Raw genomic sequence first — 72,089 nt, 5'->3', positions numbered from 1 at the left:
AAATGATAGAGGCTGGTAAAACAAGCCAGGACTTGATTAACAACCCATTCCGAAGGATGTGGGTCAGATGAGGTGATCGTTCTTCGATTGTAAATTTCTTGCTGCTCAACAGGCAAACAGTCCCTATCTGTTCCCAGAAGCAAATGCAGCTTTCATTTGTCCTTTTTTTTTGTTTTATTTATATTTATACTGTTCCTAAATAAAAGTGAACAGTTTCAACTCTTTAAGGTTTTCCAGTATTTTCTGGTAAAATTTAACCCAAGAGATCTCCCATTTAGGATTAGAATCATAGAATCATACAGTACGGAAGTGGTCCCTCAGACCATCAAGTCTGCACCAACAAACAAAAACATCTACTCTGAATCTACAATAAGTCACTTTTCAGCACTTGGTCCATAGCCTTGAATGTTATGACATTTCTAGTGCTCATCCAAGTGCTTTTTAAAGATTGTGAGGTTTTCTGCCTCAACTACCCTCCCACGCGATGCATTCCAGATTCCCACCATCCTTTGGGTGAAAAACCTTTTTCCTCAAATCCCCTCTCAGCATCCTGCCTTCCACCTTAAAATGACGCTCCCTTGTTTTGGCCATTCAACAAAAGGGAACAGTTGTTTTCTGTTCTATTATATTCCTCATTATTTTATACATCTCAACTTTCTCTGCTCTAAAGAAAGCAACCTGAGCTTATCCATCACCTCTTTATAACTAAACTGCTCTATCCCAGGCAATATCCTGATGAATCACTCTGCACACCTTCTAGTGCAATCACATCCATCCACCAGCACAGTGACCAGAACTGCACACAGTACTCCAGCTATGGCCTGACCAAAGTCATGTACTGCTCCCTGTTTTTATCATCAATACCATGATTGATAAGGCAAGGGTCCCCTTTGCCTTCCTTACTACCCTGCCCTTCACAGGAATCTGGGAATAAGCACTCCAAGATCCCTCTGTTCCTCTGAGCTTTCTAGTGTCCTGACATTCATTGTGAACTCCCTTGTCTTGTTATTTCTTCCAAAGTGCATCACCTCACACTTAGCAGAATCAAATTCCATCTGCCACTGATCTTTCCACCTGACCAATCCATCTATATCTTCCTGTAGCCTAAGCCTTTGCTCCTTACTAAGCTGCCAATCTGTGTGATATCTTCAAACGTACTTATTATCACCTCCACATTTTCTTCTACAGCATTTATATCTATCAAGAATAATAAGGGACACACCACTGATCCCTGTGGTACATCAGGGACATTGGCCTCCAGTCACATGACTAGCTTTCTACTACCATCTTTTGTCTCCTGTCACTAAGCCAATTTTGGATCTATCAAGTTACATTGGATCTCACGTTCTTTCAACTTTTTTTTATCAGTCTCCCATGTGGGACCTTGTCAAAAGCTTTGCTGAATTTTCTCTAATAGTATTCCTATCATTAATGGGAGACTGACTGATTTATCCGAACTGCCTTTCCTTACAAGTGAAGCCACATTAACTGGCCTCCAGTCCTCAGGGACTTCCTCTGAGGCTAGAGAAGAATGAGAAATCTGGGTAAGAACCCCTATAATTTTCTCCCTCATCTGCAACTCAGCAGCCCCAGATACAACTCATCTGGACCTGGAGATTGATCTACATTGAAGACAGCGAAACCCTCTAATAAGTCCTCACTTCCTATATCAATCTGCTCAAGAGTCTCACAGTCCTGCTTCCGCTTCCCGAATCTTGTGTATAGATCCTCCTTCTCCAAAGTGAAAAATGTGAATTACTCATTTAGCATCCAACTAATGTTCTCACGCTCCACACATAATTTGCCCTCTTAGTCCATGCTGGGATCTATTCTTTCCCTGCTTATCCTCTTCCCCTTGATAGACTTAAAGAGTATCTTGGAATTCTCCCTGATCTTACTCACCAGATTTTTATGTCCCCTTTTTTTGTCCCAATTGTTTTCTTAAATACCCCATCACACTTTTTAAATTCCATGAGGTGCTCCATTGATTTGCTACTTTTGGACTTATTATATCCCTCTCTTTTCCAGCTTATCCAGCCTTGCATATTCCTGAACATCCAATGTTTTCTGGGTTTCTTCCTCGTACATTTCACTCTAAAGGGAAGATGCTGAGTCTGTACTCTTGCCAATTCTATTTTGAATGTGACCAGTGTTGTGCTAAAGCTTTACTCACAACTATCTGTTCTACTTTAGGCATATTTTGTCTTATCATAATAAACTCTGCCTTTACCCAATCTAAACTCTTTGTTGCAGCCTTTTTCCTTTCTCATTACAATATTAAAACATAGATGTTGTGTTCACAGTCACTAAAATGATTTCCCATTGCCACTGCAAACATCTATCCACCCTGTTTCCCAGATAGTGCACCATCCCTGGTTGGACCTTCTACAGGGAGAAAGTGCGGACTGCAGATGCTGGAGATTAGAGTCAAGAGTGTGGTGTTGGAAAAGCACAGCCAGTTAGGCAGCTTCCAAGGAGCAGAAGAATTGACGTTTCATGCATAAGTCCTTCATCAGGAATGGTTTTATCCCTCTATGGTCCCAGATTAATGAATTTCAACACATGCTGTGACCTTGAATGTTTCTGCTGTCACTTCTGCTTCCGTTCCTAATTTTTTAAACCAGGACACCCGTCCACTCACCAAGGACACTACTCCCACCTCCAACACACCCCATCCACCTGGACACCCTGTTCCAAACTGCTACCTGCCCTTGATTCTTCATTTCAAGCTGCTGCTGTGACATTGACCACCTCAACCTGTCTAACCGCCTCACCCACTCCAACCTCTCGCCCTCACAACATTCAGCCCTCTACTCCCTCTGCTCCAACCCCAAACCCACCATCAAAACCACAGATTGGGGGGGGGGGGGGAGCGCAGAGGGGTGGAGCGCAGTTCTAGTATGGCACGCCATCCTGTACTTTGCTGAAGCCAAGCGCCAACCAATACCCTTCCACTGACGCCTTCATCCGCCAGGCTGAACTGGTCCTTACCCTCAACAGCTTCTCCTTCCAATCCTCCCACTTCCTCCAAACCAAAGGCACCCGCATGGGACCCAGCTACGCCTGCCTGTTTGTTAGATATGTGGAACTGTCCATCTTTAAGCATTCCTGATGAAGGGCTTATGCTCGAAATGTTGATTCTCCTGCTCCTCGAATACTGCCTGACTGGCTGTGCTTTTCCAGCATACACTCTGGATCTTCTATAAGTTGATATAAAAGCTCTCCTAAATATATTTCACGAAATCTGCCCCCACTAAACCCCTTTATGCTATGATGATCCCAATTAATGTTGTGGATGTTGATATCCCTCAATCTAATTATCATTTTATTGTTTTTACACATGAAGAGAATGATCAGGGAGAAGGTAGGACCAGTCAGGGATATTGTAGGGAACTTGTGCATGCATGGAGTCTGAGCAGATAGGGGAATCCCTAAATGAGTTTTTGCCTCAATTTTCACTAAGGAAAGGGACATTATTGTGAATGAGAACTTTGAGGAGCTGGGATACAGGCTTGAACAGATTGAGTTTGAAGAAGTTGATGTGCTGGAAACTTTTGGCAAACGTTAAGATTGATAAGTCTCCAGGGCCAGACCAGATTTATCCTAGGTTGCTCCAGGAAGTGAGAAAGGAGGTTGTTAAGCCGCTGGTGAAGATCTTGGCTTCCTCACACTCTGTGGGAGTGTTGTCGGAGAATTGGAGGGTGGCGAACATTGTTCCTCTTTTCAAGAAGGGGGATAGGGAAATCTCTGGCAATTACAGACCAGGCAGTCCTACATCTGTGGTTAGCAAGGTTTTGGAAAGAATTTTGAGGGATAAGATTTACGACTATTTGGAAAAGCATAGCGTGATTAAAGGCAGTCAGCATGGTTTTATGAGGGACAGGTCATGCCTCACTAATCTCATTGAATTCTTTGAGGAGGTGACGAGACAGGCCAATGAAGGTCGAGCAGTGGATGTGATGTAAATGGACCTCAGCAAGGCATTTGATAAGGTTCCCCATGGTAGGCTCATTCATAAAATCAGGAGGTATAGGATACAGGGAGATTTGGTTGTCTGGATTCAGAATTGGTTGGCTGCCAGAAGGCAGAAAGTGGTTGTAGATGGAAAGTATTCTGCCTGAACACCAGTGATGAGTGGTATCCCACAGGGCTCTGTTCTTGGGCCTATGTTCTTTGTAGATTTTATAAATGACTTGGATGAAGAGGTTGTGGGGTGGATTAGTAAATTTGCTGATGACACAAAGGTTGGAGGAGCTGTTAATAGCATTGAGGGCTATTGTAGGCTGCAGCGTGACATAGACAGGATGCAGAGCTGGGCTGAGAAATGGGAGAATGAGTTCAACCTGGATAAATGCGAAGTGATGTATTTTGGAAGGTCAAACTTGAATGCTGAATATAGAATTAAAGACAGGATTCTTGGCAGTGTGAAGGAACAGAGGGATCTTGATCTTCAAGTGCATAGATTCCTCAAAGTTGCCACCCAAGTGGATAGGGTTGTTAAGAAAGCATATGGTGTTTTGACTTTCAATAACAGGGGGATCGAGTTTAAGAGCTGCGAGGTTTTGCTGCAGCTCTACAAAACCCTGGTGAGACCACACTTGGAATAATGTGTCCAGTTCTGGTCGCCCTATTATAGGAAAGTTACGGAGGCTTTGGAGAGGGTGCAAAGAAGGTTTACCAGGATGCTGCCTGGACTGGAGGGCTTGCCTTATGAAGAGAGGTTGATTAAGCTCAGACTTTTCTCTCTGGAGAGAAGGAGGAAGAGAGGAGACCTGTTCGAGGTATACAAGATAATGAGAGACATGGATAGAGTCAATACCTAGAGACATTTCCCCAGGATAGGACTGATTGGCACAGGGACTGATAGTTTTAAGATATTAGGAAGAAGGTATAGAGGAGATGTCAGAGGTAGGTTCTTTATGCAGAGAGTTGTGAATGCATGGAATGTGTTGCCAGCGGTGTTGATGGAAACAGAGTCATTAGGGACATTTAAGTGACTGCTGGACATGCACTTGGACAGCAGTGAATTGAGGGGTGTGTAGGTTAGGTTATTTTATTTTAGATTAGGAATAATCCTCAGCACAACTTTGTGGGTCGAAGGGCTATGTTCTCTATGTTCAGTGGATTGTCTACATATCCACTTCTCTTTTGCCCGCTGATTATTTTGAGGTCTATAATAAACTCACAGCAGTGTGATTGACAAACTTGCCAAGATACCATCACTCCTTACTGACTCCTTAATTAATATTGCAACACCATCTCCTCTTTCACACCAACCACGTCCTGTCTGGAATGTGGAGTTGTCAGCCCTGCCCTTTTCTCAACCATGCCTCTGCAATTGCAACAACATCGCAATTTCAAGTCTCAATCCACACCTTTAACTTATCTGTTTTACCTATAATGCTTTTACATTAAAGTAGAAAGTATTCAGCTTTCCTCACTTCCTAACTTAACATGGTTGAACTTCCTCTGCTTTGATTCCTTTCCTGAAGTGTGTGTCCCTATTGTATTAACACTGCGCTCTGCTCCCCCTGCTGAAGTAAATCAAATTCCTCCTAACAGCATTAGCATATCTACCCAAAAGGATGTTGGCCCAATTCTGGTTCAGATGAGGACTTCCCACTTGTACAGATCCCACCTTCCCCAGGATCAATCCCACTGGTCCAGGATTCAAAACACTCCCCAACTCTTGAACCATGCATTCATCTGCCATAGTCTCCTACTTCTGTACTTGCTAGCATGTGGCTCTGGGTGTAATCCAGAGATTGGCATTAGGAAAACATTTTTCTTCTTTTTTTTAATCTTATCCAGACAGCAGTGGGGGCAGATTCATTGAACATTTTTAAGGCAGTTAGTCGCAATATATCCATGTTTAAAATTGCCACAACACCACTTACTGAGTTAAAATTTTAAAGTTTATGAGAATACTCAACCCTCAATGTTAAAGAATCTATTAATTTCTATATTTACAAACATCTGAACAATCTGGTAGTACAGTATGAAGCAATTGGTTTACGTTTATTTATATTCAAAATGATGTATACGGAAACATATTTCCAAATAACTCATTGACAACTTGTGATAAAGAGTTGGAGCTAGTTAGAAGTGAATACAAACTATTCTTGCTCCAGATTAAACCACAAAAATCAACTGAATGGAGTAAAAAACAATAATTAGTGCTTTTTACGCTGGGAACTCTATACCAATTATCTACTTACACAAGGTATCATTGTTCAAAGTATTTCAAACTCTGTTGACACTTAAGAATAGAACAAGTCTCAATAAGAAATGTCAGCACAGAATGATTACATAGAATTAAAAGAGAGCAGAGATCTGGTGTGGGAGATGGTGCACTCCATAAGAGTTGCGAATTGTACCATTAATCTGTGGAAGGACCTATCTACAACTATTTCTTTTAGTATTGAATTCAAGTAGTGAGCTTGGGGCAGCACTAATATTGGTTTTCATATAAAATGACTTCTGGCCGTCCTCCACTGTTTACTGGATTGTCAAGGGTTGCAACAAATTGTTAAGTGGCTGAGCTCCACAGCTTGAATTTAATACATTCCAGCAGAGAAACAGATCCATTGATCATTCTCATTGCTTAAAGTGGGTCATTCCATGATACAATGTTTTTTGCATGCCAAATGTGATGCACTAGATGTTATGCTTTTGACACCTTTCCACTGATAAAGTGTTAAATGATTACAAGTATTTAATTATAGCTCTTAATTTTCCAGTTACCTTAACTTGATTGCAGAATCACGAACATTAAAAGTGATTTCTGGAAACAAGTCTAAACATTTAATAAGTAGAAAGAAATGAAAATCTTTCATTTATAAAACATCCTTCAGGGCAGCAGGCATTCCAAAATGCTTTAAAAGCAGTTGGGTATTTTTGAAGTTTAGTCAGTATAGAAAAAAAAGAGACTATCTGCTTAGCAAACTCTTATGAACTGCAATTTGATCATGAACTGATCATACTGAATAACCTCTTTAATGTTCGTTGGGATTTACTTATTGGCTGGGGCGGAGAGAATTTCGTGCTTTACTTTGAAATAGTAAAATAAGATTTTTTTATAGGTAGATGGCTTGCTGCTGATTTAAGGATGCCATTTTCAATAGTGGAATACAGTACTGAGGAATCATTTCAAGCTCTGCCATATTTTTCAAGACAAGTAATAATTAATTTTTCTCATAAAATGTCAGCAGTTTAAAAATTATAGTCCCTACACTTCCTTTTTTTAGATTAGACTTACAGTGTGGAAACAGGCCCTTCGGCCCAACAAGTCCACACCGACCCGCCGAAGCGAAACCCACCCATACCCCTACATTACCCCTTACCTAACACTACGGGCAATTTAGCATGGCCAATTCACCTGACCCGCACATCTTTGGACTGTGGGAGGAAACCGGAGCACCCAGAGGAAACCCACGCAGACATGGGGAGAACGTGCAAACTCCACACAGTCAGTCGCCTGAGTCGGGAATTGAACCCGGGTCTTCAGGCGCTGTGAGGCAGCAGTGCTAACCACTGTGCCACCGTGCCGCCCATAAACATGGGCGGCACGGTGGCCCATGTTCTTGTTCTTCCTTGTTCTTGGAGACACATGAAAACATATTTAGAATAATCTCTGCAATATGTCAAAGCACTTTGCTATTAGATTTTGAATTGACTTTGAGAAAAATATATAGAAAATAGAGTTTTCACTCCCTTGAAAGCACATATGGACATTCTGTGACAGTAATCTTGATATTAAATTGAGCTTTATGTACAAAACAAGATTTTCAGTAGAGATGTTGAGTGTATTGACAGACATTTAAATGAAAATTGCAGCAATACTGGCGTCCAACAAAATCAGTAAAACCAAGGGCCTGATGGAATGTGTGGCAAACTACCACAAAGCCAAAAGTTATGTGAACAACATGAATAAAGAAAATCATATAATTCTGTCATGAAAGCTGTGCCATATATGTGAATTCCTTCTACAAGCCTTACTGAGGTTTTCATCATATTTAAATGTTGAACAGTGAAACAAAGCTCATGCATCAGTTGTTTAAAGTAAACAAATTTTGAACAAAACTACATTACATAATTATTGAGCAGCACACAGCTTTTTTTTTGTTTATTAAAAATACTGGAAAAGTGAAGTTAAAACAGAAAATACTCAGCAAGCCAGGCACTATTTGTGGATCAAACACATTTCATGTTGATTGTTCTGATGAAGGTTCATTGATCTGAAATGTGAACTCTGCTTATTTGTAAAGATGCAAGAAATAGATGCAAAATGATAGCATCTTACAGGCATATGGATCTTGGTCTCTCAGGTCATATCATGCCACCATCAGCAGTATTTGTGGGCACAGCCTTAGAATTAGAGGGGTTCAATTTAAAACAGAAATGAGGAGACATTTCTTCAGTCAGAGAGTGGTGGGCCTGTGGAATTCATTGCCACAAGAGCGCAGTGGAGGCCGGGACGTTAAAAGTCTTCAAGGCAGAGATTTACAAACTCATAATCTTGCAAGGAGCTAAGAAATATAGGGAGAGTGCAGGTAAGTGGCATTGAAATGCCCATCAGCCATGATTGAATGCGGAGTGGACTCGATGGGCCGAATGGTCTTACTCCTATATCTTATGGTCTTATTTACATCCTTGATCATGGTTTTCCTGTCATTTAATTCGGTGACATTGTAAACAGGAATTACCTGAGCAAGAAAATACAAAGTCAACTGTTTAAATAAGTCTTCAAAATAACAGCATAAATGCATCAAATGTACATTAATTGTGCATTATGCAGCACTTACATAGCCCGTGAATCAAAAATTTGACCAGGAAACTGTCTTAGACAAAAATTCTAAAATGCAGACCACTAAAGTGATTGCAACACAATTCCTTGCTGAGTAATGTGGTGCTCTGAATTTTTGAATTTGTACAGTGAGCAACACAATGACCTGTTCCAAGATCAGAGAAGCTCTTTAAGTTTCTCTTTTGACTCAAAATCTGAATACAACATATATATTACAACACGAACAATGTTCTTTTAATCTTTCCATTAAAACTTTCCTTACTCTTGATTTTGTTGATATTACTACGGCTGTTGAGGATAAATATTTTTGGAGGATCTTATGAAACAAACAACACCTTGTTCTCTCTCCAGAAAAATATCTATTTATACTGCCAGCTTCAATTGCTGTATTTGGTATGAGAATCAACAAGCTTAACATCAAATGTTTAAATGTTTTAGCTAATTTCTGTTTTTACAACATTTACAACAACTTTTAACCAGAAGTACTGAGTGGATGATCCATCTTGGCCTCCTCCAAATGTTGTCAGCATCACAGATGTCTGTCTTCAGCCAATTTGATTCACACCATGGGATATCAAGACACAGTTGGAGATACTCAGTACCGCAAAGTCTATGAACCCTGAAAATATTTTAGCAATAGCACCAAAGATGTGCTCCAGATTAGCCAGATAGATACCCAACGATGTGGAAAATCACCCAGGTATGTCCTGTACACAAAAAACAGGACAAATCTAGCTAGTTACTGACTTGTCTGTCTATGGTCAATCATCAGTAAAGTGTTGAAAGGGATTTTCAACAGTGCTTTCAAGCAGCACTTCCTCAACAAGAACCTGCTCATCAATGCTCATTTTGGAATTAGCCAAGACCATTCATCACCTGATCTCATTACAGCCTTAGTTCAAGTGTAGGTAAAGAAGCTGAATTCCAGGTGTGAAGTGAGAGTGGCTGCTCTTGACATCAGGGCTGCATTCAACTGAGTTTGGCATCAAGGAGCCCTGGCAAAACTAGATTAAATAAGAATCAGAGGAAAATCTCTCCACTGGTTAGAGCCATACCAAGAATAAAGGAAAATAGTTGTAGACAATGCATGCGAAGTTAAGATTAGATTAGATTCCCTACAGTATGGAAACAGGTCATTTGGCCCAACAAGTCCAAACCAACCTTCTGAAGAGTAACCCTCGCAGACCCATTTCCCGTTGACTAATGCACCTAACACTATGGGCAATTTAGCATACCAATTTACCTGATCTGCTCATCTTTGGAGTGTGGGGGGAAACTCACATAGACATGGGAAGAATGTGCAAACTCCACATAGACAGACCCCCAAGGTGGGAATCAAACCCGAGTTGCTGGCACTGTGAGGCAGCAATGCTAACCACTGAGCCACTGTGCTACCCCAACCGTGCTGTCCCTTGTGGTGGTGGAAGTCATTCATCTCAGTTCCAGGATATCACTTAGGGAAGTGACTTAGCTCAACAATTTCAGCTGCTCCATTTATCACAATATCAGAAGTGGGGAATCTGCAGATGATAGCAGACAGTTCTCCATTGACAAGGCACAAGTATAGGGCAAAAGTGTGGACTGCAGATGCTGGAAACCAGGGTTCAGATCAGAGTGGCGCTGGAAAAGCACAGCAGGTCAGGCAGCATCCGAGGAGCAGAAAAATTGACTTTTTGGGCAAAAGTCCTTCATCAGGAATAGAGACAGGAAGCCTCCAGTGTGGAGAGATAATGGGGGGGGGGGGGGGGGGGGGGGGGGGGGGAGGTAGCAAAGAGTACGATAGGTGAATGGAGGTAGGATGGAGATGATAGGTCAGAGGGGAGGGTGGGGAAGTTGGCAAAGAGTAGAATAGATGAATGGGGGTGAGGAGGGAGATGATGGTTCAAAGCACAAGTGCAGCCCCAACAATGTTCAGGAAGCTTGACACCATTTGGGACAAAGCAAACTATTTGGTTGGTACCACATCCATGAACATGCACTTCTTTCACCATCAACAATCATTAGCAGCAATATGTTCTATCTATAGGATGCACCACAGGAATTCACCAAGGCTCCTCAGATAGCAGCTTCTAATCCCATGACCACTTCCACCTAGAAGGACAAGGGCAGCAGGTACAAGAGAACAGCACCATTTGCAATTGCAAGTTCCAACAAAATTACTAACTATGCTGAAGTGGGACTATTTCACTGTTTGTTCAGCATCACTGAATCAACATTTTGGAACTCCCTCTCACAGTTGTGTTGTGAGTCTACACAATCAAAGTGACAACAGTGGTTCAAGAAGGCAGCTCACCACCACATTCTCAAGGGCAACTAGGGATGGGTAATAAATGCTGGTCAGCCAGCAATGCCCACATTCCATGAATAAATTTAAAAATTGAGAATGGGGTGTGGGTCGATAATCTGATTGGACATGGAGGTCAGAATAACGTGATGCTGTTAAGTGTTTCTGCCATGTAACATTGTCTTCTACTGAGGCAGCTGCAGACCATAGGGTGGTCTGTCCACAACAGATTGTTATGCAAGCCATGCCCTGGGGTTTTGTATAAGTAACACCCAGATAGTGGATGCTACTTGGTGCCCGGAGGCTCTGCTCTCAACAATAGGAGGATGCACCTAGGCTCTGGAGGTCGTGGGGAATTGTGTTGTGCAGCGTTGTGTCAGTATGTGAGGATGTTATTCAGACAGTACAGAATCTTCAGCATCTGACAGCGCAGCAGCATCACACAGCGCAATGCAGAAAGGACCTCTTTGCAAACTTCATTCAATAGAACCGAGCTGCATGAACAGGTCCTTCACATGTGTGAATGTTTTGCTATTGCTAGGCTAGCATGCCCTGTGTATTCCCAAATCCAGATGTAGTCTAAAACTCTAGTCTTTCTGTGTGGTTCACACTGAGTAATTAAAGTTAGGGTTATAAATAGATGGAAGCCTTCACAATATCCCTTATGTAACCTTAACAAAGTAGGGGAGCAATGGAAAGGATGGCCCACTACTCAGACAGGGCCAGAGTATTGTGTGATGGAATGGCTAGTCTCTGTTCCTTTATTCTTTGGCTGCAACTAAAACTGAGATTTACTCAGACAGCTGGTGATGAAAACTAAACATATATTTGTGAATGTGATTATACATTTGCAGTGCAGTCCCAGCAATACCCACCTCTGTGCCTTCAGCAAGCCTTCTTAGTCTTTTCACTTCCACTAAGTTCAGGTTTCTCTAGTGGGAGTGAAGGGACCCTGTCCTCTACTGGACCTGTTGGTGTTGGAGTTTTGGGTGTGCCCTTGTGGCTAGAAGGAACAGACATGATGAGTTTATCCTGACCAGACTTGGATGCGGTTTCCTCAACTTGAACTCCCACATGGTTAAGGGGGACAGGCAGAATGGAATTGGAGGGTCTCAGCACCTCTGGAGTGTCCTGGAGAAGAGCCTTCTGGGGAGTTATGTGTGGTTTGTTCTTCAACCAAGTCTCCTTGTGAGGAAGGGACACCTGGACCAGGTTCCTCTGTTGCCTTGCCTTTGGGGCACCAATGTCTAGAGTGATGGAATGCAAGACTGTGTGCAAAACCAACAAATACTCAGGCCACTGGATCTGGATCTCCATGGCAACTGCCAACCTGTCAATGGAGGCAACCAGGCATTCACATGCCAGAGCAATGGGGTTCCAAGTCTGTGGTTTCAGGCCTGTAACCTTTGTGTCAAGTTGCCAGCGTCCCTGACAAGTCGGTCTGCTGCTCCCACACATGGAACGATGAAGATTATTAATCTTCTCGTGTCCCTCCAGACCACGGATATTGCACTGATCCAGGTAGCAACTTCAGACCAGGCTGGCAGTATTTGGTGTCATGAGGGAAGGTGATAGCCCTGCTCTGCAACACGCCATCTACCAGGACTTCCAGATCTCAAAATGGGGAGCTAACCACCTTTTCTGAACCATTTTCGGATGAATTCTTCACACACATGAACTGTGAAGGGCAGCTCCTGAGCGACAGTACTTGACCCAGTGCCTGGCTGTGATTTGAATATGGGTACCAATGCTGGGATTCCAGTCAGGCCTGGCAGTGCTGAGTACTTCTACAGTTACTGAGTACACATGGCGCGGGAGCAGTGCCATAGCAGTGAGGTGCATGCCTAATGAGGTGAGCTGCCGAGAAGTGCATGGAATAACTTACTGGAGCTCACAGAAGTAAACACTCTATGAAACCACCAAATATTGACACTCAATCAAATTTTGGTAAAATTCATCCCACAGCTTCAAAACATAACAATATCATAAGCCTTAGCCATCATAAAATTACATGCCTACCCACATTGTTCCCACCCTCATACTGGCTAAAATCCTACCCAATTATCTCGCTTTGATTTTCTCCTAAAATAAATAACCACATTCTTTCAAAGAAATATCTATCAGCCAAGATTTCACTGACCATACTGGAAGGCGACTACTGGAAATGCTATAGTTCCGATGCTGGGATTGATGTTATTTTTTCAAAGTGATTCCAACCAGCAATTATATACATGGTGTGGCTGAATGTATAACACTAAAAATAATAAGTAACAAACTTATATCAAAATGTACAAATCCTCTAAAAGCACAGGCTTTCACCATACATCTGCTTGAAAGCTATTCCATATTCCTTCAAAAAGCTCATTTTAGTTTAAAGGATGTGAGACTCACTGTCCTTCCTTATCTACATGTCCATTTATTTTCTTCCCTGGTCGTCAATTTCTTATAGTGGTTTCAACATGCATACTCAATGAAACACAATCTTGAGCAATTTTGACTATGTATTCATCCTGACTCCACAAAACCACCCTTGGACTCCGCCTGACCTCATTCTGTTCTGCACAGTTCAGAGGTGTGAGGTGACTGTGATGCATTCCCTTTTTAGAATGCATTACATGTGTTGGAGTCAGCAGTTAGTTTATATTGTAACATTCAGGGGGCAGACAATTCCAAAACCCTGTTACATTTAATTTTGCCAAGAAGTGAGAGCAGGGCTTTTCATATATCACTCAAAGCAGTTCAGGGGTCAAAGAAGAGCAATTCCTGGGTCACAGTCAGAAGTAGAAGATAGGAAGAGAAGAAGCCAACCCTGCTTAAAACTGTGCTGCTGAAATGGCTACACTGAGGTTGGTGCATTCGCATACTCAGTTAGGTCAAGAACATTTGGATAGCTACTGGAACTTAAAGAAGTTCTAGCAATTGGTAGACAGCTGAATGTTGGAGTCAGGAAGCTAGAAATATCCTGAATCATGTGAGGGCTCAGAAGAAGCTATGTGCGATGTAGCTGTGAACAAGGTTGGAGATAACCCACAAGCAGCATTTGCTTTGGGCAACTGTAATGTGGAGCTGCCAGCGTTGGACTGAGGCAGACAAGGTCAGATGTCACACAAAGCCAGATCATACAGGTAGTTCTGGGATAATGTGCATTTTTATTATAACGTCACTGAAGAGTTAGGGAATGGTATTTTTGAGAACACTTACCTCCATTGTCAATAGTGCATTTCCAGCAGCGATCGGATTGCATAATTTATTGGTGCCAGTCTGCGCATGCACCAATGTCTGCTGCTGACAGCAGAGTTCTGAGAGAGGTACTGTACCCCAAGTCCCTCCTCCCTACCTTTTATCTTAGCCTGCTTGGCTACTCTCTCTCATTCCTGATGAAGGGCTTATGCTCGAAACGTCGAATTCTCTATTTCTGAGATGCTGCCTAACCTGCTGTGCTTTGACCAGCAACACATTTGCAACTGTACAGAGAGCAACTTTCTTACCTTTTTTTTAAATATACTGTTAAATTTACTTCTGTTTTGTTAATAAATATAATTTCAATCTTCATTTAGGCTGTTCTATACTTTGTGTTTTGGGTGATTTTTGAGTGATCGTGAGTGATATTTTTTGCTGGTCTGCCCCAACCTCACTTTTCTCACAGGCCCCATTATTTATATTAAGCGATTTTCTATTTGCTGGAATGGAACTGCAGCATTATAGGAGAACTATTTATAGTCCAACAGGTTTATTTGAAATCACAAGCTTTTGGCAACTGATCAATATTAAAGGTCAGAAAACGAGTCCCAGGACATCACTAAACTCATGAATCTCGACAGAAAGCTGGATTTGTGCCTCTGAGAAGGTGCTGGAAAGCAGTCTCCAAGAATCCAGGGGAGGATAGTCCATGGAAAGGAAGGTGAGCAGTCAGGTGGTAGGCCTTAATGGAAAAGATTTTGATGGAATTTCAAGGCCAGGTCACCAAAAGTAAAGAATCTTAACTTTTTGTGATGTATTAATGAGATTTAATGACCTGTGGTGTCACAAGCATCTGATGTGGTTGCTGAGAAATCTGTGGGATGTCTTAATTACTAATGGGGATTGTTAGTAGCTGACATTGGGTTGGTTGTGATAGCAGCCCATGTCATGACAAGGTGTGTAAGGATTGGGGTTTGGACATGGGAGAAGGTGTTCAGGCCCAAAAGTTATTGAACTCTCCTATTTCCTTAACCCAACCCCACAAACTTGTCATCACATGGACTACTACCACAATCAACCCATTGTCAGCCACTAACGATCCCCATTAATGACTCTTGATTCTCATAGGCTGACCTTTATCCATTCCTTTGTCTGCCCAGCTGTTGTTCTCTGTCTTTGGGCTCAATTTCCACCAATTGTCCTCCTTCCACACCATCTTCTGCATATACACCAACTTTTTCCTTGCTACGATGAGTTCTGAAGAAGGGTCACTGAACTCAAAGCATTAATCTGCTTTCTCTCCACAGTTGCTGCCAGACCTGTTGAGTTACAGTGGCACAGTGCTTCACTGGTTAGTACTGTTGCCCCACAGTGTGAGGGACCTTTGTTCGATTCCTGCCTAGGGTAACTGTGTCTGTGTGGATCCCCTCTGGGTGCTACAGTTTCCTCCCACAATCCAAAGATGTGCAGTTTAGGTAAATTGCTCACAGTGTTCAGGGGTGTGCAGGTGAGGTGCATTAGTCTGAGGTAAATGTAGAGTACGAAGGGAATGAGTCTGTTTCTCTTCGGAGGGTCGGTGTGAACTTGTTGGGCCGAAGGATCTGTTTCCTTACAGTGGATTCTATGATTGTTTTACTCCAGTATTTTGTGATTTCCAACACCTGCAGTTCTTTGTTACTTTTTTTTGTTGTCCAGGATCTCTAATTGGCATCTAGAACTTACCAATTTAATTGAAAAGAGGCCTGATGTCAAACTTGATTCAGATCTCGGGTGAATAAAGATGTAAAACAAGGATTTGATTGACTTGTTTTCAGTTTTTGCAGCTCACATCTCTCAATGAAACATGCTGGTTCCATGAACTCAAATGTCTCATTCCACTCAGGGATTTTTAAAACAATTTTGTGATAGAATAGTAAAGAAGCTTAGTCTGAACTCCTGGCTAGTGCAATATGAGTATACTACTGAGACACAAGATCAAAAATGGACCCTGTTCAAATTCAGTTTTGTGTTAATTCTTCACATTTGGTGAAACAATCAATTTGTGTCAATTGTGCTGGAACATAAAGGTTTTCTGGTCTCATAAAGGGTAAAACAGCAGCTAGTGTAGCATGGAATAGACTTGAGAAGCATTCTTCCTTTTGTTATTTCCTGTGTCTTTAATAAGAGAGTGTCAAATTCCTCAGAGTGTTGATAACCAGCAATCTGTCCTGAACCTCCCATGGAGATGATATGGTCACTGGCACAACAATGCTTCTTCCTCAGGCAGTTTAGGAAATTTGGCATGTCCTCACCAACTTTTACAGATGTCCCATAGAAAACATCTATCCAGGTGCATAACTGCTCTGGTACAGCAACTGCTCTTCCCAGGGTGGTAAGAAACAACAAAAAGTTGTGTGTGCAGCCCAGACCATCATGAAGCCAACATCCCATTCATGGACTTTGTTTACATTTCTCGTTGCCACTGAAAGGCTCCAATAAAGGTGTATCCCAGCCCGGTAATGCTCTCTCCCAACCTTGTCCATCAGGCCGAAGATACAGAAGCTTAAACTTCCGCACCAACAGGTTCAAGAACAGTTTCTTCCCCACTGGTATTAGACTGATGAATGGAGTCTCTAACTTCAAATAATGTGGATCTTGCTTTGTGCACCTCTTGTGTAGCTGTAACCTTGTTTGCCTCGCATTAAGCCACCTTATGATCTGTCATGTCCTTGTTTGCTGTGATCTGCCTGCACTGCTCACAAAACAAAGCTTTTCACTGTACTTAGGTACATGATGAAGGGCTTTTGCCCAAAATGTTGACTTTCCTGTTCCTCAGATGCAGCCTGACCTGCTGTGCTTTTCCAGCACCATGCTCTCAACTCTAATCTCCAGCATCTGCAATCCTCACTTTCACATTAGTCTAGTAAAACTTATCTGAACTGCTTTCAATACATTTACATCCTTACGTGGATACAATGCTCAATCTTGTGCACAGTACTCTAGACAAGATATCACTAATATCAAGATTAGAGTGGTGCTGAAAACCTGAGGAGCAGGAAAATTGGTGTTTCAGGCAAAAGCCCTTCATCAGGGAGGGCTGATGAAGGGCTTTTGCCCAAAACATTGATTTTCCTGCTCCTTGGATGCTGCCTGACTTGCTGTTCTTTTCCAGCATCACTCTAATCTTAACTTTAAACTCCAGTACCCACTTTCGCCAAGGTCTCACTAATACCCTAGTGAAGTATTACCTCCCTACTTTTGTATAGAATTCCTCTGACAATAAATGTAATTATTCCATTAGCTTTCCTTGTACTTGCATGTAAGCATTTTGTGATTCATGAACTAGAATACTCCGGTAACTCTGTATCTCAGAGCTTTGCAACCTCTCACCATTTTGATAATATTTTTGTTTTATCCCCCAAACATGGATAACTTCACATTTTCACACATTACACTGCATTTTTCCAGATCTTTATCCACTCACTTATCCATATTCTTCCGTAGCTTCCTAACTTTGATCTTGTGTTCAAGATCAAGGAAAGAATAGAGGATTGAAATAAGCAACGGGATCGCAGGCTGGTACCACAGGATGCTAGGGGCAGTTTTAATGTTTAGATATTATAATAATAGATGTTTGAAGATAATACCTGAATCTTCTGCTTTACTTTAACTACCCTCGCACTCAAATCCACCAACTCAATACCGTGTCCTCCCCTTACCCCTCATCAAAATGTCCACAAATCAACCAATCAGCCTAGGAGCTAAGACTATGTTCGATAATTTGCTTTTAGTTATGAGACCTCAGATCAAATCCAGCTTGAATTAGGATAATATCTTTTTTCCTCTCTCTCTCCCTCCCTCCCTGATCACATACAAAGGAGTGCAGTTGGTAAAATATGATCTCGTATAACCTGCAATCAATTTTAGCCTACCACCACGCCCTCATGTCCTAATTGCTTTGGACAAAGTTGTAACCTTATCAAGCATTTTTTTGTTCCTTGTGAACGGTTATCTCTTGTAACTTAAACAAAAGGGAAAGATGATTTCCCTTTTTCTCTGATCTTTTGACATAAGTGAATGGAAACCAGCAGTCTGAACTGCACAATGTTTATGTCATTCACTGCTCCACACACATTCACTGTTTTTTCTTTCAAAATAAAACACTGAAACCCTGCACTGTGGCCAATAACCAGCCCAGTACAGAAGAATAATTGCTGGAAAAGCCCCTCAAATATGGTGCAAGAATATCTAATGGTTGATAAAGTGAAGCTTAAAAGAAAATTCAGATATATGCAATCAGGCACTGAAGCTTGCTTTCATTTTTGTAAATAATTATATTCTTATTTTATTTTCACAGGATTTGGGAGCCTCCCCTTCAATGACAATATATTAGCAGCACGACTCCTTAATATAATAAAGTGAAGCATTTTATTTTAATAATTATTTCTAAGCTTTTTTTTTACAATAATTAGGATTAATTAGCACACAATCTTTATAAGAATAGACAAAACAGCTTATGCCACAAGCTACAGAAATGTACTGCTCCAAAGAGCTAAGCATAAATTTATAATTTAGTAACAAAAATTAAAGTATTTACAGAATATCTTATGAAGAATTAGAATCTTCCTTGGCCCTACAGAACAACAATTTGTTTTCCAAATTTAATACATAGGTATCGGCACAACTTTTTTTGCATGTTTTTTTTAAACACCCTGAGATAGATGTGCTCTCCCAAAGGAGACAGCTGTGTTGTGTTAAGATAAAATCGTTGTGGACAGGCCCCCAAATCACACACTGCACAGTGCAGGGGGAGTCTGACAAGGTCACAGGTCAGCTAAGCAAACAAGGTCCTGTTCCTTTTCACTTCTGGGATACATTTGTCTTCATTGTCGACATTAAGATGCTTGCAAATGGAGATTTGCTATGGTGAGGCTTGGGTGCTCTGCTTCTAGGGGCAGACTGGGTGATCTTGAGGTTTCAAAGGTAGATATGAACTTGGAAGGAAAGAGAATTTCAGAGATACCTGGAAAACAAAAATCACAAGACAAATGAGTTATTAAATTATAAGAGGTGGTATTAAAGATATTTCCCCCCCACCCTCTGATTTCTTTCTTTAGGTCTGGTTTCACTCCATCTCACTACATTTCTTGCTTGCTTCAGTACTTCCCAAACATCTGACCTCTACCACCTAGAAGGTTTAAAAAGCAGCTGATTTGTGGGAACTGTTCACCACTCCTTGACTGATAAGATCAAAATCCAGGAACTCCCTCCCCAACACTGTGGGTGCAGATATACCAGATGAACTGCAATGATTCAAGAAAAGGGCTTACTGCTATATTCTCAGACTTGCCAACAAACGAACAAAATATAAATCAGTTGTCTCCATGCCTCTGGCAATGCTCTTAATACCAAAATAGTTCAACTTGCCAATTTCCCAATTTTTTCTTAAGTATGCATGAAATACTGTAGAGTTTTATGGCACAGAAACAAGACTGTTGGATCAATGGATTTACTCCAATGTTTATGCTCCACAAGAACCTCCTCCCAGTCCACTTCATCCAACCTACTCATTCCCTGAATTTTTTTTTTCCCCACTTGCATTTAACTAGTTCTCCTTTTAAATATATCTATGTATTCACTTCAACTAGAAACCTCCACAATCTAACTACTCTGTGGGTAAAATGTCTCCACCAAACTTGAAGAAAACCAGGAACATGAGCTTTCATGCAGCCGGTTGCCTAGCTTCCAAGCTGTTCCTCTCCTCCCACATCCACCCATCTTAGAAATCTGCTGCTCTTTTATTTTAGCTAGCTCACTCTCCAGACTGGTTTCTGTACCTTCCTGCATACAAGCATCCGACCCTGGGTGAGATAGGGAATGTTTCACTATATTACACTATGCCATAAAGCCTGACACCGGGCACTGTCTATTCAAATAGAAATGCTCGGAGTCTTGGATCTGCTTAAGGATGATGATAATAATAAAATAATAATAATAATAATAAATGATACAGCACTTCCCATTATCTCTAATCGAAAAACTTGCAAATCCTTTTTCTTAAAACTAAGTAGTTATAACAGTGGTCCTTGCTTCCAGTTTTGTGGGGTTGATACATTTAAAGGTCAAAAGACAGAAGAAATCAAGGCTCAAGGTATGATATGTAAACAAAAAGCAATGAAAAATAGTGAAAATTTTAACTATTGTGATGCATTTTTACCTTCATTGCCTGGCAGTGAACCTTCCTTGTTTTTAAAAATAGATGCCATCTTGATTTTCATCCCCCCCCCCCCACCCTTTTAATGCTTGTGAAGGAGTTGATCTGCCAAATTACTATCCAAACAGTGAAGCTGAAGATCTATCATGAAGTGCCCACCATAAGGCAAACAATTTAAGTGAAAAGCTTGGTAATGCCTTTTAAAATCCAGATTCTGGTGGCATGACTTTTTAATGCAAATATTTCCACACACTGATTTTAGATCGGATTTTTCAAAGCAGAGACAAACAGATCGTTGTCTCTTGGGTTGACCTATATGGATTTAATGGCTCCTTAATAAAAGGCACTCCAAACATACCAATGTACTGACAGATCAGAAATTTTGAAAGCTAAAAGGAGCATTTTCTGAAAACTAAGGGTTAACCTAAATAAAGCAGACAGCAACCAGCACAGGACTGACTCATAAAGTATGTCACCAGTTCCTCCGCAAACTAAGATCAATTTTTGCTCTGGCAAAGCAAGCAGTCAGGTGCTTGACACTAATCCAAATAGTCTTGAGTTGAAGACAGGGCTGCCTGTGTTAATTTTGACTGGTTCAACCCAGGTACGTTTCACCATTTCCCAACCTGCTTGTGAGGTAAAGCATTCTCATTTAGCAAAGTGCTCCATCACGATGTAAAAGTCAGTAAGAATCAAATTAGCCTGGTACACACTGCCTGTATCAGATTTCCTGCCTGCTAATCAAAGAACAGCATTCACTTTGGTCATGGGAACAAGTTATTCTCCCAGCTGAGAGGAAAGACCATGCCAAGAGAAAAATTGAAGAAAAAAGTTCAGAACAAAGGGGGAAGAAAAGAAGAATGATATTTGGCTTTAAAGCAGGATAACAAAATAGGAATGCCGATTAATTCTTAAATCCTTGTCAGAATAGTCCAAGGCTACCTATTGTGATGTAATCTTCTATCCTGCCAGACACTCACTACTGTTTATTAAAATAATGTGAAATCAAGTTTATAGTTTAATGTATTTATAAATCTATATTTATTCATAAATTCAAATATATTAATTCATTCTTCTCACTTTCTCCTTCAAATGTGAAAATAAGATTAAATTTAACTTGTGCTTTGAGGTTGGTAATTAAATAAATGAACAGTATTTTCAGAAGTTTTTCTTTCCAGGCTAGTGGAGTAGATATTGAGAAGGCACAGTGTGTTAGAATTTGGGGGAGAAAGTGAGGACTGCAGATTTTGGAGATCAGAGTTGAGAGTGTGGTGCTGGGAAAGCCCACTTGGTCAGGCAGCATCTGAGGAGCAGGAGAATCGATGTTTCAAGAATAAGCTCTTCATCTGGAAGCAGTGTGTTAGAAGGCCTAGTCCTGCAACCTCACTCCAATGTCTCCCAGTACAACACTGCACCATATTCCATTAGGACATATTCTTTAATTTTACTTTGTGTTCTAACCAACTTGTTCAGAAATGTTATTATACATCTCTGGAGCAGGTGGGACTTGAACCCAGGCTCCTTAGTCAAGGGATAGGGACACTACCACTACACAAGAGTCCATCATTTGGAGATTATCAAGAAGAAATAATATTGTTTTCACCTGGGCTGGATTTATAAGGCAATAGAATAAAAATCTAACTTGTACTTGCCAGGTATTGCATGCAATTTGACTAATTCCGAACACAGGTGCTTTGGTGGTGGGAAAACACAGTCATTCAGTTGTATGTGATAATGTTTCCAGATTTTAAAAAAAGACCTAACTCATGATGGTGCCCATTCTTGCTACAGAGAAAATCAACTTCATTTTTGAATGAATTTGAATCTATGCACTTCAGGTGGAAAAGCAGTGTTATAATGTAGCTGGTGTCTGCCTTTCCAATCTTGAATTGCAAGTTTTTGAACAGTTCAAACATTTTGCATTTATTTAACAAATTTGACTAGTTTCTTTCTAAGGGCCAGCCCATTTGGTATTGGTGCCAAATTGGCTGCTGACAGCTGTTGGCTTCAGCTGGTTAGTTTGTTTTGTCTTAGACATGTTGTGATAGTTGGCATTGTCATCCTGTAGTTTGGTTATTTTCCAAGCCATGTGGGAAGACAGCACTTGTGCATGGAGAGTGAAACCAGCAGTGCTAGCAACAGCTCCAACTCAAACAACAGCAAGCCATTAAAGTTCAAACTCCTGTTTATTAATCAGATGGATTCTAGGTATTTTAAAGGGAGCATGGAGAAAAAAGCAGGGTGAATATTAATAGGATGTATGCAACTTACCAAATAAGGAAGAAAAATTAAACAAACTATCGCTGATTGTGAAAAGGGGAAAGTTAACATTTATAGATAACAGATAAACAACTGTGGGTGTACGTTTGAGGATTGAATAAAAATATTTGAGCTGAGCCATACACATGTTAAAATAGTTTCAATACAAGTGATAAAGCTGCTTGCCTCTAGATTAAGTACTAAGGGTTAAGTGTTTTGTTTGCAAGTTAATGGCAGCACGTTGGGATCTATTTATGACATTATATAGCTGTCATTACAACAGCACATACAATTTAAAAAATTTTCTAGTGTTTTGAAATTGTATTGATCAGCTTTCAGCTCAACACTGTAAAACTGAAGTATTCTACAAATAACTGCTATTTTAGATATTGAAATATTTGTGAATGGAACTTTGAGATTTTCCCGCAAGCACTTGTTTAGAATCAGCCTTTCAATACGGAGCTGAATAGTGTCAATTAATCAAGGCAAGGTTCCCAGTTACTCAGTCACATAAGGCCATAGAGGCAGCAGCATGTGACTAACAGTGCTGCAAATTGCTGCACTTGACACACATGGACTTCGATCATAAAACCAAGAATATTGAATATCTTCTTGTTATGATGATTTTTAAATACTGAAACATTCAGCAAGGATTATTGTTAAAATTTCACCGTAAACCTTAAGAAAAAAACATCACTATTCTTCCTTTATAGTTTGGTTTTCAGACTTATTAATTTTGGGTCTATTTTCCTGACAAATGTTGCTATGTAACCTGGCTTAATTTTCTCCTCTTTTCCTGAAAGTGCGCCTGATGGGTAAATGGCTTCTTAGGTGCTGGTAGCCCTCACTTAAATGCAGACTAGTTACAGATGCATTCTAATCAACCTGTTCAGGGATGTTACTACACACAGCTGTAGCATGTGGGACTTAAAACTAGGTCTCTTAGTCTAGAGGTAGGAACACTACCACTGCACCACAAGAGTACTCTGACACATTCTCTATTTTCAAGTAAGTATAGACAATGTTTCACCTAATATTGGTAAATAAATTGAGCTGCAGCTCACCCTCCTTCCCGCAGAAATCCTTGCGTAACAATTAGAAATGAAAAATGTAGCTATTTTCTTTCTCTCCTTCCTTGGCCTAGAGGTGCTGAAGCTAATTGTAATGACCCATTTGTTGCCTCAGCTGGGAATGACTAAATCAGCAGTATGTAACATCTATTGGGACTGACGGTCAGCATAGTTTAAAGAATCAAATAAAATGGGATGTTGCAAAGACCTAAATTCAGTCTATAAAGTCATATTAATGACTGGAACCTTTAGATTTGTGTGCATATGTGTCCAAGAATAACAGATTAAAATTCTTAATATTTCTGCTTTCACAAGGTTCTGTCATACAAGGCACTCTAAGCTTTCAGAATGGCCTTACAGAAAATAGAGAATGATGGACAGCACAGCTGAAAGTGAATCATTCTGTTAACAAGTTGCCAGTGTTGGAGACGTGTTGTTTGAAACATATCCCTGCGAGCCAGAGATCTGGAAACATTTATTTTCCATAAAGTGGAATGCATGTCATTTTGATGTTCAATGCACATTATCCCTTGAAGAACTAGAGTTTTGGCACACAAGTGAAAAGTCACTTTAGTCCAATTTTCTTTATATTTTATTTTAAAGCATATAAAAAGATCAAACTTTTACTATCTTCAGTAGATTAGTGGGGAACAGTTTTCACAGCATCTAACCAAGTTGGATTAGGGCCAAACTACAGTTAGGTCTGCAAGTACGCGGTTGATCTAATAATAGGCAATTACCTGTCACACAACGAGTGCGAGAACAGCTCCATCCGCATGAATTTGTTATGGGTTTAGACTTGTCAAATAACCATTATACCTATGTTGCCAAATGACTGCATTTGAAAAAACAAGAGTATTTCACTTGGACTGCTCCCAATATCAGAGTTCTCGGACATTCAGATTCTACTTTTACATGTAGTTGAGTGTCATTTTGAAATTCATTTCTGTGCACAAGCTGTTGTCATTAGTCTCAATCCTGCCAGTCAATCCCCCCAGTTGTATCTGTGAACTCACAAAAAAGGTACACATCTCCAATGTGTCTCTCTACCTGTTCTTTACATTTTGTCTATTGAAAATTCATAAAATTGCCTTCTAATAAATTTACTAGAGCTGCTCAGGAGGATTTAAACGCATAAGGGGCGGGGGCGGGGGTGGGGGGAGCACCCAGGGAGATAGTGAGGAAAGAGATCAATCTGAGACTGGTACAATTGAGAACAGAAGCGAGTCAAAACAGTCCGGGCAGGCAGGGACAAGGTAGGACTAATAAATTAAACTGCATTTATTTAAATGCAAGGGACCTAACAGGGAAGGCAAATGAACTCATGGGACTGGGATATCATAGCAATTACAGAAACATGGCTCAGGCATGGACAGGACTGGTAGCTTAAATGTCCCAGGATACAAATGCTACAGGAAGGATAGAAAGGGGTGGGGGGGTGGCATTTTTGATAAGGGATAGCATTACAGCTGCACTGAGGGAGGATATTCCTGGAAATATATCCAGGGAAGTTATTTGGGAGGAACTGAGAAATAAGAAAGGGAGGATCACACTATTGGGATTGTATTATATACCCCCTAATAGTCAGAGGGAAATTGAGAAACAAAATTGTAAGGAGATCTCAGCTACTTGTAAGAATAAGAGTGGTGATGGTAGGGGATTTTAAATTTCCAAGCATAGACCGGGACTGCTATAGTGTTAAGGGTTGAGATGGAGAGGAATTTGTTAAGTGTGTACAAGACAATTTTCTGATTCAGTATGTGCATGTACCTACTGGAGAAGGTGCAAAACTTGACCTACTCTTGGGAAATAAGGTAAGGCAGGTAACTGAGGTTTCAGTGGTGGAGCACTTTGGGGCCAGCGACCACAATTCTATTGGATTTAAAATAATGACGGAAAAGGATAGACCAGATCTAAAAGTTGAATTTCTAAATTGGAGAAAGGCCAATTTTGACGGTATTAGGCAAGAACTTTCGAAAGCTGATCGGGGGCAGATATTCACAGGTAAAGGGATGGCTGGAAAATGGGAAGCCTTCAGAAATGAGATAACAAGAATCCAGAAAAAGTACATTCCTGTCAGGATGAAAGGAAAGACTGGTAGGTACAGGGAATGCTGGATGACTAAAGAAATTGAGAGTTTGGTTAAGAAAAAGAAGGAAGCATGGGTAAGATATAGACAGGATAGATCTAGTGAATCCTTAGAAGAGTATAAAGAAAGTAGGAGTATACTTCAGAGGGAAGTCAGGAGGACAAAAAGGGGACATGAGATAATTCTATTTACCAAAGCTAAGGAGAATCCAAATACGTTTTACAAATACATTAAGGATAAAAGGGTAACTAGGGAGAGAATAGGGTCCCTCAAAGATCAGCAAGCTGGCCTTTGTGTGGAGCCACAGAAAATGGGGGAAGATACTAAATGAATATTTTGCATCAGTATTTACTGTGGAAAAGGATATGAAAGATATAGACTAGGGAAATAGATGGTGACATCTTGCAGAATGTCTATATTACAGAGGAGGAAGTGCTGGCTGTCTTGAAATGGGTAAATGTGGACAAATCCCCAGGACTTGATCAGGTGTACCCTAGAACTCTGTGGGAAGCTAGGGAAGTGATTGCTGGGCCTCTTGCTGAGATATTTGTATCATCAATAGTCACAGGTGAGGTGCCAGAAGACTGGAGGTTGGCTAACGTGGTGCCACTGTTTAAGAAAGGTGGCAAGGACAAGCCAGGGAACTATAGACCAGTGAGCCTGATGTCAGTGGTGGGCAAGTTGTAGGAGGGAATCCTGAGGGGCCGGATGTACATGTATTTGAAAAGGCTAGGACTGATTATGGATAGTCAACATGGCTTTGTGCGTGGGAAATCATGTCTCACAAACTTGATTGAGTTTTTTGAAGTAGCAGCAAAGACGATTGATGAGGGCAGAATGGTAGATGTGATCTATATGGACTTCAGTAAGCATTCGACAAGGTTCCCCATGGGAGATTGATTATCAAGGTTAGATCTCACGGAATATAGAAAGAACTAGCCATTTGGATACAGAACTGGCTCAAAGGTAGAAGACAGAGGGTGATGGTGGAGGGTTGTTTTTCAGACTGGAGGCATATGACCAGTGGAGTGCCACAAATATCAGTGCTATGTCCTCTACTTTTTGTCATTTACATAAATGATTTGAAGGAGAACATAAGAGGCACAGTTAGTAAGTTTGCAGATGACACCAAAATTGAAGGTGTAGTGGACAGCAAAGAGGATTACCTCAGATTACAACAGGATTTTAACCAGATGAGCCAATGGACTGAGAAGTGGCAGGTGGAGTTTAATTCAGATAAATGAATTAATGAGTAAAATGGACTCTGGTGAGTCAATCTAGCACTCAGAGGCACTGTTTAAGATTAGGGGTCACCTTTTCAGGACCAATTGGTAAAATTCTTTTTCTCTGGAGCTGAGTGCATCTTTGGACCTCTCTAGCTCAGAAGGCAGTTGAAGTAGGATGTTTGAGTAAATATTTTTATGCATAAGTAGATACATTTTTATTTAGACTGATAAATGCAGCAAGGTGCTGCATTTTGAGAAAGCAAATCTTAGCAGGACTTATACACTTAATGGTAAGGTCCTAGGGAGTGTTGCTGAACAAAGAGACCTTGGAGTGCAGGTTCATAGCTCCTGGAAAGTGGAGTCGCAGGTAGATAGGATAGTGAAGGAGAAGTTTGGTGTGCTTTCCTTTTATGGTCAGAGTACTGAGTACAGGAGTTGGGAGGTCATGTTGTGACTGTACAGGACATTGGTTAGGCCACTGTTTGAATATTGTGTGCAATTCTGGTCTCCTTCCTATTGGAAAGATGTGAAACTTGAAAGGGTTCAGAAAAGATTTACAAGGATGTTGTCAGGGTTGGAGGATTTGAGTTATAGGGAGAGGCTGAACAGGCTGGGACTATTTTCCCTGGAGCGTCGGAGGCTGAGGGGTGACCTTATAGAGGTTTACAAAATTATGAGGGGCATGGGTAGTGTAAATAGGCAAAGCCTTTTTCCTGGGGTCGTGGAGTCCAGAATTAGAGGGCATAGGTTTCGGGTGGGGGGGAAAAGATATAAAAGAGACCTGAGGGGCAACTTTTTCACACGGAGGGTGTATGGAATGAGCTGCCAGAGGAAGTGGTGGAGGCTGGTACAATTGCAACATTTAAGAGGCATTTGGGTGGGTATATGAGTAGGAAGGGTTTGGGAGGATATGGGCCAGGTGCTGGCAGGTGGGACTAGATGGGATTGGGATATCCGGTCAGAATGGACGGGTTGGACCGAAGGGTCTGTTTCCATGCTGTACATCCCTATGATTCTATTATATTTGCTCAACCTATTCCCCTATAAGAATGGAATTCAAGGATAATTAATAATGCAAAGTAGGACAGGGCAGAAATGGTATTGAGCAACCAGGCACATTAAATAGAACCGGATTTGTTTTGTGCTAATTTTTTTTTCCCCCTCCATGGTTAAAATAACCATGTATTGGAAATATAAATCGGAATTCTGAAACTTTAATCTTTGACAATTCCAGCATCCTGGAAGGGTTTTAACGTGACTCTCAATATTTACATTAAGGTTAGAGTGTGAGACACGTTCCATGAGAAATGACTGCACAGAGGCTGGTATCCTGTCACTGTGTCACCCTTTATTTACATGTGCACAAGCTGTGACCACCCAGCTGAGAGCCAGTCCCTGGAATGAAGACTCTGAATCTCCTGTTTCTATCTGTCATCCAGGGCTCCCTGATTGTAGTTGTTATCCTGGGTCAATCAAAAGGTCTCAATGAGATCCACCTGGTCATGTTTCCAATCACTACAAAGTAAAGTTGAATGATCATACTGCAGTATTAAAATAGCAAGAAATCATCTGATTTGACAGTTCATGTTTCACACAAAAGAATAGATTAAATAGTCATTCATTTCATTGCAGCTTGTGGTGTTTGGCTGGCTGGTCTGTTTTGCTGACAACATCCATTTGCAGATCCTTGATGATACACATGGAAATTTAAAAGCACATATGTCAATGAAAGGAGCTTAGAAGTGTGAAAAGAGATGGAAACAAGAGAGAGGACTATGCAGTGAAGGGAAGAAAACTCAACAAAGAGAGGTGAACTTCTTTCTGTTGCAGCCTTCTATCTCAAAATAATAGTTTCACTCTGTGGTGGCCAACTCTTGAGCATCACCTGCTGCAAGTCTGAAACCCCCTCAGATGTGGCAGTCTCTGGTGCACATGCATGTGAACTATTCATTAGCCTCAAATTTTCTTTGGGCACTTTTGTTAGCCAACTGAATTTTTTTATTTCTGTTTTGAAAGGCATTAGGAGCTGATCAGTCAGCTTCCAGAGATCTACATTGTCAACAACTATCTCCCAGTATCAGAGTCAATGTTTGAAGATGGAAGCCATTATCTACAGGTATCCTAGTGATGAAGATACGGACACCTTGGGAGCTTGTGACCCAGTGGCCAGCTTCCTGTTCAGAAGACCTTCGTGTACATGAGGTCATCTAATGAACGTGGCTAACCAGCACAGACATTATACTTAGCATACTCCATGACCTGAGTTGGTGAACTATTCTTGTCAAGGGATAGTAAGGATATATCTGAGACAGTGAAGTGTATAATTTTTTTTAAGTGAAGTGTATAATTGTTCAGCAAACATTATCAATATCTCACCAGTATAGAGGAGTGAACTGACTGTAAAGGCTTTGGTTTGGTGCTCAGTCAGATTGTTATTTTGTCACATGCTTTTACCCAACTTGGACATAAACAGCTGCAGATTTTGCAATGCATATGCTGATTTCAAAATCACTGATACATTGCTGGCAATTATGAAGTGTACATATGTGAAGCCATAAACAACCTCCAGCATCACATTATCTGTCAGTCAGTCAGTCAATGTCATACAGGTGGTATGACAATATCATGGACCAGGTTTTTGTCTTCCCGCTGCAGATAGTCAAAGTTTTCACAGGTTTGAGAGAGTCTTTCCATTTGCCATTTTATTTGGTATCAAGTGCCAGCATGGTACCATTGTAGAGTAAATCTCTGATAAGGACTTAGTGCATCTTCAGCTTGGATCATGAGCAAGCTTTCCATCAGTTCTCATATGTATCTAGACACCTTATAGAAATGACCTGAAGGCATAGGACAGCAGAAAAGCAAAGCAGTAAGCAGTGTCAATGCCAGAACAACTTTATGCGACCTCAGTGCATCTCAAAAGGTTTCCTACAGTTCTATAGTTGCACATTTCTGGTCACAGCCCCCATCCTCCAGTGGAGGCAGGGAAGTTCAGGCATATGTTACAGAAGTAGCAGTTTCCTGCAATTGAGCAGTTCAGGTGATATAACATCAACTTGAAATTTGCCCATGACAGAAGTCATACTTTAGTCAAGCTCTTCCACTAAAGGTTCAAAAGCCAGCTCTTTCATGAAAGCCAAGTTTTCCATGGTGTCTAATACTTCCTCAGTGATAGCATTCTGTCTAGAATACAACTCAAGCTGTTTAGAGAGATAGATGGAACACTGATTATGGTAAGGAAGGTCTTCATTGATTGCATTTTGTTTTTACAGAATCCATTTTTCTGCTGGTGGACTCAAGAGTACCTTTGATCCCTTCCTATGTGTTTCCAGGAGAATCACAGAATTGTTACGGAAGGCTGGATATTTTTATAGAGTTGTAATTCTTGCATCACCCAACAGTCTTTTGTACTTAAAGCAGTCGTTGTGCTTGCAGTGTCTTCTCAGGATTTCTCCCATAATTAATGAGTGCAAATCGCTTAGCTGCAATGACAGATTCCATCACAATGACATTTGCTTTGAACTACTCAGTTTTTTTTAAAAAGATTAGATTACTTACAGTGTGGAAACAGACCCTTCGGCCCAACAAGTCTACACCGACCCTCCAAAGCGCAACCCACTGACTCCCAATCCCCTAACACTATGGTCAATTTAGCATGGCCAATTCACCTAACCTGCACTTTTTTTTTGGATTGTGGGAGGAAACCGGAGCAAACTTATGCAGACACAGGGAGAATGACTGTGTGGAGTTTGCACAGTCGCCTGAGGCGGGAACTGAATCTGGGTCTCTGGCGCTATGAGGCAGCAGTGCTAACCACTATGCCACCGTGCTGCCCATATACTCTTCCTTTCTGTATGTTGAAGTTGAGGTAGTATGGATAGTATTTTGAAGTAGTTTCCATTTTGTTTTTGGTATAGCATTGGAGTTTAGGATACTCATGAGATTAACTGTCCCTGTTTGACAGGAAAGGTAGATTGAGAGAACATGCACTGAGCCAGTGTGTAGTTTATAGAGTCGGAGATGTACAGTATGGAAACAGACCCTTCAGTCCAACCCGTTCATGCCAACCAGATATCCCAACCCAATCTAGTCCCACCTGCCCGCACCCAGCCCATATCCATCCAAACCCTTCCTATTCATATACCCATTCAGATGTCTTTTAAATGTTGCAGTTGTATCAGCCTCCACCACATCCTCTGGCAGCTCATTCCATACACGTACCACCTTCTGTGTGAAAACGTTGCCCCTTAGGTCCCTGCAGCTCAGATCCTCCAACCCTGGCAGCATCCTTGTAAATCTTTTCTAAACCCTTTCAAGTTTCACAACATCTTTCCCCGATTGGAAGGAGACCAGAATTGCACGCAATATTCCAACAGTGACCTAACCAATGTCCTGTACAGTTGCAACATGACCTCCCATCTCCTGTACTCAATACTCTGTCCAATAAAGGAAAGCATACCAAACGCCTTCTTCACTATCCTATCTACCTGCAACTCCACTTTCAAGGAGCTATGAACCTGCACTCCAAGGTCTCTTTGTTCAGCAACACCCCCTAGGACCTTACCATTAAGTGTATAAGTCTTGCTAAGATTTGCTTTTCCAAAATGCAGCACCTTGCATTTATCGGAATTAAACTCCATCTGCCACTTCTCAGCCCATTGGTCCATCTGGTCCAGATCCTGTTGTAATCGGAGGTAACCCTCTTCACTGTCCACTACATCTTCAATTTTGGTGTAATCTACAAACTTACTAACTGTACCTCTTATGCTCGCATCCAAATCATTTATATAAATTACGAAAAGTAGAGGGCCCAGCACCGATCCTTATGGCACTCCACTGATCACAGGCCTCTAGTCTGAAAAACAACCCTCCACCACCACCCTCTGTCTTCTACCATTGAGCCAGTTCTGTATCCGAATGGCTAGTTCTCCCTGTATTCCATGAGATCTAACCTTGCTAATCAGTCTCCCATGGGGAACCTTGTTGAATGCCTTACTGAAGTCCATATAATTCACATCTACTGCTCTGCCCTCAATCTTCTTTGTTACTTCAAAAAACTCAATCAAGTTTGATAGACATGATTTCCCACACACAAAGCCATGTTGAATATCCCGAATCAGTCCTTACCTTTCCAAATACATGTACATCCTGTCCCTCAGGATTCCCTCCAACAACCTGTCCACCACCGAGGTCAGGCGCACCAGTCTATAATTCCCTGGCTTGTCTTTACCGCCCTTCTTAAAACAGTTCTATGAATGAGAGTGTAAAGTTCCTAAAGTCAAACCCTATACCTTGCCCATGCATTTTCACTGAGCTCTAACTAGTCAGCTGAAGATGCAATGTTTTTGTGACCTGTTTCCAGCGAGTGGAGTCCCTGATAGGGAAGCCATAACAATATTCAGCCTATTAAAGTTTCCTATGAATCATGGCTATTTTGCACACAATTAAAACATTTTTAAAAACACAACAAAAAGAAAGAAAACAAAATTCTACCAGCTGCAAGTTGTCTGTCAATCCTATTCCCATGGTCCTGACATCCTTGCTAATCAAAACGTGTTCTATACAAACATACAAATGAAGTAGGAGCACAAGTAGCTAGTTCTGCCATTCAATAAAAGGTCATGACTGATCAATTTTGAATTCCACATTCCCACCTTAGAATCATAGAGTCATACAGCACTGAAACAGACCCTTCAGTCCAACTCGTCTGCACTGACCAGACAACCATCTGTCCTAGTCCCATTTGCCAGGAGTTTGCCCATATCTCTCGAAACCTTCCTATTCATGTACCTACCCAGAGGACTTTGAAAATGTTGTAATTTTAATTCCTCTGGCAGCTCATTCCATATACGTACCATCCTCTGCTTGAAAAAAAATGTTACCCCTTAGGTTACTTTTAAATCTTTCCCCTTACCTTAAATCTATGCCCTCTAGTTTTGGACTTCCCCACCCTATGGAATAGACTTTGACTATTCAGCCTATCCATGCCCCTCCTGATTTTATAAACCTCAGTTCACCCCGCAGTCTGACACTCCAGTGAAAAAGGCCCCGGCCTATTCAGCCTCTCTGTAACTCAAGCCATCCAGTCCCACCAACACCATTGTAATTTTTTTCTGCAACCTCAAGTTTAATAACCATCCATTTCCCAGTCTAAGTAAAAAATGTATCTACTTATGCATAAAAATATTCACTCAAAACATCCCACTTCAACCACCGTCTGAGGTAGAGAGGTCCAAAGATGCACTACACTCCAAAGAAAAAGAATTTTACTAATTGGTGCTGAAAAGGTGACCCCTAATCTTAAACAGTGCCTCAGTGCTAGGTTGACTCACCAGAGGAATTTTACTTTTCACAGCCACCTTGTTCAAAGCACTGAAGGAAAAGATCCTGAACTCACTTGTCCATCTTCCGAACGGCAGTGTAACAAGCCCAGCTTGTCCAAATTTTCCTCATAAGACAAGCCTCTCATTTCAAGTTTCAATATAGGAAATCTGCTCTGAATTGCCTCCAATGAACTTATATCTTTCTTTAAATAAGACAACCAGAACTGCACACAGTAGTTGAAATGCAGTCTTACCGATGAATTACTGAAGCAGAACAATCTTACCTTTATGTTCAATTCTTCTCATGATAAGAAGTTAGCATCCATTAGCCTTCTTGATTATGCGCTGTACCTGCATAATGTTTCGTGACTCATGCACCAGAACTCCAAAAATCCCTCTGCATCTCAGAATTCTGCAGTTACATTGTTTAACTAATATTCTGCTTTTTCATTCTGCTCATAAAAGAAAACCACTTCACATTTTTTGACGTTACACTCCATTTGCCACATTTTTGTCCATTCACTCAACCAATCCATATCTGTCTGCAACCTCATTATGTTATCTTCATCACATACTTTCCTATCTATATTTTTCTCTGCAAATTTAGCTACCATGCCTTTGATCCCTCATCTCAAGTTACTGATAAAAACAGTAAAAGGTGGAGGCCTCACCGTAGACGCCTACAAGTCTCCACTGATCACATCTGCCAATCAGACAAAGACCCATTTATGTATACTGTTTTTTTTTGACAGTCAGTCAATCTGCTTTTCATGCTAATACTATAGTAGGAGCTTTTATCTGACACTAACTTTTAATGCAGCATCTTATCAAATGCTTTCCATTAATCCAAAGTACCACAAAACAATAGGCTCCCTTTTATCTGCAGTATATGTTGTTCCTTCAAAGGACTCCAATTTTTGGTTAAAAATGATTTACCTTTGGGGTAGCAAAGTGGCTCAGTGGTTAGCACTGCTGTCTTACAGTGCCAGGGACCCGGGTTCAATTCCAGCCTCTGACAACAGTGTGGAGTTTGCGCATTTTTTCAGTTTCTCCGTGGGTTTCCTCCCATCGTCCAAAGGTGTGCAGGTTAGGTGAATTGGCCAAGTTAAATTGCCCATAGTGTTCAGGAATGTGTAGCTTAGGTACATTAGCCAAGGGAAATGTAGAGTAATAGGGTAGGTGAATGGGTCTGGGTGGGATACTCTGAGGGTCAGTGTGGACTTGTTGGGCTGAAGAATTTTGTAGGATTCTACTTCTTTATCAAAAACATGCTGGCTATCAATTTGCTTAATTTATATTGGGATTCATCATGTATTCAGATACATAGCCTCTAGCTTTATCTTATTGCAATATCTACGATTGACTGTTAGTGTATTCCTACATTTCCAACCACCTCCATCTCTATTTATGCAGTTTGCAGGAACACTGACCCCTAACATAGTTCACATATTGACTGACCCATTGGCAGAGCCCAGCTTTCCCCAGGACCAGTGACAGTGGCCATGAACAAGAGCTCTTCTATTAGTCTTTGAGCCAGGTTTCATATTTCTAATTTTTGTGTACCCTATGCCAATTTGCACATGGGTCAGATAATGATCCAGAGATTATAATCTTTGATGTTCTGCTCCTTAGTTTCTTTGCCTAGTTTCATATTCTTTGGGCCGAACCTTTTTACAGTTGCTACTTATGTTATTGGTACCTACGTGGACCATGGATCCTCCCCTTTCCACTACCAGTTCCTTTCCATTCCTGAACAAGTATCCCAAACTCTGGCTCTGGGCAGACAACACAACTGTTTGGACTCTTTAATCTTTGCAGCTCATTATGCTATCAACAGCTACTACTAAACTACAATCCTGGCTTCCTGTACTGTGAAACAATCAGTTTACCCATCCACCTACAGCCTCTGCTCTCATTCAAATAGACTAAGTGGATCTCAAACTATTGGGCAATTGCAGAGGCTAACACTACTGCCCTCTAGGTGTCTTTACCTACCTCATGCACCTAATCAACCTATACTCAGTAATGTGAGTCATACAAGGCCAGGTAGCTTTCCCCCTCTACAATACATTGCAATGTCTGCAGTTCAGCCTCCTTCTTGTAACCTTGGACCTGAAGCTGCTCAAACTTCAAACACTTACTGCAGACATCCCTGATCTGATCACAATGGTATTCAAACGTTATCATATGCTGCAGCAGACCTGAAATACTGATGTTTTAATTACTGACTCACTTACTTATATTGCTTATTCTCTAGTTTATTCACCTTACTATCAATTTGGATACCGTATTAAAAGTTAAGAAAAGACCTTACCACTTATCAGTAACTAACCAAATAACGAATTCCTACCTCTGTAGCTGAGCAAGAACCAACTTCAATTGGTTCCAATGAATCTAGCTCTCAGATTGCCTTCCAGAGAGTACTGTTCTCCCCTGTTCCTGTCAGTGATCCTCATCGTCTGTCTTCTGCTCACCCTTTCCTCGGGCTTTGCTGGTTTCATTGTTGCAATGGATTCTATTCTCTTGTTGAGCAGCTACTCCAAGAGCTAAGCACACTGTGAAGCAGATGGACTATGGTGGTTCAGCATCTTACCAGTTGAGGACTGCTCAATTTGCAGTGGGCAATGGAATATGGCAGTCCTAGTGATAATTGGAGTCAGCCTGCGGCACCTGTTCTCTAAACCAAGTCACCTAGGTTTTATCATTTCCAACTGCATGGCATTAATACTCTGCAGCAGAATTGGACTGAGGTCACCAGGATGCAAGCCCAGGAACATTTTCTAAAGAACCATGGAACAGGTTTTAAAGTGGATACAAGGACACAACTAAATTGTCGATGAATGGTGGACTACACAATTGGCCTGAATAACCTACTCCTGCATCATATTTAAGGCTTTTATGAAGCATTTCTTGAATAGCTGAGGGAAAACTTTCACTTCTACTGGCTCACAGGATGTGCTAGAAAAGGCATGTCATATATGAAGCTCACAGCTCTCACTTCTCTTTCACTACCTGGTCCCTGCACCTAGAAATTAAATGTCGCAAGAGTGAGTTTTAAATCAATCTTCCAAATACACTCAGGATCCCAATTTGTGTAGGTCAACAAAAGTACTGATTTTCTGCAAAGGAATATTTAATTGTCTCAAAATCCACTGCTGTAAATATAATAATGGAAGCACATAAGCAGCTTGAAGTCACATATCACATTTGTTGGGTTCACCAACTCCCCCACCCACCCCTGCCATCAATCATCCTTCACCTATTGTAGGGCTTTAATATATAGGAAAAAGACTTTTTTGTGATGTGGGCCAATTAAAATGAAACCAGAGTGTCAGCCAAGCATTTCAGTCCCTAAAATGAATCCAAACCAACTGAAGAGAATGCATTTACCAAAACATTATTAGATTTTATCTGATCAGAAGAATGCGATTACAATGTGCTATCAAGGATGTTGGCTGTCAGATGTAGATTAAAACATTTCTTTTGTTCCAAAGCCATAGTTTACTGCCAACTAAGATACTAAATACAACTGAATGTTGAAACTTTTAATGGATCTATAGGAGTCAAAAACATTCAAAATATCTAAAAATACTGACAATAGACAATACTGGAATAAAACATCTGCTATAACAAGCCTTCATGAGAGATCATATTCTCAGCATTGGTGTAAATTTCCATTTTGGAAAACTTCCAATTGTTATATTGGGAGGTTTGGTGAATGGCCAAGCCCAGAATACAGGACAAAACCAATCCTGTAAAGAATGTGAAATGATCTTTACCTTATTTCTCTTCTCCAGTAAATGGTGTCAAAAGTTGCTTTTTAACAGTCTTAAATTGTTGAGGGACTTCGATATTGAGACTAGGGAAGGGCAAGAAATAATTCTGAGCCTATGAAGAAACAGATTTTAACAATTACAGTAATCTTTTATATAATGCTCCCATTCGACCCACTATGCACGTTGAGCAGTCTTGAGCAAACGGAATTTGAATGAGTGAACCATCCAGAGTCTTTGGAAGTGTGTAAAATAAAGAAAGAGATCGATGTATTTATGTAGAACTTTGTTACAATGGAGCATTTGGAAGCACTTCATACAATGGATTACTCTGCATGGACAAGTTCACCGAAGGCCCTATTTCCATGCTATACATCTCTATGACAAAAAAGGTAGATTGTTAACATACCATGGAAAAATTATGGAATCAGCAAAAAAAAAGTGGATCATGTGAAATTTAATGAGACCTTTATTGGTATACCCACAGTGTATATGCCATTAATTAGTTATTTGATGCCAGAGTTGATTGAGTTTATTTCAAATATCAGCTCAGATTAATTGGAGTTGCTGGTTATCTTGAGCACCAGGTAGAAGGCCATGAACACTGCAGGAAGTACAGGCACCCCTTCCCAGTTCACAGGTCATCCACAATCCTGTGGGGAGCTGAGACAAGGATAAGTGAATCAGCTTGGAGGACAAAGGGGTGGTTAGATGAAATTCTCAGAATGGGGAGCAGGGCAAGGAGAGGCTCAAGTCAGCACCATCCTGTCCAGTGTTCAGTACCTTGATCAGGCTTGATTTTAACTTCAAGTGGACCCACATCCCATACCGTGACAACGGATCATGGGTTCGGAAAGCTGACCAAGAGTTTTCCAGTGCAAAACTTAATAGGTGGGTTTGGAAATATTGCCCATTCCTCCTAATTAATGACAACTTTTACCTAAAGTCCAAGATCTCAGTCTGCAGGAGTAGAACATTAGCCTGATGTATTGGGTCTGCAACAGTTTCAATATAATGTTACTCAACAACAATTACCAAAACACTATATGGAGCACCTGGGAATTAGGTTAGATCCATCATTTATCCTGAAATATTATGTGGGGGTGCTTAAGTTTGCACATTGGCACATAAAAATTAGGTCTGTCCCATCCAAAAAAATTGTAGCCAAAATATGAAAGCTAAAGCTTGTTAGCTAGGCAAAAAACAAAAAAAAGTGAAATAAAAACCTCTCAATTAGAATTCCAACAAATTCTGAATTCTCCTTTGCAATGACATCTACCTCCAGCAAACATGACCTGCAAATCCTACAATGGAATGGGCTTATATTTGAGATGAAAGTCTATCATAAAATCCTGAGCCTTTTTCTTATACATTTACAAAAACTGCCGAATGACAGGCATTTCTTCACACAAAGCTTCACAATGTCTCCACACGGCAAGGTGCTTTTAGGTCAGTCAGTGGAGGCAAAAGCTACTGAAGAACAATTAGTTGCCATGATAGGAAAAGGGGCAGAGTGAAATGCAGATGACGCAAAATTCTATCTGGATCAATGTGGCTTTTGAACAGGATTCTCATTTGTACACACCATTATTTTACATATTGTCAATAACAGAAAAAAAAGACATCTAATATAAGAAGTTGTACATGTAGATTACACCCTTTCCACATAAAGGGTTGAGAATATTACTCTTCTCTAGGGGCTGGGTTGGCAGGACAGCACAAGATTCAGCATAATGCCACGGGCCCCAATTCCCAGGCCCTGACTCTTTGCCACAACTGTACGTGCGACGGGGAGTTTTTAAAGACAGCCCACCCTCTTGGGTCAATTCAGGTCCTTAACATAGTAACATGTTGAGTAGTTCATTATGATCCCCGACCAGATTGCCAAATTTAATGTTGGGTCTGGCTAGGGGCCAGCAACTCTTTTCTTAAAAAAAAAAGGCAGACTGTGGAGATCCCAAGTACTTACTAAGATAATAAAGCCACAAGATTCCAAGCTTCTGAACAAACATTACTACCCAAAATATAGAGCAGTAGGGGTATAAATACAGAATATGTACTACTTATTTCCAACATCCAGAATTAATTGGAGGTAAAGAGGAGTAACAGAGGAATTGTTGTGCAATATCCCATGTGACATATCATACGGCCAACACAGACAAGATAGATCCCTCAGATTCTTCAGCAATATCCCAAATGTTAGTGATACTATGGGTCATCAAATCTTACAAGGGATTGCAATTTCTTCTCTTTCAAAGACCTAACTTTGGAACGCCCTCAAAAGCAGCTCCATCATGGAGCCCTTCAATGACAGCTCACATTCTGAAGTTCACTCTTCAAAGAGAACTGCACTCCCCTGGATTTTGGAAAATACACTCCAGCATCTACTCAGGCACAATTTCAGCCTTTCATTGATGGCACCTGCATTTCCTCAAGGTCCAATCTGGCTCAGCTGCACAAAGTAAATGCTGCTTGTGTACTTCCTTCACTGTCACTATCAGTTGCACTGAACTAGTAATGGCATACGGTTTCTCCCGAGACCCTACAGTTTCTTTAGATTTTCCTAAACTCTAACCTCAACACTTAGCCATACCATTTGGCTCTTCAGATCTCCGGAGTCCAAATGAATGCATGGAACTGCAGCAATACCTATTTGGGTGGGAGCTTCCTTTCCCTGAATCCAAGTGCTTACTAGACTAGAAGCCCAATGTTAGCAAACTTCTCTCCTACCTGTATCCAACCTACTAAAAATTGACTTTAAACAAGAAGTGCTAAAAAAAAACTCAGCACATCTGACAACATTGGTGGAAAGAGAAACAGAGTTAATGATGACGAATCTGATGACTCTCCTTTGCAGCTAATGTAACTAATATTTTGGTACAGTCAAATGCAGCAAACCTTTGGAACTATTTCCTGAAACCTACACACTATTCATAATTACTGGCTTGCATGGTTCCAAAAAAAAAAATCACACATTAAAACAGCAAGAAGGTAGTAAATACGAATTGTGGAAACATTCAACAGGCAGTTCCATGGTGAAATGACCAATGGAAGAAAGGGGAGTTTCCTCATCTAATTTGAAAATATTATTTTACTGTTTTTATTCATTTAAAGTTGCAAATACAATAACAAAGAAGATATACTTCAGTCAGACCACTGGATATTAAAGCAATTTTATGCACAAAAACAAAAGAGAGTTAAATTGGTGCTGTAATGTTTAATCCTCTCATGTTATTCATTTGAATTTATTAATGCTCCAGGATACTTCAGATAGAAAGCGCTGTAAACTCTTACAGTTTTGGAATTGCCACTTTTGTTTCCGCCTTGAACTCATTACTGTATCCAGCAGACTAGTGAACAGCTAGAAAAAGTTCTGTTTAGTTGAGTAAGAGAATTTGAGTGATGAGTTCATTCATTCCTGACTAAGAGTTAGTAGCTTGTTATGAAGGCTCCTCACGCTATATCATTTGTGAAAGCAAAATAGACAGAAAGTAATTGCAAAAGTAATTTGATGTGCAGTTATAAAAGAATGTTTGGATGGGGTCATGAGTTATTATATATTACATTTATTTTTCATGCAAATAGTAGTATTACTCTGACTTTTCATTCTTCGAAGTCACTGAGCATGAAGGGAAGTTGAATTATTTGACATGGTTTTAAATTTTTAATATTCAAAAATTAAGTTTGAATTACATTTCCAAAAAAAAAGAGATCCCCATGTTTCCAGACTAATTTTAAACACACTGACGTGGGGATTAGGGAGCGATAAATCTGGCTACCACCACAGAATCAGCAATTCATCATGTCCATCTTCTTTGGATTAGAAGGTCTTCAAGCTCATTATCAGTCAACACACAGCATAAGTGAAAAAAATGTAGGAGAGTTTGCGATGACCAGTTTAGGGACTTGTTCCACATCGAGAATGCCAAAGGACTTAATTTTGCTTTTTAACGGATGTCTTAAAAGGTACTGACTACCTCTGCTGGACAGTCTGCTCACATTAATAACAATGATAACGACTGTAATACATTACATTAATAGATAATATTACTACCAAATTCAGTCTTGCATAAGAAAATGAATCGGAATTAACATTTAAAAACCTACTTAAGAAACATCAGAACTTTCCTCTAGTCTTTTGAACAAAAAAAAAGTAAGCTGCATGAATGAGTCATATTCTTGCATACCAACATGTTAGATTGCCTACCCTGATGACACGGAATCTCACATAGCTATAGCCATAAAGGATTTGATCCTTGGTCTGCTGAGCTAATGGAGGACAGCCTCTAGAGTTTCTGGATTCAAGATGGACAATGATCCATTAAGGTCCTTACTTCCTAACTACTGATGGTTATGGCAAAGCTTGAGTGGGTACATATCATGTGGAAGCATACTGAATAGTCTATCAACTCATCCATGTCCCACAGTCACACAAGAAGAATGACTACTGTTTCAGTAGATGAATTACCAGCACAAAATATGACCATTTCACAGTAGAAGTCAATGATTACAGCAAAAACAAAAAGGAAAAAAGATTAGAGATTCATAAAAGCCAGTTGTACTCAGGTTGAAATAGACCTGACATAAGAAAAGGAACAGGTTACTTCAGCTCATTGGGTTGATTTTGCCAATCAGATCAAGGCCAATCTGTATCGTAGCTGCCTTTTCATAATCTCCTTCAATCCCTTTAGGACATTAACAGGTTTTTAAATTTGATGAAGATTTCACTTAAATCTACCATAGAACAGCACAGCACAGCACAGGTACGGGCCCTTTGGCCCATGATGTTGTGCCGAACAGGGGACCAAATTAAACTAATTCATTCTACCTGCCCTTGCTCCATATCCACATGCTTATCTAAAAGTCCCTTAAATGCTCCTATCGTATCTGTCTCCACCACCATCCCTGACAGCACATTCCAGACTCCTAACACTCTGGTGTCAAAAAAAACTTGCACCTCACATGTCTGTAGAACCTTCTCTCCTCAACTTAAAATGCATGCTCCCTAGTATTAGACTTTTCAACTAGGGGAAGATGATTGACGGTCAATCCTATCTATGCATACCAATTTTTACAGACTTCTATCAAGTCTCCCTTAAGCCTTCCCCCACTCCAGAGAAAACAATCCTAGCTTGTCTGGCCTCTCCTTATAGCTCATACCCTCTAATCCAGGCACATCCTAGTAAACCTCTTCTGAACCCTCTCCAAAGCCTCAACATCCTTTCTGTAATGTGGTGACCAGAACTGAACGAGAAGGGAGAGAGTAAGCTCTGCCTTGGATTGGGTTAATTAGATCTCCAAAGTTGGCATTTTGTTCATTCCCACCAGTCCAGAATTAGCAGGTCCTGCCACTCACTGCTTTTTGGAGAAGAAAATTCTCGAGTGTAGAGAAACACAATATTGTGCATGCCAAATTTACTCCTCAAATGACTGCACTGTGATGGTCACCTTCTGGATTCCCCTACTGGGTAAGGTCATTTCTCTACAGCTACTCATTTGAATCCTTTCATATTGTTAAACACTTGAATTAGGGCCCAACGAATCTCTAAATTTCAAAGGAATCTTCTTTCCCTCTCTCCACATCTAGGTATAATTCAACTGAATTTACTCTCCAACTTCCCAAAACTAAACACATTTTTGCTTGAGGTATGGTGCTCAAAACAAAACAGTTGAGGTCAGACAAGAACTCGGTTACAACTCAGTGCCCACAGTATTATATATGTGGGCATGCTGCAAGGGCTTCAGTTAACAAAAAGGAAACACTTTACAAGAAAAATTCTGCTGAATCGTTTTCTCTCCCAAGAAAACAAAGATCATGAGTTATGGCAATAGATTTTGAATGGCAGTCTTTCAAGAATCAGTGTAAGGAATGCAGGACAAATGTGGGTTAAATTGGCCGTACCATTAATGAATGGCAGGACATGTTAATTCCTGGCTGGTGGGAAGAGAAAAAAAAACTTTGGAGATCAGATTAACCCAGTCAAGGGCATTGCTACTCTCACACCTCTCACTGAAAAATTAATTACAATGATTTTAGACATTGTTCCCATCATTTCAAAGTTATATTCTTAGTTGGAAGAGAATTGGTTTTGGGCAATTTGATTTCTTTTCTTCCGAGGCCTTTCTTAATCATTCTGTGCTGGGTAGAGTACTTGACAGGAGAGTAGCTCCTGACATTTTCATTGCTGCAAATGTGTTGCTGGTCAAAGCACAGCAGGCCAGGCAGCATCTCAGGAATAGAGAATTCGACGTTTCGAGCAGAAGCCCTTCTGATGAAGGGCTTATGCTCAAAACGTCGAATTCTCTATTCCTGAGATGCTGCCTGGCCTGCTGTGCTTTGACCAGCAACACATTTGCAGCTGTGATCTCCAGCATCTGCAGACCTCATTTTTTACTCCCTGACATTTTCATTGTCCATTTTGTGCTATTAAAGAATAGTTACTGTGGGATTTTCTCATTGTAACAGGAATGATGTTTGGGAGACAGCCAACGTGTTCCATTCAGTGTGTAGGGCATTTGTATTGTTTTAGTTCACTGTGTGTGACTGCAAAGCATTAATGACCACATTTTTTAAACTGCATTTCAGAACATACTCCTGTTCTGCCTAGACATTAAGTGAGGGCACTATGCAAACACTCACAGATCATCCATATTGCAACACAGGTAATTATATTTGCAATTCAGCTATTGCTCAAGATCCTTACATAGGGCATCTATAAAATAGAGGACTTGCAGCAATATGAGCAATTGACAATTCTCACTTATCAATACACGAAAGCTCATGTAAAAAGAGGGTGTGTTCATACTATCTCTTTCTTTACCTGATTCAGAAAGGCATGGGTCCTTTGTGAGAGAGCCGGGGTCTCAGCCTCCTATATTTCTTCATTGGTACTTGTCTTTGGTTGGGACGTCTGCCTAATTTTCGGACATAAGTCCTGATGCCTCCCTCATCCAATGCTGATCCCTCTGAAAGGATGGCAACTGGCCCTGCGAGTATGATAAACAGGGATAGTTACAGATCAGAGTGAAGATTCAGTAAATTGAGAGAATCTGGGTGTTTAGTGTAAATACAATCTATAACAGCCAGATATATTTTCAATAATTCTGTCAACTGAAACAGATACATTGTATTTTGGGTTGCAAAAACAAAATTCAAATTGCAAATCTTAAATTGCAAATAGTGCAGGACAATTCAGTGCTATATTCATGGAGTGAAAAAGTGACTGAAACAAAGCATTGCAAAGCAGTACCAGAACCCAATATTTTCTCATGTTCACTTCCTCCAGGTAAATTAAGTACTTTGAAAGATTGGATTCAGATTATTTCTTGGAATAAGAGACATGTTCATATAGCTGAAAAATGTGTTGCTGGAAAAGCGCAGTAGGTCAGGCAGCATCCAAGGAGAAGGAGAAGCGATGTTTCGGGCATAAGCCCTTCATACGGAACAAGTTATAACAGTACAGGTACACCGTTGGTTGAAACAAATACTTTCACGATTCTGTAAAAAGAACACTTTTTCAATATGTAAATGACAAATTCAGTAAGATCAATAAGCTTGCAGACGACATGAAAACTGTTGGTGTGGTAAATAGGGAGGAGGAAAGTTTTAGAACACAGGATAGGTTAGACAGGCTGGTCGGATGGGCTGAACAAATAGAAGTTAATTCTGAAAAGCTGGAGGAGGTGATGTTACTCCTTCCAAAATACAAGGCAAGTTTACATTGATCCCAGGATCAGAGGGACCACATGTACATCCCCGTAGATCTTTGAAAGTAGAGGAACAGATAGTTAAAAAGATGGTTACACAGAGCCATATAAGAAACGTACATTTTTAATCAAGGCATTGAAAACAAGAGCAAAGGGATATTGTTCATAATGTTAGGCCACAGTTGAAGAACTGCATGCAGTTCTGGTGGTCACTCTATAAAGAAGGAAGGATGTGCTTGTACTGGAATGAATGCAGAGGAGATTCAGCAGGATATTGCCTAATTGGAGCAATTCAGCAATGAAGACAGACTAGATAGGCTGGGATTGGTGTTCTTATGGCAGAGGCTGAGGGCACCACTAAAGGTACAGAAGGGCACATGGGAAGAAACTTCGCCCCTTACTAGAAAGGTCAATAACCAGGCAATAGAGTTTAAGGTGAGGGACAGGAGGTTTAGAGGGGATCTAAACAAACTGTTTTTCAAACAACTGGTTATGAGTATCTGGAATGCAAAGTAGGAGAGGGTGGTAATGTTGTGAACCCTCAAGAAATATTTAGATGAGCACTTCAAACATCATAGTATACAAGGATATGGACCAAAAGTTGGAAAGTTGCATTAGAATTGATGTTTGATGACAGTGTGGACTCAATGGGGAAAAAGGCATTTTTCCATGCTGTGAAAGCTCCATGACTCCAAAATATCCTTGCAAAAAAGGATAGTTTTTTTTTGCATGTTGTGAAAAAATGGTTGAGCTGAATTCTTAAACATGATCATCTTGTGTCATGGACAGATTTAAAACAAGTCTCTCTCCATAATCTCACCACCCATCCAACAGTAGATCACTATTAATATTTCCTCTCTTTCTTAAAAAAACAGTTTAGTGTGTGGGTAATTTCCCCAGGTCTTGGTTTGTGTGTTGTGACTTTTAAGAATAAAAACCCCTGTGGTAAAGTTAAACCAGATATAGGGTTTATTTCACACATGCTTTGACACAATGCCATTCCTTCCCCCACCAATCTCACATTTCAAGCACACTTAAAATAAAGGAAATATAGCATCGGAATTGAGAATTAAGTAATTACTGATTGAACTTAAATTATTCAAGAAAAAAAAAGGACACCATGTTCTCAATATTCTTGCTTTAACAACAAGAAAAAAAATGGAATCCAAAAAGTCCAAAGTTGCGTGAAATTCCATTGTGGGGGTGGGTTGGTGACTAACCAGCCGTTTTAAGCAGTTTCTTTTAAAAATACCTAAGAATACTTTCCAAGGCAGAGTTTCTGAAATGTGACTTCTGATCATTGTTCTGCCAAACCTTTTTTTAAAAATTAATGCCATTGTTAGGTGACGCAGTGACCTTGTGTACACAAACCCAGTCTTCCAGTGCCGTGTCACTGCAAAACAATGAAATGGATGCTGCCAGGAACAAAGATGATGCTGCCTATATAAATCACACTGTAAGGGGCTGCTATTTGGAACCAACACCTGAGCAGTCAACTACAGTAGGGATAGGATCCAGCCTGCAGATCACAACAGGGACCTGAAAACCAGCAATGCAATCATAATCTTGGAAGCACAACTTGTCAACCCATGACGCCATTTTAGAGAGAAAAAATTATTGCTAGGTTTGACTGATTCAAAGTTGCCTTGTTTACTATTGTTTTGACAGAGGCTGTGGCTAGACATATTTAATTTGCCCTCACTGAAAAGTCTTTAATGCAACCAAATCTGGAGCCAAATCAACTGATTGAATTGGAAGTATACACATTCTATGCACAGCACTAGAAATGCATCCTTTAGTCTTTGTAACCATGCATACCCGCGTGACCTTGACCTTATGTTCACCTGGACCATCTCAAATACCTCCCTCCCCTTCCTGGACCTTTCCATCTCCATCTCTGGCTACCGACTCAACACTGATATGTATTTTAAACCCACATTCCCACAGCTACCTGAACGGTGTCTTGTCTAGTTTGCATGGATTTATTCACAACAGAGCTGACCTTTTTCCTCCTATTAACATCTATCTTCCACCTGTCTCTCTCCTCTACTCCATTAGCACCCCGTTTTTTATCTTTTCTCTGTAGGCACCTTTTATCAAGTTCCATTTGCTCCTTCTTAATCAGCCACCATTTTAAAAACTAGCACTTTTCCAGAACCATCAGTTCTAAAGAAGATTCATATTGGATTTAAGATGCTAACTCTCTTTTCTGATGTTGCCAGACCTCCTCCCACCCCTCCCGCTGTAAAAACACGATGCCCTACTTCTAATTCCTCCGCCCCTACAGCATTTGCCCCAGGAGGAGCAATTCTACTCCAGGACATGCCAGATGTCCTCCTATTTCAAGGACCACAAATTTCCCCTACCACATGATGAACAATGGCCTCCAGCACATTTCCTCTACTTCCCCACCTCCACCTTTGAAACCCACCCCTCCAACCACAAACCTCCCCCCCCACCCCAAATCTCTGGATATACAATGCTTCACACTCTGCCATTTCTGCCGCCTAAAATCAGATCCCACCAGAGATATATTTCCCTCCCTGCCCCTTTCAGCAAACCCCTGGTAACGTTGTTGGCATTCAGAATAATTGCTTTGTGAAACAAAGCAGGATATTTATATGCTGAGTGTAAGGGTCGATGGCTCCTTTCTACAGGAACCTTTGTGGCCTGGAGTTTGTGGTAGTTCATTGTCTGCATGTGGGGTTTGGAACGATGCTGACCCTTTAACTCAGCTATTTCAAAACTACAAATAAAAGGGAAGTTGGTTTCAGTACTGTGGGAATCATGTGACAAGCCTCCCATATGGCAGTGCAGAAGCAGTTACCGCAGGCTTGCAAGAATGATAAGGTCTATCACCCATTCCATAAATTAAATTCAAAGTCACTAATATCTTCTAATAGAGCTGCAACTTGCTTTTCTGTTGTGGAAGGGTTTTCCTTGGAGACCACCATCTCTATAGCAGCTTCTAAACAGATTAGTTCAGTATTTTAAAATTAAAAATGAAGTGGGAGGGAAACTGAACAGGTCTGGCAGCATCTGCTGAGAGAAAAGAGAGAGTTAGCATCTTGAATCTAATATGAATCTTCTTTAGAACTGATGGTTCTGGAAAAGTGCTAGTTTTTAAAATGGTGGCTGATTAAGAAGGAACAAGTGGAACTTGATACAAGGTGCCTACAGAGAAAAGATAAAAAACGGGGTGCTAATGGAGTAGAGGAGAGAGACAGGTGGAAGATAGATGTTAATAGGAGGAAAATAGGTCAGCTCTGTTGTGAATAAATCCATGCAAACTAGACAAGACACAGTTCAAGTTTCAGTCTCTTCAGGAGGTACATGAGACTGACCTTTACTTTTGAAAAAACTTCCAGAAAGTTACTGCAATGTCTTATCATTTGATTATAATGGTCTTCTTTGGAGGAGCTATTTAATATGTTTGTAAAATAAATCTTAATACAGATATATATTCATAGCTTTTTAAACACTTGTTAAAATAAAAAGCATTTACGCCTGCTAAGTGTTCTTCACAACAGCTGTCTAGTTACTCCTGGTTAATTTATAAAACCCAATATATTGAAATATACTGCTACTTAACTGCATTTTTGCTAAAATCCCAAAAAAAATGAACATTTCATTCAGTAATACCAAACATGTTGCAAACGTGAACAATCTAGCTAATTATACCATAGTATAAATTTCGTCATGACAACACGGATCATATTTAATATGTGTCTGACATGATGTAGTTTTGCTCTTAAATTCTACAAAATGTTAAAAAATATGCTATGGATTACTGGGCCCAAAATGTTAACTCTGCTTTCTCTCCACAGATACTGCCAGAACTGTGGAGTTTTGTTTCTGATTTCCAGTTGATTTTTTTTGAAAGCCTAAAACAGAAATCACGTTGTCTTAAAGTCAGCGTTCTTTAAAAGAGACATGCTTACAACATCACTGTTCCGAATATGTAACCTGGGTGATAAAGATTTCAGCCCCATCTTAACTTTGATCACTTGCAGCATGAAACATTACTAAAGACATGTTCGTTATTTATAATTAATACATAAATCTTAGCCAAGACACTGATGTAATATTTGTATGTAATAGCTAGTTGTAATAAATGTTTATTGGATTCTTCAATAACTTCACACGTAGTTTCCAAGTCTATCATGAGTAACATAGGCTTTGCTGCAGAAGGTAGAGTACACTGGAGATAAAAGTCACACTGAAAATGGCCACAGCTGCAGAGCCAGCATTGTGAAGGAGGGACCAATGTACAAACGTAGCCTAGAACTGAAGTTGTAATTATGGCAGATGTAGGTGAGGTTTCAAATTGATTGACCACTACCCGTATCTCCTCCCCAACCCCACAGCCAGCAGGAGGCTATGGGGACCCAAAAGGAAACTGAAAAATTCCAGTCAGCTTCTGATCATTGGCCTTAATTAATTATATTGATGATCTCATCGCTGCTTCTGAGCATATCACCATCTGACCTCCAAATTTTCCTCCTCCTTGCCCTGGGCCAATTGTAAGGAATGGCAAAGTGTCACTAGCTGGCTGCCAGAAATTCCTGGGCCTACAAATTCTCATATCTCATTGAAATTCCAAAATCCAACTCCTTAAAGCTTGGTGTTGTTGCTGATAGGAATTTATAATTAAATAAGTTATTTCAAAAACCCTCTGCATATATCTTTGATAGATTACTACATTGGGTAAACAATCTTGCAGGGATGGGGTGGTGCAGAGTGGAACATAACCGAGTTGTGCAATTTTGTTTACTATTTGGGATTAGTAATATCAGATAATATGCATGCCCAGTGTTCATATATACACCATCCAGGAATAAAAAGATCAGCTGAGCAAGGTTAAGATTACTGTTTTGATGAGTCACTCGATTCCAAAGTCCATGAATCTGATTGTTCTAATGTCCTCAGCTTTGTTGCAGGAGAATACAAATGCAGTAGGGTAAACTTAATTCGAGCACTTGATATGCACATCTTATGGAATGATTCAACAGTGAATAAAATATAAATGCCATCTTATGACATCTCAGTCCACATCTCCCACTGATTTCTCGATCAGGGAAATAACAAAATATATCCCCAATGGCTTTCTGTGGAAAGAATGTGGTCTTGTCAGAATTAATTCCCCCATGACCTGGACAAAGTTAGGAATTCATTGTGTGAGCTCAATTCCACACATCTTTTCACATAGCCCATATTCAGGACAACATCTTGATGCATCAAGAATTGCCATTCATAGAGTCAGATGTACAGCATAGAAACAGACCCTTCAGTCCAACCCATCCATCCCGACCAGATATCCCAACCCAATCTAGTCCCACCTGCCAGCACCAGGCCCATATCCCTCCAAACCCTTCCTATTCATATACCCATCCAAATGCCTTTTAAAATGTTGCAATTGTACCAGCCTCCACCACTTCCTCTGGCAGCTTATTCCATCCTCTGAAAAAGTTGCCCCGTAGGTCTCATATATTTCACCTCTCACCCTAAACCAAAACCCTCTAGTTCTGGACTCCCCGACCCCAGGGAAAAGACTTTAGGCAAATTATCTTATCCATGCCTCTCATGATTTTGTAAACCTCTAGAAGGTCACCCCTCAGCCTCTGCTCCAGGGAAAACAGTCCCAGCCTGTTCAGCCTCTCTTTGTAGCTCAGATCCTCCAACCGTGGCAACATCCTTATTAATCTTTTCTAAACCCTTTCAAGTTTCACAACATCTTTCTGATAGGAAGGAGAGCAGAATTGCATGCAATATTCCAACAGTGGCCTAACCAATGTCCTGTACAGCTGCAACGTGACCTCCCAACTCCTGTACTCAATACTCTGGCCAATAAAGGAAAGCATACCAAATGCCTTCTTCACTATCCTACCTACTTGATATGAAGGTCAGGAAACCTGATTAAATTTCAACAAAGTTTCTCTTTCTCCCAGTCTCTGCACTGACAGACATCCAAGTATATTTATTTAATCCAAGGACCATGGTAAATCACGTCATGATTCCATGACCAGCAATATCTGCATTCAATGATAATACATCAAGATAGCAATAGTAATCCAAGCAGGGTTGACGTATTATTATAATGTCAATGATAGGTGCCTTGACAAGCTTAGAGTTTATAAATTATGCAACAATCAGAATGTAAAGCTGTCAATATGTTGGTATAGACAGAATTGGTCATTACAGGAGCTCTAAATAGTTGCTCCCTACCTCGGTGCTTTCTAGAAACGAGGAACTGGATTTACCAAGTTAACTCTATGCAGTTATAGATTGCTATCAACTCAACTTGTGCAGTTGATGCACAGCCAGTAAAATGTCACAAGTACATCCAATTCTGCTTTAACATATTTATCTGAATTGAACACCAATCGAATCACCACATGTTTTGCTTCATTCTTCATACTGGATGGTCATAACCTTTATTTATTGATTCACTTATGCTGTTATTACTAGCCCTCATCATACTGTGTGTCTATCCATGAATATCTACATGATAAACAAACATTGCCAGAAGGCAAAGGGGTGTATTATATTTGAAGATTTCACAACATTTCTGCCCAGTTAATTTAGGTCAGATCTCTTATCTCAACTGAACTTTGTCTCTTTTTCAGTCCACACTCTTATCATTCATTCTTCAAGCCAAACACCATGTGAGCAACACAGGTTATGGGGAGTAGAATCAGATGAGAGGTTCAGCTCAGCCCATCTTGATGCCAAGAGCATCTTACTTCATGCTTTATAATTTTTACAAGCAGCAAGGCTTAGTGAAGAAGGCATTTGGTATGCTTTCCTTTATTGGTCAGAGTATTGAGTATAGGAGTTGGGAGGTCACGTTGCGGCTGTACAGGACATTGGTTAGGCCACTGTTGGAATATTGCGTGCAATTCTGGTCTCCTTCCTATCAGAAAGATGTTGTGAAACTTGAAAGGGTTTAGAAAAGATTAATAAGGATGTTGCCAGGGTTGGAGGATCTGAGCTACAGGGAGAGGCTGAACAGGCTGGGGCTGTTTTCCCTGGAGCAGAGGCTGAGGGGTGACCTTCTAGAGGTTTACAAAATCACGAGGGGCAGGATATGGCAAATAGGCAAAGTCTTTTCCCTGGGGTCGGGGAGTCCAGAACTAAAGGGATTAGTTTTAGGGTGAGAGGGGAAAGATATAAAAGAGACCTAACTTTTTCACCCAGAGGGTGGTATTGCTATGGGATGAGTTGCCAGAGGATGTGGTGGAAGCTGGTACAATTGCAACATTTAAGAGGCATTTGGATGTGTATATGAATAGGAAGAGTTTGGAGGGATATGGGCCGGGTGCTGGCAGGTGGGACTAGATTGGGTCGGGATATCTGGTTGGACCAAAGGGTCTGTTTTCATGCTGTACATCTCTATGACTATGACTATGACTAAAGCGAGTTTCTCTCTAGGCTTTGGTGAGTTGCCAGTCAGGGGAATGATTACTTGTTAAGCACTTTACTGATGGCTGAACTCACTTCATTCATATTCAGCTTCCTATCTTTTATAAGCACCAAACAAGTTAAATATTGAGAAAACTCACCATGAAACTAGAACGTGTCCTGGGTGGGTTCAGCTTGCTGCTAAAAATGCTTCATGGATATCAGACACAAACACATCACCTCCATGGACATTGGAATCTGATATACACCAGTCTTTAATAACACTAATGCATGAACCTGCTCCTCTTACAGAATGCTTCTGCACTGCAGGCTATAATGGCAACATCAGTGTAATGTTACTGCAAGGACATTGTGCTCAGTGACTGGGCCACATCTGAGCTGTTTACTTGCTGTAACAGTATGGACTCACTGAGCCTACCTTGATGCTCACAGCATCACTGCTTTGCTTTGCGTTGTCTTGCGTTTGAATGCTTTCCCCCCTCAACCAAAGGTACCAGACTGATGTTATTTCTGTCTTGCTTTGCACTTCATACAAACCCAAAGGGATGAAATTTGTTATGGTTATGAGTGGGCTTTGGAAAAGTCAAGAGGAACAGCTTTCACTCATGGGGTCCTGGCACAGCCAAGTTATAGCAGCCTCTGTTATTACTGCCACTTAATCTGCCGACAGCATCATGTATCCCTCTAGATGGCTGACAGCTTTAATCACAGTGGCAACCTCTGACCAGGCCTTCACTGCTGGTCCTCAGTGGGGATAGGATTTAAGATGAAGTCTCACCTCTCAATCATCTACTCCAGCAGTACCTCCCATATCCTGCCTGCAATGCAGAGTACCATTTTGCTCCTCTGCCACATCAAAGGGAAATGTCAGAAACCGTGGGTCGGCTCTGGGCTGACAATGCAACTGCACCAAGGGCTTTTAAAAGGTGGCACAGATGCAAAGGATGCTTGGGAGTTCTAGCATATCCGGTGAACGATGGTTTTTTTTAAATGAACATTACATATAATCTGAATTGGAGGGGTGGACTCTAGGGTAGGTAATGAGGCAAATTTGTAAAGAATGGGAAAGAGTTCACTAGTCCTTGCATCAATAGGTCTTCCAAAAATCTCAATGCAACTTGGATTTAGCCAATAAAGAATTCAGCTCTTTATTTTCGTTTTTCATTCTGACATTGGTTCTAAAGGGTTAAAAGTATTTCCCCTTCCCACCCCCCACCCGAGGGTGGCGAGAGGTAAAATGAGAAAATAATTGGGATATTTGCCCCCTTCTCATCACCTGACCAATTAGTGCTTGGCAAGAATGCACATTTGAGACTTCCTCGATTTACCAACAAGTAAGATCTTTAAATCAAAGAGAGATTGATGGACACTTAAGGACCTCAATTCTCCACCATTCCAGTGACCTGTCTTCTAAGCAGATGTAAAACATAAGTTACAGGGAGGCTGGTGGAGCATTGGTAGTATCCGTACTCCTGAACTGAGGGACCTGCATTCAAGTCTCACCTGTTCCAGGGGTACGCAATAAAAATAGGGGTACGTTAGAAATAAAAAGGTTACATTCAAAACTTTATTCCAAATGTTGGAGCAACAGGTGAAGCAGGGTATTTCATGCTACTACTACGCATGAACAAGAGGCTCTCTTGTGGCAGTAGTAGTAGTATCTTGACCTTGGATCAGGAGGCATGGATTCCAGTCCTGCTTGCTCCAGAGCTATGTATGACTATGCCTGAACAAGTTAAATTAAAAAGTGAGGGGAAAGAAAATTATGCAACATAAGTGGAGTTTAATTTCGATAAAATGCGAGGTGCTGCATTTTGGGAAAGCAAATCAGAGCAGGACTTAGACATTTAATGATAAGGTCCTAGGGTGTGTTGCTAAACAAAGACCTTGGAGTGCAGGTTCATAGCTCCCTGAAAGTGGAGTCACAGGTAGATAGGATAGTGAAGGTGGCGTTTGGTACACTTTCCTTTATTGGTCAGAGCAGAGCATTGAGTATACAAGTTGGGAGGTCATGTTGTGGCTGTACAGGATATTGGTTAGGCCAGTTTTGGAATATTGCGTGCAATTTTGGTCTCGTTCCTATCGAATGATGTTGTGAAACTTGAAAGGTTTCAGAAAAGGTTTATGAGGATGTTGCCAGGGTTGAAGAATATGATCTATCAGGAGAGGCTGAATACGCTGGGGCTGTTTCCCCGGAGCATTAGAAGTTGACGGGTGACCTCAGGTTTATAAAATCATGAGGGGTATGGAGAGGATAAATAGACAAAGTCTCTTCCATGGGGTGGGGAGTCCAGAACTAGAGGTCATAGGTTTAGGATGAGAGAAGAAAGATATTAAAAAAAAAAGGACTTCAGGGGCAACGTTTTCATGCAGAGGGTGGTGCGTGTATGGAATGAGGTGCCAGAAGAAGTAGTGGTGAAGGCTGGTACAATTGCAACATTTAAAAGGAATCTGGTTGGGTATATATGAATAGGAAAGATTTAGAGGGATATGGGCACAGTGCTGGCAAATGGGACTACATTAGGTTGGGATAACTGGTCAGCATGGACTAGTTGGACCAAAGGCTCTGTTTCCGTGCTGTACATCTCTATGACAAGCAGCACTAATAAGTAGTTGCTGTCAAGCCAAAAAGATGTTCTACCTATCTCACACACATGCTGCCAGACCTGCTGAGTTTTCACAGTGGTTTCTGTTTTGTATGAGACAACATTCACTAGTTCATTTCTCAGGGCAATGCCTTGACTGGAGGTAACCTGTCTTGGTTTAAAAATTTAACAAAGCCCAACTGTCAATCAGTAATAATAAGTACATTCTCCATGGCAACACCTCCATCAGGGTCCACTTGCCAACCAATTAGCAATTTCCTTTCATGCTGTATGAATGTTGATTTTCCCCTTGAATGTATTCTTGTGAGATGTCCTGTTGAGGGCGAGATGAAAAGCTTTCAAAAATGTCTTTTTATAGTAACACACTTGATAATGTTGTAACTATGAATATTAACATTATTATAATATTTAAATGATGTAAGCTTTGGACATTTCTGTTGTAGCTAGTAATTCATATTCCTCTAAATATATTATTGGGCTAGATCTTCTGATGTCAACAGCAGTGACATATGCTTGTCACTGTTGTACATCAGGTTCCTTTAGACAGCCTGACTACATGTGATAATTGCCTAAGAAATTTAAACTTCTCATAACAGATTCACACTACTGCAGGAGGATATCAACTGATTAGTCAACTGGGCAGAATGGTGACAACTGGAATGCAACTTGGAAAAAAAGATGTGAAGCAATGCACCTCAAGCGGAGGGCTAACTGGACAAGGGATTACAGTATAAATGATAGGGCCCTGGAGAAGTATTGAAGATCAGAATGACTTGGTTGTCTGCATTCATAAATCCCCGGAGGTAGCAGGGCAGGTGTTTAAAAATGGCATATACTTCACCCTTGTTAGCCGAGACACAATACATAGCAAAGAGGCTACACTGGAACTGTATAAAATGTTGGTTAGGCAGTTATGGTCACCAGATTATAGGAAAGATGTGATTACACTAGACAGGGTGCAGAGAAGATTCACTAGAGTGCTGCTTGGACTGAAGAGTCCAAACTATGAGGAAAGATACAATATGCTGGTGTCATTTTCCTTGAAGTAGCAAAAGGTCGATGAGGAACCTAATAGAGGTGTTTAAGATCATGTGGTGGATACAAAGGCACTTTTTCTATTAGTAAAGTGGTCAATAACTAAGTGGTATAGATTTAAGCTAAGAGGTTAAGCTAAGAGAATGTTAAAAGGACAGTTAAAGGAGAATTCTTTCTCCCATGTGTGGTGGGAGTTTGGAACTCTGTCCAAAGTACATGTGCATCAGAAACTCACACGATTTAAGCAGTATTTCTAAACTTGCTTGCATTGCTGTAGCCATCAAGGCTAGAAGCCAAAATCTGGAAAACGGGTTTAGTGCCATCAGATCTTATCGACCATCCTCTTTAACCTTTCCAATATGGGCCAATGGAAGCAAATTTGTCAGCACCATCCAAGGTCTTATCAATTTAATGTCTAGCTTCTTAGATTCCCTCTACAGGATTACAAACCTTGATCAATCTAAGAGATCCTTCACAGGGACTCTACCCCTATTCCTTGGCATCGTTCGTCCTACTAGTAGAAATACATCATACTAGATGGGATTTCTAGTCAAGCCTGTAAAAACAATAAAGCTATTTCTCTGACTATTGTATTTCTCACCATCTCCCCGATCCTTTTCATAATCTACACATTGCTCACACTGTCTCTCAATGCAACAGTAGGGTTCAGGATACTATGCTTTCAGTGTTTAGTAGCTCATGTACCATATAGATATTTCCAGTAATTCAAAGTTCTCTGGACTTCGGAGCCTATTTCATCCTTTTTGTGCCCAGAGATAGGCTTAGATTAAGCAAGAAAGAACCTGTGTCTTGGACTATATGGTATCTGGATGGCCACATTCTGAAATTACAATCCAGTGTATAAACTCCACTGCAATGGAGTCTGACCAACTCCAAGAAAAAGATCCTCATGTGCAATGTCTTAATTTTCTGACACTTCAGCAACCATGCTGTCCCAGGATACACCAAGATAAAAATCAGCAAATTTGCCACTCTGACAAAAACTAGGCTGCTGCACAATCAAACTTTAGATTCCCTCACTAAGGGCATTGTGGGTCAAGGCTCAGCAGGTGGATTGCAGTGGTTCAAGAAGTCAGCTCATCACCTTCTCAACGTCAACAAGGAACAGCCAATAAATGCTGGCCAGCCAGTGACACCCACATATAATAATTTTTTTAAAAAATGATAATGTTCAGTTAAAAGGTCTATGAATGAGAAAAAAAAATGTTGTCAACAATTCAGGTAATGTGTATGCTGCAATGATAGCCTTGCATCCACTACAAACAAAGACTTTTTTAAAAAATTGTAAAAACAATGACTACTTGGTTAAAGAAAGTGCTTCAAATAGGTGCATAATCCTTGGAAGGCTGTGGGAACATTTATGCACAAGACTGAGAGACTATAAATTAATAATTTATCGTCATTTCAGTTCTTCAATTTTTCTATTTGTAGTTCAGAGTATTAATAAATAAACATTATAAAATACCTCTGTTTAAGCGCAGTCCAGTAAAAATAACACTCAGTCCTCAGGAGTTGTAATACTTGCCTTTTATTCATTTAAAAGGGACACAGATGCATTCTTTGGTTATTTTCACATTATAAAATAGCGAAAAACAGCCCAATATTATAATAGTAGCCATTAGTAGAGGCACACCATCTGTTCAGTGGTCATGGGTGAGCTGTACAAAAAAAAAGGGGAAATCTCTCCCCTAAAAGTTTAAAGACACCATTACCCTAGGCCCTACTATTAACTGTACAAGTCCTACCCAATTTTGTATCCGTATTGCACTTTGGTAAAAACGCAATACGGATACTTATCCAAATTAAACTCCATCTGCTACTCTTCAGCCCATTGGTCTAATTGATTAAGATCCCTTTGTAACGTTAGATAGCCACCTTCAATCTCCACTATAAACACTAATTTCAGTGTCATTTGCAAACTTACTAATGTTGCCTCCTGAATTCTTATCCAAAATTGTTTTATATAAATTACAGAAGTTGACCCAACACCGATCCCCGTGGAACTCCTAGGTAGTGTGATTGAACAGAGAGACCTAGGGATTAAGGTACATAGTTCGTTGAAAGTTGCATCACAGGGAGACAGGATGATTAAGAAGGTGTTTACTACACATGCCTTCATTGCTCAGAACATTGAGTATAGGAGTCCAGGTTGTACAGGACATTGGTGTAATCTCTTCTGGAGTACTATGTATAATTCTGGTCACCCTGTGATAAGAAGGGTACTATTAAAAAGGAGACAGTTCAGAAAAGATTTACCAGGTTGTTCCTGGGACTGGAGGGTTTGAGTTAAGATGATGCTGGATAGTTTGGTATTATTTTCAATAGAGGGTAAGAAGTTGAGGGGGGAACCTCAAAAAAAATCATAAGATGTATAGGTAAGTTGGAAAGCAAAGATCTTTTCTGTAGGCAGGGTGAGTTCAAAACTGGGGGACATATTTTTTAAGGTGAGAGGAGAAAGATTTTAAAAAAGGGGCAGGAGGGGCATCCTTTTCCACACAGAGGGTGGTTCATATATGGAATGAACCGCCAGATCAAGCATGTACTCATTAATGTTGATTGCCTTGCTCCATTTGGTTTGGACATGTGACACATGAGTCAGCCACTCGGAGCCTCACTTACCGGCTTTCAGTCCTCACAGTTTCTTTGACTCGACATTTCCCACAATGATTTGAATAATTTGGTAACTTGAAAACTTTTTGGAATAATTTTATTCTTATCTACTTGGCAGAAACTGATCATGTAGGTCGAAAGTGTGCCCAAAGCTTGAATCACCTCCATTCCCACTCTTTTCTAATTTATCCAGCTTTTCTGTCCAGGGGTAGCCAGTTCCTTCTCCAAATGGGAGACTGGGGTCCACTGATGTCAGAGAGCACTGACTGTTATTGTAACTGATGATCTGATCAGGAACGGTATTATAGCTTTCTCACCTGGTGAATAGGACGCTCCAATATCCAGGAGTGAGGAACTGGCAACATTTTACTTTCCTTGTGGGGTTTAGCAATTAAGATGTTTAGGACATCCCAGCCCAGGCTCCTCATTTTTCTAAATGCACAATGTTTGTGAAGCCCTCTTGCTGTGACTTATCAGGGTATTGTTAATCTTTTGTTTGGTCCAGATTATTGCTCCCTTGCATCCAAAAATTACTTCCAGTCCACTATCAAGCTGCCATATTCTACCCAAGTGGCCATTGGCTGGGATATGCTGATGAGCAGTGGGGGGCTTAATATTATCTAGACATTATGTTGCTGAGCTCAGACAAATATCATTCAACATAGCGTACCCCACCCAACTACTGGACTGTGTAATGACTATTTAGAAACAGAAAATAGGAACAGGTGTAGTCTTCCAATAGAATCTTGGATAATTATCCGACTCAACACTCTGTTCTGGCTTTCTCCCCATAGGTTTTGACTCCTTTTAGCCTCAAGAACTAACTCCTTAAAGCATTCAACGTGTTGGCCTCAACCACGGTGTATCAGCAAATTCCACAGGCTCACTACTCTCTAGATGAAGAAATTTCACCTAATCCCAGTCCTAAATGGTCTATCCAGTATCCTTAATCTGTGACCCCGAGTTCTGGACTTCCTGGTCACAGAACATCTTTCCTGCTTTTATTCCATGATGTCTATTAGAATTTTAGAAATTTCTATGAAATATTCTTCCCCCTCTACAATTCTTCTAAACTTCACCGAATATAATCCAAACCAATCCAGTGTCTGTTCATACCTTGGTCCTGCCATACACAGAATCAGCCTGGTAAACATTTGTTGCTGAAACATCCTCCTTTAGGTAAGGGGACTAAAACTGCACACAATACTCCAGATGTTGTCCCACCACAGCCCTATGCAATAGCAGCAAGGTATGCCGGGGGTTTTTTTTGCTGGAAAGCTAAACTACTGTTTCCCTTATTCACTGCCTGCTGCAACTAAATGCTTAATTTCAGTGACAGGTGTACAAGGACACCTAGGTCTTGATGCATTTGCCCCTTTCCCAACTTACCAACATTCAAATAATAAGCTGCCTTCTGGTTTTCGCTAAAGTGGATAACCTTGCATCTATCCACATTATACTTCATCTATCCATTTACTCACCTTGTCCAAATTACACAGAAGCAACTCTTCATTCTCCTCACAGTTCCCCCTCCACCCAGCTTTGTGTCATCGGTAAACTTGGCTGTACCATATTTAGTTCCCTCAAAGTCATGAATACATTTTGTGAATAGCTGGGATCTAAATTCTGATGTTTCTGGTGCTACAAAGATCACTGTCTGCCACTCAGAAAAAGAACTGTTTATTCCTACTGTTTCCTGTCTGTCAACCAGTTGTTTATCCATGTAAGTACACTACCCCAATCCATGTGCGTTAATTTTACACACTGATCTCTGATCTGGGCTCTTACCAAAAAAAAAAGTCTTCTGAAAGTCCAAATAAACATCAACTATCCTACTTACATTTGAAAAATGTCCAGTAGATTTGTCAAGCAGGATTTTCCTTTCGTAAATTCATGCTGATCCTATCGCTGTTTTCCAAGTACTCTGGTAATTTCCCACTACTACTGACAATAAAATCACAGAATTCCAAAAGTGGAAGCATGCTATTCAGCCCATCAAGTTCACACCACCCCTGAGAAAAGAAACCCACCCAGACCCACCCCCCTATCCTAAGCTGGGAACCCTGCAGTTCCCAAAGTTAATCCACCTAGCCAGCACACTATGGGCAATTTAGCACAGCTAATCCACCTAACCTGTACATTTTGGGACTGTGGGAGTAAACCAGATTGTTCAGAGGAAACCGCACACAGACATGGGGATAATGTGCAAACTCTACACAAACAAACAGTCACAATGGTAGAATCAAACTCAGGTCCCTGGCACTGAAAGACTACAGTGCTAACCTCTGAGCCAGTGATGTAGGGCTAACCAGCAGTTAATTCTCTATTTTATCCCCACTCTTTTTTAAAAAAAAAGGTAGTGGAGTTAGATTACTTACCCACTAATGCATGGAAACTGTTCCAGATCTTGAAAGATGACCAGCCATTATTTCTGAGACTACTCAAGTACTCTGGATATAGTTAGTTAATTGAGCCCTGAGGATTTAATAGCCTTTACTTCCATCAATTTCCCCAACACTATTTCCTTACTAACAGGGATTTCCTTCAGTTCCACCATCTCCCTAGTCTTGTTCTCCAGCATTTGTTCCAGGCTCATCCCTTCCTGTAACAGTATTGCATTATTTCACTGTAATGAACTCTTTCACCATTAGATTAACAGGATGCAGGAGACACAGATGTTGCATATAATCTTATCATAGGTTTTCCTGATTAAAAAAACTTCCTTTGAGGGCTATTGATTCTATTGGTGGTTCTGTGTGTCTTTGAAATTGGATGTCTGGAATTGAAGTACTGGCTGTAGCAAAGATTTATAAAGGAGGAACAGCGTTGGATACATTTCAGTCCAATTAATCCTGAATGTTCATTGACTACAAACTCAAATATTGAACCTAAATTCCATCCTCACAACCACCACCTCAATCTTTCAGTTGTAGCACCCAATTTTCTAGTTACTGTTGTTATTTAACTTCATATAGAACAAGACCACCACCTGTGGAATACTTTATCAGTAAAGTTTTGTTTCTGATTGACCAGTGTTCTGAACTGGCCACAGATCAATTTCAAACGCATTCTAGATTTCCATTAAAAAATGCTTATGATATTCAAACTTCCAAATAAATTCCAACCAGATTGATTCGGCTAGCATCTAGGTGATGTTTCTGCATAAATGTAATCACCAAGATCAGATACTTGTAGCAAAATTGGTTACTATTGACTCAATGCATTCCTGGTTTTAAAGAACAGTTTCTTCCGGCTGTTAAGCCTTATATACCTTTCATATTTGAGTTGATCTTTCTCTACACCCATAACACTTTTTCTGGGTATGATTTTTCTGGTTAGTACGCAATACAATATCTTTCACCGAATCTCAGTACATGTGACAACAATAAATCAAGACTAATGGTGTGGACAATAAATGATGGGCTCTCATTTCACATTTGTGGTACCAAACCATTGCATTTTGTTCAAACCTAATGAAGTGCTTCATATCCCACATATACTTGTGTATAGATTGATCACAAATATAAGTCAATCTCTTACTTTTGGCCAAAAAGTCTTTTATTTTCCATCCATTTGTTGTATAAGTCAACCATATTACATTGCATTATAAACCTCCTACAAAAGGAAACATGTTCCAATTAACCCACTTAAACGGAATCACATTCATTCAATTCGCTAACTCTACTCATCCCTCTTTATTTACTATACTGCATCTCGATTCATTCATAACTACTTACTGCACTAGGCTTACTGCTCATTTTGATTCAGACTAGTACCAAGTATGTCAGTACTTATCACACTTTGTTCACTATACATTCAAAAGTTAATGATTTTAATTGTGCCACTATATCGGAATAAAAGTGAGAAATATTAGCTACATACCAGTATATCTTTAAATTCATTGACAAATTTGTTGATGTTGTTGAGGTTCATAACATACAAGAATTAATTGGAGGGAAATTGAAAAAATTTAGCAGAAAAGTTCAAGACACTTACATATTCAGAATTTAATTGATGTTTTATTTTAAAGTATGCCATTATACCAGGCCATGACGATGCTGAACAGTTTGATTTTACAGGATTTTGATGAATCTTTGACATGTTGAACTTTTGTAACAGTCTCTTGCTTTTATCCAGTAATTACCTTTACTATAATACATTGCGTTTTCCTTCTTTACCCTGGATTAGTTTACTTTTGCTAATAATATGGTATTTTACATTGCAGCATGAATTTCAGCCCCTCAAACTTGTGCCCGGGTATTAGTCGGCCTTCTAAATTGAACATTTAGAAAAAGAGAGAGAGTCTTAAAAATTAGACCTATACATGAGTACATATGGGTAATTAGTCAGTGATTGTAAAGGGATATGAAAAGCAATGTGCACTTAGCACCATCCTCTGAGGAAATTGTAAGTCAAAGTATCTACATATTTAAGATAAAAAAAAAATATATATATATATATATATATATATATATATAAAAATTATTCCATATTGAACAGTACATAAATTTTGATTATTTAGTATGTAATCATCATTTGTCATCTGCTAATATAAAGAATGGGTGTGTCTTAAACTCCACTCACCTTCTCAACACGGCCCACATCACCTGCTTGATTCCATTTGCCTAGCGGGTAGTGGTATGTAAAGCAAATATTCATAGGGAAACAAATTGAGGCGAATTGGAGTATAACATGTTGTGAGTGGAAGGGGTGGGGGGCAGGGGGAATGATTTATAAACCAAGTACATAAAACAAAAAAAAGTGTTCTCTCCTAAGATCTGAAACATGAGCAAAACTCCAATTATCTGGGATAGTAGGCAAGCAGCTTTTAAAAAAAAAACATATAATTGTCGAGAAGCACTAGGTATTCTATAAAATGCCCCAATCTTCTAATTTTTGGAATGGATAGTCTGATTATTTTCCTAGCTATAACTCAAGTTAAATTATTAATCAGGTTCAATAGGGAAGTTAAGTGCTGTATATTTGGTCTGTCAATATTTAAAATTATGACTCTATTCTGTGAATCTTACACAATTTAGAATTGAGATTTTTAAACTATGTTTAGGAGTATTCTTTTGTGCGCAATTTATGGACTTCAAACAGTATAACACAAGTTTTCCTGCTGCAACTGTTAAGCAATGTGCGCTAAAACAGTGAAGAAGTGGTCATATTTACTTACAGGTTCAAAGAGTTTCTGGTTAACAAAAGAGACAATGGGTTTAATTATGACAAACCAGGGGAATGAAAATTAAACTCACATGGAACATTGTGCCACTCATATCACTCTACAAATGTCTTAATGTTAGCTTTTCCCCGTAAATATATCATGCATCTTCTTCATATAGGATTCAGAAGTGGTAGAGGGGGGAGCAGGACAAATTGAACACTAAAACCCATTGAGCAAAAGCTACAGATCCTAAAGAAAGCATCAGATTCTACCTTTCTTGGATTTGAAATCCTGCTCACTGTCTAACCAAGGAAAAGTAAATTGCCATCAACACAAGAGCTCCTTCTCCCAATTTCCCATCAGCAAAGTTACAGAATGTGGTATGGCTAAGTTTGGCAGGTAGTCTGTGGGCCACTAGGTCACATGGGATGGTAACTGGGCAGCTGACTCTCTACTGTTGTTTTAAAGGACACCCTCCTTTAAATTCTGATGAGACCAGCCATTAGAATTGACTGGATCTGTTGGAGCATTGCCCAGGTAAGAGGAATAGTGCCTCTCAGCTTTCTGGACAGCAGCTTGAATCTCAACAAAACATGTATTGCCTCTCTCATAACAACATCTTATTTCATCAACTAATAGACCAAATAATCCAGCCTTCAATTGCATAGCAACAGGATTTTGCTCTCATCTGGTGGCCTTGAAAGAAAACAGCAATCAGTTGAGGAAAAAAAAGGTTACTTTTCCATATATTATCAAATTAAAGGAATAAATGAAGACAGAGGACATTTATTTTAAACCAACATTAAACCTGATATCAAAGGATAGGCTGTGCCAATACAAAAATTGGAACAACCAAACAACCAAGAATTACTTCACCAAATGGAATATTATTAAGACTTAAAGGCTCTTTAATTGAAACAAAAGAATGGAGCATGCTCCAGTGTGATAGAACATGAAAAAAAATGCTGATTCCATAATAATTCAGTTGTTCACAAAGTGGTATAGTAATGAGCCATACAGAAAGATCAGAGATTTTATTTCAAAATTAATGTTGATTCCTTATGAATTGAGTGCTCGATTTGCATTTGATTTGTGTACCTCTGTTTAGTTTAGGGTAACAAGCTTCCTATTTCGGATTGTTCTTATAGTGGCTTCACCTGGAGCAGATCCAGAGGAGGCTCACAATAATGATCCCAGGAATGAAAGGCTTAACAAATGATAAGTGTGTATACTCATTGGAGTTTAGAAGGACAAGTGGGGGATCTATTTAAAACTTTGAATATTGAATGGCCTGGACAAAGTGGACGCTGGGAAGTTGTTTCCATTGGCAGGAGAGACTAGGACCTGAGGACACAGCCTCAGAGTAAAGGGGAGACCCTTTGAAATGGAGATAAGGAGAAACTTCTTCAGCCAGAGAGTGAGGAATCAATGGAATTTAGTTCCACAGCAGGCTGTAGAGGCCTTGTATATCAAGGGGATCAAAGGTTACAGGAAGAAAGTGGGAAACTTAATCAGCCAATGATTGAATGGCAGAGCAGACTCAGTGGGCTGAATGGCTTAATTTCTACTCCTATGTCTTATGGTCCTGCAAAAATAGTGTGTATGAATGAATGTTATTTGTAAACAACACTGGGTTCCACTGTAATGACTCAATGGTTGAATGATCTGCTGAAACATGAAAATAGCTATTTCATTTGGTGGAGGATGGATTGCGAGTATCACATCTTAACAAGAGTTAGTAAAAGGTGAAGAAAAATAAAGTTGAGGCTTTTAAAAACATCTTAATGCGCAAAAACTGTAAAGCATCATTTTCTGAGTTCATTTTTTGCTAACTTTATCCTTAGACAAGTTGCACAGATTCTATGAGGAAGTAAAGGGTTCATCCATTATTAACTTAGTGGGAGTGACTGGAAAGGTAGCAATAAGAGCATTAAATTAGATCTCACTGCACCATGGCACTCCCTTATAAATGATACATGTTGGTCTTCTGCACTGTGACTGAAGTAACATTCGTTGTTTCTAACTTAAGGGTTCTTCACATCTCCTCATCCAATTGCTTTTTAATTTCAGATTTTATAAAAGTTTAGTTGTGGAAACTAATCTAAAAAGAACTGACACCACGTGATATTACTTAGTTTTACAGCATTAGAAAGCAAAACTGTTCCTATTACAGCAAGTTCAGGCACTCATTGCCAGCAATGCCAAGAGCTTTCCAAAACAAGCGAAGAGTCCAGACTTGTGAAACATCAATTCATGATATGACAACATGACCAGCATTAAATTTTGTGAAACTATTCTGATTAAAAATACAGTACTTGATTAAATTAACTCAGTTTCTCATCGTACACTGGTGTAACCTAGCATTTACATTTGACTGAGAAATTTTCATATGACTAACATTTTCCTGAGTAATTGTACTCAATTGTGACTTTGTACAAAAGGTACTCAAAGTGTAGTTATTTGTAAAAGTAATCAAAAAAAATAAAATTGGCTCAATTTGATAAATATTGACTTTGCGCATTTCTTTTCCTACTCATCATTGGTAAATGTAATCAGGCATTTGTTGAAGTTCTTGATTAAACTCAGTATAAAAGTCAGAAACCAGAATCCAACATTAAACTTAACTATAATGTGATTCATTTGAAAAAACACAGTACACTGGCTGATGCCTGTTGCTCATTGGCAAGAATTTAACCACTTTTAATGTAAATCATAAAAAGTGGTGTGAAGAAAAGTTATCTTTTCCTTCTTGAGGAGTGTTTTATTTAGCAGCCCACTCATGAAAAAAGCTAGAACAACCTGAGAAGCTGGTCAACAAAGCTATCAGGAAGGAGGCTGGTTTTGAAGGTAATGCTCTGAGAGCAAAGCCCTGGCTTCATGAGGGATGTCAGGATATCTGAAATTCCTTTTCGGATCCAACTCCAGACTTCAGTGGACAATCTCTACCCAAGAATGGTCATCGTTGACAAAGGATGTCCACCCTTTAGGTACCAGTTTGAATAATTAACTGCTCACTAATGGACTTACTGGAGAAATCGGTCACAAGATACTGATGGTACCAACTGCATGGACCTTCCCCAAGCCAGAAGTTGCTCCAGGCAGTTTTCTAGCAACATGACCGAGGATGCTGTAATGTCTCCTGCTTTTTTTTTATTTTAAGTAGGAAACCCAACATCAATAATAGCACATTGACTGTATGGTCCAGGCAGTTCAGAGTTCAGTCCCCTTCCTTAGCGTAAAATGGAGATCACTTTCACCACTGATCCAGCTCCCTCAAAGGCAGCTCTGAGTGTCAGGATGTGTTTTTTTTTGTTTTCCCCCACACTACCGCCTAACCACGGTAATGTTCCTTTTCCCCCATCTCCTGATCTTATGCTCCCTCCCAGCTCCCCCTGAAGCAATAATCAGCAGGCTATAGCAGCTTGCAAATAGGTTTATAGGAATGGCCTGCTGGCTGTGATCAGTGTCACGAAGAGTTTGAAATTGCAAGGTGGAAGCATCCTTCCATTTCCTGTGCTGCAGGGACAGCATTTACCTCGGACACTAGGGCTGCCATTTTTCCATCACTGAAGACCACTGATGGATCCAGGGACCTCAGCAAACTGCTCACTATCCTTGATTAGTGAGCAGACCCAGAGGCAGCCTTATAAACTCCAAGAAAATTTCCCATGCAGGCTCACTGGTGATAGAAGTGATCTAATTTGAATATTTTTAAAAAACAAAGTAAACATCTGCCCTGAATGGTAGAATAGCAATTAACCATGCTACTGGGAAATATAATGACTTATACCATGCTACACTCTATGGAAACTTCAACATAGAAGAAGGTATCTGTCCCACTGTGTCACTGGAAGAAGTGGAGCTCGCTTCTTATTCTATTTTTCTCCTCTTACCCAAAAGGATAACTGACAAAAATCTTGTTTTATTTATGATACAATTCTGATCTTTTCTTTGCGTATTTGGCTTTTATCAGAACCAATATTACATTAGTAATATTGTCCTTTATGTTCCCAATGTTCTGCAAAAGCAACATTCATGTGACAATTGACAGCCAGTTGAGATTCCCTGGCTAGTGAGTGAATGTCAGGTGAAACCAAAAAAATGATTTATTTTCAAGGCTAAACATTGGATGATTTATCCCTCCAGAAACAGACAAAATTTCTTAAATTACTGCCAGCATTAAAAACTAAAGATGAGAGATGTTACTTGTAAAGAACACAGTTAAAACCTTTCAAACGGTGATTGGGAGTGGATGTTAGCCGATAGAGGGACGGTTGGAAAATAGGAAGCCTTCGAGAATGAGATAACGAGTGTCCAGAAACAATATGTTCTGTTACGGTGAAAGGCAAGGCTGGTAGGTATAGGGATGCTTGATGACTAGACAATTTGATGTTTTTGTTAAGAAAGCGAAGGAAGCATATGCCAGGTATAAACAGCAGACATTCACTCAATCTTTAGAGTGTAAAGGCAGGATGAATATACTTAAGATGGAAATCAGGAGGTCAAAAAAAGGGGGCTTGAGATAGCTTTGGCAAATAGGGTTAAGGAGAATCCAAAGAACTTTTATAAATACATTAAAGACAAAAGGGTAACTAGGAGAGAATAGGGTCCCTGAACGATCAGCAAGGCTGTTTATATGTGGAACTGAATGAAATGGGAGAAGATACTAAAAGTATTTTGCATCAATGTTTACTGTGAAGATGGATATGGAAAATACAGAACATGGGAAAATAAATAGCAAAATCTTGCAAAATGTGCATATTACAGAGGAGGAAATGATGGGCATATTAAAATACTTAAAATTGGAGAAATCACTGGGAACTGATCAGGTGTACACTGTGGAAAGCTAGAGAAGTGATTCCTGGGTCCCTTGCTGAGATATCTGAATCATTGATAGCCACAGGTGAGATGCTGGAAGACTGGAGGTTGGTGAATGTGGAGCAACTATTTAAGAAAGGTAGTAAGGAAAAAGCCAGGGAATTAAAGACCTGGCATCAGTAGTGGGCAAGTTGTTGCAGGGAATCCTGAGGGAGAGGATTTACATATATTTGAAAAGGTAAGGATTGATTAAGGATAGACAACATGACTTTGAGTGAGAAATTGGTGTCTCACTAACTTGATTAAGTCTTTTGAAGTAACAAAGAGGATTGAGGAGGGCAGAGCAGTGGACATGATCTATATGGACTTTAGTAAGGCATTTAACAAGGTTCCTCATGGTAGACTGATTAGCAAGGTTAGATCATACGAAATACAGAGAGAACTAGCCATTTAGATACAGAACTGGCTCAAAGACAGGAGACAGGGGGTGGTATTGGAGGGTTGCTTTTCAGGCTGGAGGTCTGTGACCAGCAGTGTGCCACAAGGATCGGTGCTGGTCCATTACCTTTCATCATTTATATAAGTGACTTGGATGTGAACATAGGAGGTATATGGAGGTGTAGTGGTCAGCAAAGAATGTTATGTCAAAATACAAAGTGATCTTGATCAAGTGGGCCAATGGACTGAGGAGTGGCAGATGGAGTTTAATTTAGATAAATGTGGGGTGCTGCATTTTGGAAAGGCAAATCAGGACAGGACTTACATACTTAATGGTAAGGTCCTAGGCAATGCTGCCAAACAAAGAGACCTTGGAGTGCAGGTTCATAGTTCGTAGAAAGTGGAGTCACAGGTAAATAGGATAGTGAAGATGGCATTTGGATTGCTTGCCTTTATTGGTCATATCATTGATTATAGGAGCTGGGAAGTCATGTTATGGCTGTACAGGGCATTGGTTAGGCCAATTTTTGGAATTCTGTGTGCAATTCTGGTCTCCCTATAGGAAGGATGTTATGAAACTTGAAAGGGCTCACAAAAGATTTACAAAGATGTTGCCTTGGTTGGAGGGTTTGAGCTATTGGGAGAGGCTGAATAGGCTGGGGCTGTTTTCCCTAGAGCATCGGAGGCTAAAGGGTGACCTTATAGACGTTTATAAAATCATGAAGGGCATCAATAGGGTTAATAGTGAAGGTCTTTTCCTGAGGGTGGGGGCATAGGTTTAAAGGTGAGAAGGGCAAGATTTAGATGGCACCTAGGGGCAACATTTTACACACAGAGGGTTGGGTGTGTGTATGGAATGAGTTGCCAGATGCAGTAGTTGAGGCTAGTACAATTGCAACATTTAAAAGGCATCTGGATGGGTATATGAATAGGAAGGGGTTTGAAGCAATATGGGCCAAATGCTCATTATTGGGACTAGATTAATTTCAGATATCAGGTTGGCCTGGACAAGTTGGACCGAAGGATCTGTTTCCATGCCAAATATGTCAATGACTCTCAAACAATATTTTGATATTTATAAATTATGCAAAGCAGGTCTCATTTTTAAAATCAAATTGGAATGGTCACTATTACCCCACAGAGCACGTTCCACAGCATGAAGCAGAAAGACAGCTCAATGGTTTGAATGTAGCTCAAATCAAACAGCATAGCAAAAAAAAGCACAAATATTTAACATAAGATTTTTAAAATCTCAACTCCAATATTTGTTATTTACTGAAAATAATTTTGACATCCATTTATAAAGGTAAGCTTTGGACTTACATGCAGAGTTAATGTCCATGAAAAATGACCTGGATTTCAATGCTATGCATTAATCAGAGCTCCAATTATTTGATAATTCCTATTTACAATTAACTTTCTCAATTCTTTTTCTTATATTATTCATATAATTACTAACAGGTGTTCTTCCATAAATTCCTCATTGATAAAATATGTCACTGATTAACTTTTTTACTTCACTATCTACAGCATATACATATATTCTTGAAGCATTCAATAAATGACTTACCTCCCGATACAAGAGTCAGAGAGACAAAGAGGACCAAGAGAACGAGTATGTGGAACTTGACGTTCATATTCTTTGCGCTGTGCCTTCAGTGCGAACTTGCAGTTGCTATAGAGTGATCAGTCGCTCTGAAGGGAGGCGTGTGTATGTGTGCGCCCGCTGAATGGCTGTTCAGGTCTCAGTAGCTGAGTGTCTTTGTGGGAAGCTCTGTTTTAAATGGATAAGAGCTCAGCTGATCATGTGGCTTACGTCTAAGACCTCAGCACTCCGTCGGTCGTACAGGAGGGGCTAATTTCTCTTCCACCCACATTTTGAGCTGTAACGTTGTAAAACTACCAGCCTGTCCTCAATGGTAAACCAGAGGTTATTATAACAAAACAGTCAAACAAATACTTTGAGAGGGTTGGGATTCTGCCAAGTTTGAGGTGGAAGTGATTAACCCTTGTAGTGCCGGATTTCCTGCGTGTTTGAAGGGAGAAGTCATTAACCCTTGTACCGCCTGGTTTCCTGTACAGCTGCCTTCCACCAAATTTAATCTTGGAATTTTGTTTTCTTTGGGAGTTTTTTTTTCTTGACGCTGTCTGATGAAAATTAACGTGACACTACACTGCTTTTGTCAGCCAAGATTAAAAGAGACATTTAAACAAATTTTTCAAAAAGGCATTTAGAGATTTTATCAACTTGAAGTTCGAGTGATAAATAGTGACTGAATATTTCTGAAAATGCAAGGCAGTTTCTCAGATTGTGAAGAAAAATATGTTAACGGTTCGTGTGGAGACTCTTCTGTTCCTGTTCTGATTAAGGTTCTGGATCCAAGATTTAACCTGTTCTTTTCCCCGATTAATGCTGACAAACTGCTGCGCATTTCAGTATTTTACTTCCTCCATCCTTATTTAATTTTCAGAATAGTGTTAATTTCAGGGATGTAGATAAGTGGGCAGATGGGAATACAATGAAAAAAGCAAATTTGAAGGATGCATTGTTACAGAAATTATAAAAATAAGAAATATATACTTCAAGTTCATCATCCAAATATTTTAGGTGAGAATAAAAAAATTACATAAAATCTGCAAATGCTGGAAATCTGAAAGAGAAACAGAAAATGCTGAAGAAACTGCAGATCTGGCTAAATCTGTGGACACAGAAACAGAATTAATGTTTCGAGCCCAATTTGACTCGTCTTGACAATTCCAATTCAATATGTTGTGTTTCTCCAGCACATTCTGTGTGTATTTTTAAAAAAATGTTTAATTGTTCAATTGGTGCCATATAAAATGTAGATTTTGGAAAGTAGATTTTGGTGCATTGATTCCTTTAAAGTCTGAATGTTACTTTGAAAATCCTGGTGATTTTCATTGCTGTAGACCTACTGCATAATATACTAGTCATTTATTTCCAATCGTGTATTTTGGTAGCAAGTAAACTATTGCATGTTAATTTACTTGTGAAAGACTGTAGTAAAGGGAAGCAAACTTGAAAGTTAATGTCAAGTTAA

At 40.1% G+C, this 72,089-nt stretch overlaps 1 long non-coding RNA gene across 1 annotated transcript; it reads right to left on the bottom strand.

Annotated features, from left to right (window-relative positions):
- Positions 1-18,607: 18,607 nt before the first annotated feature.
- On the bottom strand, positions 18,608-70,832 carry LOC132820258 (uncharacterized). Its single transcript, XR_009645186.1, has 3 exons — positions 70,598-70,832; positions 44,025-44,190; positions 18,608-19,272 (listed from the first exon to the last, which is right to left on the bottom strand). It is a non-coding gene; the product is annotated as an uncharacterized LOC132820258 (long non-coding RNA).
- Between the last annotated feature and the right edge of the window lie 1,257 nt (positions 70,833-72,089).

This window comes from Hemiscyllium ocellatum, chromosome 11 (genome assembly GCF_020745735.1).
Source record: "Hemiscyllium ocellatum isolate sHemOce1 chromosome 11, sHemOce1.pat.X.cur, whole genome shotgun sequence".
NCBI lineage: Eukaryota > Metazoa > Chordata > Chondrichthyes > Orectolobiformes > Hemiscylliidae > Hemiscyllium > Hemiscyllium ocellatum.
This window is presented reverse-complemented; position numbering and strand designations above follow the sequence as displayed.